This window comes from Engystomops pustulosus, chromosome 6 (assembly GCF_040894005.1).
Source record: "Engystomops pustulosus chromosome 6, aEngPut4.maternal, whole genome shotgun sequence".
NCBI lineage: Eukaryota > Metazoa > Chordata > Amphibia > Anura > Leptodactylidae > Engystomops > Engystomops pustulosus.
In genome coordinates, this window is record NC_092416.1 from 19030645 (window position 1) to 19102733 (window position 72089).

Below are 72089 nucleotides of genomic sequence, written 5' to 3' on the forward strand. Positions count from 1 at the left end.
ATAGCCAGCCAGACCTTGCCCCCCAGTATATAGCCTGCTGCCCCTGCCCCCCACCCACTATGTAGCCTGAGGCCCCTGTCCCCCAGTATATAGCCAGCCAGACACTCCCCTCCAGTACATAGCCAGCCAGGCCCTGCCCCAGTATACAGACTGCAGCCCCTTCCCCCCATATATAGCCTGCAGCCTCTGTCCCCAGTATACAGCCTGCAGCTCCAGTTTCCCAGTAAATAGCAAGCCAGACCCTGATCCCAGTATATAGCCTGCAGCCTTTGCCCCCAGTTTATACCTGCAGCCCCTGTCATCTAGTATATAGCCTGTAGCCCTGGTCCCCCAGTGTGTAGCCAGCCAGACCCTGCCCCCAGTATATAGCCTGCAGCACCTGACCCCCAGTGTATAGCCAGCATGAACCTGCCCCAGTATATAGCCTGCAGCCCCTGCCCCCCCCCAGTATATAGCCTGAGGCCCCTGCCCCTCAGTATATAGCCAGCCAGACCCTCCCCTCCTGTATACAGCCAGCAAAACCCTGCCCCAGTATAAAGTCTGCAGCCCCTGTCCCCCAGTATATAGTCAGCCAGACCCTGCCCCCTGTATATAGACTGCAGCCCCTGCCCCCAGTATATAACCTGCAGCCCTTGCCCTTTCAAAATTATGGCTAGCAGTCCATGTCCCCCAGTATATATCCTGTACCCCATGCCCCCAGTATTTAGCCTTCAGCCCATGTCCCCCCGTATATAGCCTACCAGCCCCTGCCCCTAGTATATAGCCTGAAGCCCTGCCTCCCCTGTGTATAGCCTCCAGTCCATGTCCCCCAGTATATAGCCTGTAGCCACTGACCTCTGTATATCGTCTGCAGCCCCTGCCCCCAGTATATAGCCTGCAGCCACTTCCACTAGTATATAGCCTGTGGCCCCTGCCCTCTGTATATAGGCTGTAAGACAAAAAACGAAATGTGTGCTCACTAGAGATGAGCGAACACTAAAATGCTCGGGTACTCGTTATTCGAGACGAACTTTTTCCGATGCTCGAGTGCTCGTCTCGAATAACGAACCCCATTGAAGTCAATGGGAGACTCGAGCATTTTTCAAGGGGACCAAGGCTCTGCACAGGGAAGCTTGGCCAAACACCTGGGAACCTCAGAAAAGGATGGAAACACCACGGAAATGGACAGGAAACAGCAGGGGCAGCATGCATGGATGCCTCTGAGGCTGCCTAATCGCACCATTATGCCAAAATTATGGGCAACAGCATGGCCATGACAGAGTGACAGAATGAAGCTAGATAGCATCTAAAACATCCAATAATTGACCCTGACACTATAGGGGACGGCATGCAGAGGCAGCGGCAGCAGGCTAGAGAGTGGCATGGCGACATACCCTAATTGGACTCAGGCTTCAAACCAATGGGTGTCAGAGAGGAACCAAAGGAGGTGAGCAAGAAGCGCTCAAATAATATCGGTACATGATAAAAGTTTGCCAGTATATTTTGTGGATTACACAGCAGGGTGGCGACAAAGTTAACATGGAAGCCATGAAAACAACCCAAAATTCTGCCTGACACAGCTCGTTTGATAAGGGGACCATGTATGCTTACAGTTCATGCCAGTCGCTGCACTGGCTGCCAGTCTCCTTTCGAATACAGTTTAAAATAATAATAACCCTCATCCATAAAGCTCTGTATAATGCTGCACCCCCCTACCTCTCCTCTCTTATCTCAGTCTATCGCCCAACCCGTGCTCTTAGATCCGCCAGTGATCTTAGATTAACCTCTACCCTAGTGCGGACCTCCCACTCGCGTCTCCAAGACTTCTCTAGAGCTGCACCAATTCTATGGAATGCTCTGCCCCGGACTATCAGACTAATACCTAACCTCCAAAGTTTCAAACGTGCTCTTAAAACCCATTTCTTTAGGCAAGCCTATAACACTCATTAACTGCATGAAGTTTTAACTCTTCTACTAACCCGTCCTGTGTCGTCCTCCCATCTGTTATCCAGCAACCAACAGGCACCAGACTTCTCTGCAGTCCCATTCACCCTGGACCTGGTATATAAGATGACGGCTGAGTGGTTCAAGCGACAGCAATTCCATTTATTATATTTTTTTCTATTCCCTAAGAAGAATGGCTTGACCATTAAATATTCTTTTACCTCGTGTTACCCCATCATCTTCATAAACCGTAAGCTCTGGCGAGCAGGGACCTCACTCCTGTTGTTCCATACAAATGTTGTGCTCTGTTACATTACATTTGTATTTGTTTCCTATGATTTGTAAAGCGCTACGGAATATGATGGTGCTATATAAATAAAGATTATTATTATTATGGAGGCAGTGAACTTGTAGTAGATTAAAGGTGCTGCAACTATGTTAGTTGGATCTTGGGATGGAGCTGGCGCTCCGCTGCCAGGCGAGCTTTCGCCAATCCAAGCCCCTGTCTCTAGGCTACTCCCCAAACAGCACTTCTAAGAACCTTTTGTATAAGATCAAGTGTAGTAGCGTTCTTATAAGTTTAGGATATGGCGGGTGAGGGGAATGTAAACAGATGCGCAAGAAGCGCTGAAATAATATCCCTAAATGGTAAAAGTTTGCAAGTATATTTTGTGGATTACACAGCAGGGTGGCGACAAAGTTAACAACTTTGATGTGGAATGCCCTGTAATAGCTCTTGGGCGGTGTGCCTTTTATCGCCTAGGCTCAGCAGTTTCAGCACCGCCTGCTGTCGCTTAGCGACGGCACTGCTGCTGTGCCTAGAGCTACCGACTGATGGCGCCATGCCCACGGATGGTAATTCGGAGGAGGAGGAGGTGGAGGAGGGGTGGGAGGAGGTATAGTAGGCCTTTGAGACCTGGACCGAGGTAGGCCCCGCAATTCTCTGCGTCGGCAGTATATGACCAGCCCCAGGGTCAGACTCGGTCCCAGCCTGCACCAAGTTAAGTGTAGTAGCGTTCTTATAAGTTTGGAATATGGCGGGTGAGGGGAATGTAAACAGATGCGCAAGAAGCGCATGATGCGCATGGAGCTGGCGCTCCGCTGCCAGGCGAGCTTTCGCCAATCCAAGCCCCTGTCTCTAGGCTACTCCCCAAACAGCACTTCTAAGAACCTTTTGTATAAGATCAAGTGTAGTAGCGTTCTTATAAGTTTAGGATATGCCGGGTGAGGGGAATGTAAACAGATGCGCAAGAAGCGCTGAAATAATATCCCTAAATGGTAAAAGTTTGCCAGTATATTTTGTGGATAACACAGCAGGGTGGCGACAAAGTTAACAACTTTGATGTGGAATCCATGAAAACAACCCAAATTTCTGCCTGACACACCTCGTTTGATAAAGGGACGATGTATGGAGGCAGCTATATGGACGACTTTTGGAGGTAGCAATGCAGACAACGTGTGGAGGCTGCTATGGAGACAATTTAATTTGGATAGTGCCTGTATGTGGCAGTCCCAAACATTTTTCAAACCAGAGGAGCAGGTAGGTGGCCCTCCAGTAAAATGGAATAGATTGAGTGCCTGTATGTGGCAGTCCCAAAAATGTTTCAAACCAGAGGAGCAGGTAGGTGGCCCTGCAGTAAAATGGAATAGATTGAGTGCCTGTATGTGGCAGTCCCAAAAATTTTTCAAACCAGAGGAGCAGGTAGGTGGCCCTTCAGTAAAATGGAATAGATTGAGTGCCTGTATGTGGCAGTCCCAAACATTTTTCAAACCAGAGGAGAAGGTAGGTGGCCCTCCAGTAAAATGGAATAGATTGAGTGCCTGTATGTGGCAGTCCCAAAAATGTTTCAAACCAGAGGAGCAGGTAGGTGGCCCTGCAGTAAAATGGAATAGATTGAGTGCCTGTATGTGGCAGTCCCAAAAATGTTTCAAACCAGAGGAGCAGGTAGGTGGCCCTCCAGTAAAATGGAATAGATTGAGTGCCTGTATGTGGCAGTCCCAAACATTTTTCAAACCAGAGGAGCAGGTAGGTGGCCCTCCAGTAAAATGGAATAGATTGAGTGCCTGTATGTGGCAGTCCCAAACATTTTTCAAACCAGAGGAGCAGGTAGGTGGCCCTCCAGTAAAATGGAATAGATTGAGTGCCTGTATGTGGCAGTCCCAAAAATGTTTCAAACCAGAGGAGCAGGTAGGTGGCCCTGCAGTAAAATGGAATAGATTGAGTGCCTGTATGTGGCAGTCCCAAACATTTTTCAAACCAGAGGAGCAGGTAGGTGGCCCTCCAGTAAAATGGAATAGATTGAGTGCCTGTATGTGGCAGTCCCAAACATTTTTCAAACCAGAGGAGCAGGTAGGTGGCCCTCCAGTAAAATGGAATAGATTGAGTGCCTGTATGTGGCAGTCCCAAAAATTTTTTAAAACAGAGGACCGGGTAGGTGGCCCTCCAGAAAAATGGAATAGATTGAGTGCCTGTATGTGGCACTCACAAAAATTGTTTCAAACAGAGGACCGGGTAGGTGGCCCTCCAGAAAAATTAAATGCATGAAGTACTATAGGAAGAGCCAGTGGGCCCTGTCAAAAAATAGCCATTTTCCTCTGCTTTACTGTACAAAGAGGAGGAGAAGGAGGAAAATGAGGAGGAGGAGGAGTGGATCAATTATTCAGGTTGAGCTTCCTTCACCTGGTGGAGATTGGAAATTCTGAGAAATCCAGCCTTTATTCATTTTAATAAGCGTCAGCCTGTCAGCGCTGTCAGTCGACAGGCGTGTACGCTTATCGGTGATGATGCCACCAGCTGCACTGAAAACCCGCTCGGACAACACGCTAGCGGCAGGGCAGGCAAGAACCTCCAAGGCGTACAGCGCCAGTTCGTGCCACATGTCCAGCTTTGAAACCCAGTAGTTGTAGGGAGCTGTGTGATCATTTAGGACGATGGTATGGTCAGCTACGTACTCCCTCACCATCTTTCTGTAAAGATCAGCCCTACTCTGCCGAGACTGGGGACAGGTGACAGTGTCTTGCTGGGGTGACATAAAGCTGGCAAAAGCCTTGTAAAGCGTACCCTTGCCAGTGCTGGACAAGCTGCCTGCTCGCCTACTCTCCCTCGCTACTTGTCCCGCAGAACTACGCACTCTGCCGCTAGCGCTGTCAGAAGGGAAATACTGTTTCAGCTTGTGCACCAGGGCCTGCTGGTATTCATGCATTCTCACACTCCTTTCCTCTGCAGGGATGAGAGTGGGAAGATTTTGCTTGTACCGTGGGTCCAGGAGAGTGAACACCCAGTAATCGGTGCTGGAATAAATTCTTTGAACGCGAGGGTCACGGGATAGGCAGCCTAGCATGAAATCTGCCATATGCGCCAGAGTACCAACGCGTAAGAATTCACTCCCCTCACTGGCCTGACTGTCCATTTCCTCCTCCTCCAACTCCTCCAACTCCTCTTCTTCTGCCCATACACGCTGAACAGTGAAGGACTCAACAATGGTCCCCTCTTGTGTCTCGCCAACATTCTCCTCCTCTTCCTCCTCATCCTCCTCCACCTCCACCTCCTCCGATATGCGCTGAGAAACAGACCTGGGGGTGCTTTGGCTATCAACAAGGGAATATTCTTCCCCTGTCTCTTGTGACGAGCGCAAAGCTTCCGACTTCATGCTGACCAGAGAGTTTTTCAACAGGCCAAGCAGCGGGATGGTGAGGCTGATGATGGCGGCATCGCCACTGACCATCTGTGTTGACTCCTCAAAGTTACTCAGCACCTGACAGATATCAGACATCCACGTCCACTCCTCATTGTAGACTTGAGGAAGCTGACTGACCTGACTACCAGTTCTGGTGGAAGTTGACATCTGGCAGTCTACAATCGCTCTGCGCTGCTGGTAAACTCTGGATAACATGGTCAGTGTTGAATTCCACCTCGTGGGCACGTCGCACAACAGTCGGTGAGCGGGCAGTTGGAGGCGGCGCTGCGCTGCCCTGAGAGTGGCAGCATCTGGGCTGGACTTCCTGAAATGCGCACAGATGCGGCGCACCTTCGTGAGCAAATCAGACAGATTGGGGTATGTCTTGAGGAAACGCTGAACTATCAGATTTAACACATGGGCCAGGCATGGCACATGTGTCAGTCTGCCGAGTTGCAGAGCCGCCACCAGGTTACGGCCGTTGTCACACACAACCATTCCCGGCTTGAGGTTCAGCGGTGCCAGCCACAGATCAGTCTGCGCCGTGATGCCCTGTAATAGCTCTTGGGCGGTGTGCCTTTTGTCGCCTAGGCTCAGCAGTTTGAGCACCGCCTGCTGTCGCTTAGCGACGGCACTGCTGCTGTGCCTAGAGCTACCGACTGATGGCGCCGTGCCGACGGATGGTAGTTCGGAGGAGGAGGTGGAGGAGGGGTGGGAGGAGGAGGAGGCATAGTAGGCCTGAAACACCTGGACCGAGGTAGGCCCCGCAATCTTCGGCGTCGGCAGTATATGAGCAGCCCCAGGGTCAGACTCGGTCCCAGCCTCCACCAAGTTAACCCAATGTGCCGTCAGCGATATATAGTGGCCCTGCCCGGCAGCACTCGTCCACGTGTCCGTGGTCAGGTGGACCTTGTCAGAAACGGCGTTGGTCAGGGCACGGATGATGTTGTCTGACACGTGCTGGTGCAGGGCTGGGACGGCACATCGGGAAAAGTAGTGGCGGCTGGGGACCGAATACCGAGGGGCGGCCGCCGCCATGAGGTTGCGAAAGGCCTCGGTCTCTACTAGCCTATAGGGCAGCATCTCCAGGCTAAGCAATCTGGAGATGTGCACATTAAGGGCTTGGGCGTGCGGGTGGGTTGCACTGTATTTGCGTTTCCGCTCCAGCGTCTGGGGTATGGAGAGCTGAACGCTGGTGGATGCTGTGGAGGATCGTGGAGGCGACGATGGGGTTTTTGTGGCAGGGTCCTGGGCAGAGGGCTGACTAGCAGCTGACACAGGGGAAGGAGCAGTGGTGTGCACGGCCGGAGGTGAACGGGCTTGTTGCCACTGAGTGGGGTGTTTAGCATTCATATGCCTGCGCATAATGGTGGTAGTTAAGCTAGTAGTGGTGGAACCCCTGCTGAGCCTGGTTTGGCAAATGTTGCACACCACAGTCCGTCGGTCATCCGGTGTTTCCTTAAAGAACCTCCAGACTTCTGAAGATCTAGCCCTCGCCGCAAGAGCCCTCGCCACGGGAGCTTCACTAGTTGACACATTTGGCGCTGATGCACCAGCTCTGGCCCTGCCTCTCCGTCTGGCCCCACCACTGCCTCTTCCAACCTGTTCTGGTCGAGGACTCTCCTCCGTCTCAGAAGCACTGTGTTCACCCGGCCTCTCAACCCAGCTTGGGTCTGTCACCTCATCATCCTCCGAGCCCTCAGTCTGCTCCCCCCTCGGACTTCCTGCCCTGACAACAACTTCCCCACTGTCTGACAACCGTGTCTCCTCATCGTCGGACACCTCTTTACACACTTCCACTACGTCAAGAAGGTCATCATCACCCACAGACTGTGACTGGTGGAAAACCTGGGCATCGGAAAATTGCTCAGCAGCAACCGGACAAGTGGTTTGTGACTGTGGGAAGGGTCCAGAAAACAGTTCCTCAGAGTATGCCGGTTCAAATGCCAAATTTTCCTGGGAGGGGGCAGACTGGGGGGGAGGAGGCTGAGGTGCAGGAGCTGGAGGAGTGGCGATTTCGGTGACATGGGTGGACTGCGTGGAAGACTGACTGGTGGTGGACAAATTGCTCGAAGCATTGTCAGCAATCCACGACATCACCTGTTCGCACTGTTCTGGCCTCAACAGTGCTCTACCACGAGTCCCAGTAACTTCAGACATGAACCTAGGGAGTGTAGCTCTGCGGCGTTCCCCTGCTCCCTCATCAGCAGGTGGTGTCTCACCCCGCCCAGGACCACGGCCTCTGACCCCTGCAGTAGTTGGACGCCCACGTCCCCGCCCTCGTCCTCTACCCCTAGCCCTCGGGTTAAACATTTTTAAAATGAGAGTTATAACTTTTTTTTTTTTTTTAACTTTTTTTGGTTTTTTTTTGTGTTTTTTGTTTTTTTTTGTGTTTTTTGTTTTTTTTTGTGTTTTTTGTTTTTTTTTGAGTTTTTAAAACCAAACAATGCTATCCTATTGCTATGGCTATTTTCTAGCCAAGTATCAAAGCACACTACTATGCCAGATGAGATGACACTGAGTTAGTGCCTAATTGAAATCCAACCCCTACTAAATTTTCCCACTTCGGTCTTTGCTATGGATATGTGCGTCACTAAGCGCAGAACACAGCAGTCGCAAGTCTCACTACAAATTGCTCAGAATTGGCTAGTACATGCACTGCAGAAAGTACAGCCACCAGCAGATCAACCAGAAATCAAATATATAGAACGCTACTGTAGGCGTAAGTAAGCTCTTTGTATTCTCCTATGGCTATTTTCTAGCCAAGTATCAAAGCACACTACTATGCCAGATGAGATGACACTGAGTTAGTGCCTAATTGAAATCCAACCCCTACAAAATTTTCCCACTTCGGTCTTTGCTATGGATATGTGCGTCACTAAGCGCAGAACACAGCGGTCGCAAGTCTCACTACAAATTGCTCAGAATTGGCTAGTACATGCACTGCAGAAAGTACAGCCACCAGCAGACCAACCAGAAATCAAATATATAGAACGCTACTGTAGGCGTAAGTAAGCTCTTTGTATTCTCCTATGGCTATTTTCTAGCCAAGTATCAAAGCACACTACTATGCCAGATGAGATGACACTGAGTTAGTGCCTAATTGAAATCCAACCCCTACAAAATTTTCCCACTTCGGTCTTTGCTATGGATATGTGCGTCACTAAGCGCAGAACACAGCGGTCGCAAGTCTCACTACAAATTGCTCAGAATTGGCTACTACATGCACTGCAGAAAGTACAGCCACCAGCAGATCAACCAGAAATCAAATATATAGAACGCTACTGTAGGCGATAGTAAGCTCTTTGTATTCTCCTATGGCTATTTTCTAGCCAAGTATCAAAGCACACTACTATGCCAGATGAGATGACACTGAGTTAGTGCCTAATTGAAATCCAACCCCTACTAAATTTTCCCACTTCGGTCTTTGCTATGGATATGTGTGCCACTAAGAGCTAAACACAACGGTAGCAAGTCCCCCTGCTAATTCCTCACAAAATGGTACTAGATGCAAATTAAAATAAAAAAAGTAGAACGTTATTGTAGCTCTAAGAAGGGCTGTTGGGTTCTTTGAGAATCACTCCTGCCTAACAGTAAGCTAATAGAACACCCTAACGCTTTCCCTGACCAGCAGCAGCTCTCTCCCTAGCGGCATCCAGACACAGAATGATCCGAGCAGCGCGGGCAGCGGCTAGTCTATCCCAGGGTCACCTGATCTGGCCAGCCAACCACTGCTATCGACGTGTAAGGGTACCACGTCATGCTGGGTGGAGTGCAGAGTCTCCTGGCTTGTGATTGGCTCTGTTTCTGGCCGCCAAAAAGCAAAACGGCGGGAGCTGCCATTTTCTCGAGCGGGCGAAGTATTCGTCCGAGCAACGAGCAGTTTCGAGTACCCTAATGCTCGACCGAGCATCAAGCTCGGACGAGCATGTTCGCTCATCTCTAATTATTATCAAGGACAGACTGGCTTCTCATTACATGTCAAAGGGTATTAGCTGACAGGCAGCAAACATGTTACATAAAATGAAGTTTGAATCATGACATTAACTTGACAATGGTCAGGGAACATGGCCGCTGTATCTAAGATGGCGGACAGTAGTCAAGATGGCGTCCGAAACCAGTGCGACCTCCTTAACAGTGCATCATTGAAATGAAATTTTTTTCATTGTCCGGCTTGGAAAATATACAAAATAACAACCTAAAGCAGAAGATTTGGACAACCTGCAATCAGACAAACAGAGATTGTATATACTTCCGAAAAGAACAATACATATATTGCATGTTAAAAATTATTATTATAAAACATAACACTATTCAAGGAATGAAGCGATAAGGATGAGTGATCTTTGACAGAAACTCACAAAAAAGATCTGAAGCTCACGGATTCATTAAGGCCCGAGGGAGAGTGTGTATTAAGAGTTACTATCCATTTAGTCTCTTTTTGTAGAAGGACCCGTTTGAGATCTCCCCCTCGACAACCCATGTATGCTCTATCAATACCCCGAACACTGGCCAGTACTACTCACTGATCCTGACCTGACCCCCCATTTACTACCATCCCCTTCAGTGACCTGGCGGAGATCTAAAAATCTGGGTGACATTCTAACAGCTAGTCACTACATACCTCCCAAACAAAACACATTTGGTACTCGAGGACCGAAATGGGGGACATATACATGTGGACATTGTGCAGCGTGTAAGAACATCGTAAGATGTACCACCTTTTCCAACTCGGCACGGAATAAAGAATACAAAATCGTACACAATATCACATGTAATACGGTGGGTGTCATTTACTTGGCAGAATGCCCCTGTAATTATCTTTATGTGGGCATGACCACCCGAGCCCTAAAGGTGAGAGTGTTGGAGCACATCAGTCGCATTTCGAGGGCTTCCCAGGCCGAACGCATAGATTTGCTGGACACCATACCCCGACACTTTCGTGAACATCATTCCTGCAACCCAAAAGGTTTCAAGGTTCGGGGTATTGATAGAGCATACATGGGTTGTCGAGGGGGAGATCTCAAACGGGTCCTTCTACAAAAAGAGACTAAATGGATAGTAACTCTTAATACACACTCTCCCTCGGGCCTTAATGAATCCGTGAGCTTCAGATCTTTTTTGTGAGTTTCTGTCAAAGATCACTCATCCTTATCGCTTCATTCCTTGAATAGTGTTATGTTTTATAATAATAATTTTTAACATGCAATATATGTATTGTTCTTTTCGGAAGTATATACAATCTCTGTTTGTCTGATTGCAGGTTGTCCAAATCTTCTGCTTTAGGTTGTTATTTTGTATATTTTCCAAGCCGGACAATGAAAAAAATTTCATTTCAATGATGCACTAATCTAGATTGAATCCAAAACGGGCTGGAAATTGATACATATACATACACCATCGGCACCAATTGGAAGAAGTTTAACATACATCATCATATTAAACTCTTACAGCAATAACTTTGTTCAACAGCTGAGCTCTTTTCGGTATATATTATTTTCTCTTTTGCTCTGCACACTAGCAGATGCAAACTGTAATATTTCACTAATGTCACTTTTTTTCCCTCTTTTTTTATGTCACTATTGCACTTTAGTTATTTTATTATGACTTTTTGCACTTATGCACTTTAGTCAAATTGTTATGGTTTGCACATGATGATGATACCATATGACATCTTTTTATGATAAATGTATGTACTATTACTCTTTGTGAATTAATGTACGGTTGTTGACTGGGAGGTAGTAAACATTACCCATTTAACTCCACATTAAGGCACTTTAGTAAAGATACATAATCCTACCCGTAACATTAACCCCATAACCATTTATAACTAAACATAACTAAGAAATGATGACACGAGGCTTCCTGTTGGGCAGAAAAGGTCACAGCTATTTATTGCTGATAAACACAATTATTATTATTTTAATATTCTCAAAATCAACCGCAATCTCTGTTCGTTTCTTTGTAAACCATAGCTGCCGAAGTGGTTTGTTCATCCGGACTCCCGAACCACCACTTCGACTTCCGAAAAAATCCACATAAATTCTCTTTTCCGCCAGCTGTGACTTGAGATGAGCACCGAAAACCATTATTACTTTAATACTCAAAATTAACCACTTTCTCCTCCGTCTCTTTGTAAACCATCGCTGCCCGAAGCGGTTTGCTCAACCGGACTCCCGAATTAGCACTTCCACTTCCGGGCAAATTCCACATCAATTCTTATATTCCTTCAGCTGATGATCTCCGAAAACAATTATTACTTAATACTTTTTAAAAATTAACCACAATTTTCATCCATCTCTTTGTAAACCATCGCTGCCCGAAGCGGTTTGCTCAACCGGACTCCCGAATCAGCACTTCGACTTCCGGGCAAAATCCACATCAATTCACATTTTCCGTCAGCTGTGACTTGAGATGATCACTGAGAACCGAAAACATCAAAAAACAAAAACCAAGTAACAGTAGGGAGGGAGGGAGGGACAGCTTGAAGATGGCGCGGGCAAGAGGAAGTGCAGGCCCAGAGCCTGCCCTATAAAGGCTCAGCTATGGGAGGGACTGAGCAGCAGCAGCAGCAGGGAGGAGAAAGGAAGCAAATACCACCCCTATTTAAAGTGCAAACGTCCCATGTAATAAATTGCAACACTAGGACACCCCCAGTCAGTGGGCGCCCTCCTTATGCAGTCGGGGGCACCCTTCAGACTGGGAGGTAGTAAACATTACCCATTTAACTCCACATTAAGGCACTTTAGTAAAGATACATAATCCTACCCGTAACATTAACCCCATAACCATTTATAACTAAACATAACTAAGAAATGATGACACGAGGCTTCCTGTTGGGCAGAAAAGGTCACAGCTATTTATTGCTGATAAACACAATTATTATTATTTTAATATTCTCAAAATCAACCGCAATCTCTGTTCGTTTCTTTGTAAACCATAGCTGCCGAAGTGGTTTGTTCATCCGGACTCCCGAACCACCACTTCGACTTCCGAAAAAATCCACATAAATTCTCTTTTCCGCCACTAGGAGCTCCGAGTACTCCTACTCGGAGCTCCGACCCCCACCCAACAGGAATAGGGCTGGCTCAAAACCAAAAACAAGCAACCTACAAGAAAGGACATAAGCCTCAGTAACAGTAACAAAGGGCAAACCAGCTCCGAGCCTGCACATAAGCAGACCCAGGTACTCCTCCTATAAAACTTACAACAGGAGATTTCAGTCTGCCACCCTACGGGACTAATACCATCTACCAAGCAAAGAACACCCTGCAACGTTACTCAGCAGTCCAGCCCCTGCACGGCCCTCCCTAAATATCACACAGTACGCTGCTTTATCTGTAAGAAATCTCTGATATGTCTCTTAAGACCAGAGGGCCTTACAGGAGACGACTACCTAAATCCTTGCCTATGATGTACAGCGCTACAGCGCACATTGTAAATACAGTATAGATATAAATGCTATACAATGAGCCTACAGGTCTGAATACAGACAGACAACACCCTTCTGTTATATATACAAGCACAGCAATACAGGCTATAGTCATATCCATTATTTACCCGTTATCTGCATGTGGTAATAACTACAATTCTCGTATACAATATAGTGGGGACAGGTAAGACACTATATAAAATGCACAAAGGACCTGGCTATATCCATACGGTCCGTTTATCTGCAGAAATATGTGCGGCTGCAATATAGCTGTCTGGCAAATTCCCCCGCTATTTTGTGGTTATAACTGTAGTATAATATTACACCGTTTCTTCCTCATTATAGGCTGAGGCGGCATGTTATCCCCACAATATCGCACTATCCACCACTCATGTAACATACATTATATATGAGTGTGCAGAAGTATACAGGGGCACTCCCTAATCCATAAGACACAACTAAAGGCCATATACATCTATATATCTATATCTACGCACAACATACAGTTTGCGCCAATAACTACAAAAATCAGTTAGACAAAGCCACGTACAAATGCACAAATACAACAAGCATCTAAATGCGGCATATGGTGAACATATAGCAAAAGGTAGTGATATGGAGGTTACTTTCAGAGCACCAAAAACTCCCCATAATCAGCCCCCACAATTTTCTCTGTACAGGTCAATGCTGGACCACAGAATGTGGGGGACCTGCACCTATCATGGTCAAACGATAGCTATAAAGTGTAGGACACCATGCTAAGGAGAACTAGATGAGATAATAATAATGAGATAACAATAGACTCGTACAGTATCACAGATGGAGGCCGCACTATTACATGTGCTCTCTCCCGGCAGCCCCCCTACATAGTGTAAAATACATGTGACCTCCCCATAACAAGCAGAGTAATGGAGGATATCTACCCCCTTCCAAAGAAGCTCCAGTCCGAGGCTCGTGATTGTCACCATGTTAGCGCCATTAGGACTAGTAATACCGTAGCCATGTGCACATGTGATTGGAAGGTACAAATAACCTGTGTAACATTACATAGTATACATGAGGTAAGTACCCACATGTAAAACAGCAACATATACAGCGTCTGAGGTCCAGTGTCTGAGGTGAACACCCTCATGTAGATCAGTGCCATGTACAGCGTGAGGAAACTACATCCTCATATATACCAGTGATATGTACAGCGTGAGGAAACTACACCCTCATATATACCAGTGATATGTACAGTGTGTGAGGTAACTACAGCCTCATATATCAGTGATATGTACAGTGTATGAGGTAACTACACCCTCATATATATCAGTGATATGTACAGTGTATGAGGTAACTACACCCTCATATATACCAGTGATATGTACAGTGTATGAGGTAACTACACCCTCATATATACCAGTGATATGTACAGTGTATGAGGTAACTACACCCTCATATATACCAGTGGTATGTACAGAGTATGGGGTAACTACATCCTCATATATATCAGCGACATATACAGCGTCAGCGACATGTCCAGTGTCAGGTAAATATCCTCATGTAGATCAGTGCCATGTACTGTGTGTGAGGAAACTACCCCTCATAAAACAGCAACACATACCACGTGTGAAGTAAACAATGAATGTACAGCGTATGAGGTAAATACACCGTCATATATATCAGCGATTGATAGTGTGTTATGTAACTACTCATATATATCAGTGATATGTACAGTGTACATATGAGGTAAGTACATCCTCATATCTATCAGTGATAACAGTCTGTGAGGTAACTACCCTTAATATATGTAGCGTGTATGAAGACAGCGTATGAGGTAACTACCTCCGCACATATATCAGTGATAATGAGATCTCTACCTTCAATACAAAGCAGTGATATGAACAATGAGGGACATGTCCAGAGTGTGAGGTAAGTGTGAGTGTACCAAGCAATAAGCTCACATATCAGCCATGTATGTGGTGTGTGAGGTGACCGGGGGTATATACGTGGGTAATTACCCTCCATTATACAAGCTCCCATAGCCATAACAATCTGTCTGCACTCAGTAACACTTTCATGTCCAAATTGAACTAGTAAATAAAGTTAATCAGCCACATAAAGCAGCCATATCTATAGTGTGTGATGTATAGTCTTACACATCACAGCATCACTGCAGGGTATAGGATAGCTTGTACTCCTGAGGAGACATGGCTGAGGAGACATGGCAGCTTCTTACATAACTTTATCCCACATGCACATTACATCAGGTAATGCTGCCCAGAAACATTAACCAGTCATATCCTGTAAGGTTATGTGCTCACACTAAGCACAGCCATAGCTACCATGTGTAAGGAAGCTGAGCAGATATATAAGGAGATATGGAGACATGATCTCCTGTGGTAATTAGTAATTCCTGAGGTAAAAATCCTCTCATATATGATGTGGAAGCTGAGGATACACTAGTACACGATGTGGTAACAGCAGAGAGATATAACATGGTAACACCCAGCCTTTTAGGGAGAGAAACAATACTCGCCAAAAACCGTAGCACCTGTGGGCGGAGCCACGGGCGTCGAGATGTTGGCCGATGCTATCGGCGGTGGAACCAGGCTGGTCTCCCTGGCAGAAACGGCTCTGGTCGCTCCCACGTCGTCCTCGGCTCCGGTAACCAGTCATCGCCGCGGCATCCGAGGAACCGCCTGATGAAGACGGGGGATGCCACCCGGACGACCTGGACCTCCTCTCCCGATGAGAGGAGCGGGAACACATGCCATTACAATAAAATGCACCGCAGAGCCGCCGCGGCGCCGCCGCCTGCGTGCATCCCGGGCGGGCGAGGAAAAAAGGACCTGCTGCGCTGGCGCCTAAACCTAGCAGGAGCTGGAGGCGCCAGGGGAAGGGGGGGGGGGGTAATGGCTAAGGGACTGGGACCACAGGGGGCTTGGGAAGTACAGGTGGAGGAGCACTAGCCTCCACTCCAAAATGTGCAGCAGCAGGCATCACATAAGGTGCTGAGAGCTCTTGCCTCTCCTCAAGCACCAGATCAGGACTAGGGGGACCTGTGGATGGGGTCTCCTCTAAGGAAGCAGCAGTGCTGCGGTGCGCCCACAATGCTGGCCACGGAGCAGACTAAATGTGCCAGCGGTCGCCACATATGCTCAGACAGCCGGCGAGAAAATTACACTAATGTGGGGGGGGGGGGGGCTTAAACAGTCCGGCGGCTACGCCATACATGTGGACTGACATCAGTGACTGAGGGACAGCAGGGGCAGTGAAGCAGAGAGGAGCTGCAAGAGCCAGCACTCTCCTTCACTTTATATGCAGGCGCAAAGCACCTCAAGAAGTATAAGGGGTCGCCCATTAGCAAACCTGGCCACCTAAGGTACCAGAACACAAGCCAGATACCGCTCACCACAACTGCAGACAGCTTGAAGATGGCGCGGGCAAGAGGAAGTGCAGGCCCAGAGCCTGCCCTATAAAGGCTCAGCTATGGGAGGGACTGAGCAGCAGCAGCAGCAGGGAGGAGAAAGGAAGCAAATACCACCCCTATTTAAAGTGCAAACGTCCCATGTAATAAATTGCAACACTAGGACACCCCCAGTCAGTGGGCGCCCTCCTTATGCAGTCGGGGGCACCCTTCATAAATGCAGCACTATTGTCAATGCACAATTGCACCTTGCTCTGACTGTATCAAATTGATCACACTTTTTTGTACTATACCATCACATGTATACACAACGGTTTATGTATACTGGCACGTCATGCACTTAATGCACTTTAATTAATGAATTATTTTCTTGGTTCTCTTTTTTATACTTAATTGCTCAAAATACTATATTGTATAAAAAGTTTAATATTTTCAGTATATATAATGTCTACTCCCTTCTGTAAGAGTTATTGGTGTATTTTTCTTTATGTTTGTGTTTTTTGTCATAAATTCTTTGAAAGCTGTTGTATACCGGCATTAAGACAACATTTACCTGAGTATGAGATGAGCGCAGGGCAGCCATCAGGAAATTCGGGGCCCCATACAGCAAAAGTGTCTGGGCCCCAACACACCCCAAAACCGAACAAGCCTCCTGCCCCCCGCAGTGACCTTTCACAAACAGGGTTTGAGGCCTGTTGCTACGACAAGGCACACTCTTCTGGTAGATTGCCAATAGGAGTCATACTTTTGGTCAAGTATATTTATTATAGTGCAAATATGGCATCAAAAACTAAAGCATGGTAAACAGTAAACATATAAAAGTGTTTAACTTTTGCTAGTAATCAAGGTCTATGAAACACTGCTTGTTATGTATAAGGCTGTGTTCATGGGTGCTTTTACACGTAGCGTGTTTGCTGCGTGTTTCTCAGGACGGACCTGCCCAGAAAACCCACTGCGGGTATTTTCCTTGTTGACTATAATGGGATCGGAATAAATCCGCAGTAGTATTGGATTTGTGGATTGTCAATGGGGAAAATACCCGCAGCGGGTTTGCTGAGCTGGTCCCGAGAAACACGCAGCGGGAAACATGCAGCAAACATGCTACGTGTGAAAGCATGATTGCTGATTGCTGCCTCCATTGCAAGTGACAGACCATGGGATGCCTTACATTATTTATTTGGAAGATGGGAAAAGGGCTTTTTTGAAGTTTTATTATGAGGGGGATTTATTGTACAAAAACCTTTTATTTCATATATGTTTAGGTGCCCACAGTAGGGCTAGTACCATTTAAAAGAGCCCTTTCACCAAATCCATAGGACTTGTTCACATTGTATGGTGTGAAACTACAGCTCCCAGTATGGCCTGAAGAAGTGTAAAGGGATACTGAGAGTTGTTGTTGCATAAAACAATGCTACCACCCATCATTAGCTGTACATCACCCAGGTGACTACAACACTCATCATACACAGTCAGTAGCAGAATAATCATTTCCATTTAGTTACTTACAGGTGACGTCTTCTCCTGAGTTCTGAAGCTTTATTCTTTCTTAGTTCTGTAGCTTTATTCTTTACCAACACATTGGCATCCTGCAGACTGACACAGACTCATCTCAGTGCCACATGCTGTGCCCTGAATAAAACAGCAGCATTAGTGCTACACACAGCAGTGCCCCCAATAGTAATGCTACATACTCCGAGCCCTATGTATATAGTGCCACATACACTGTGCCCTCTGTATATAGTGCCATATGCCCTCTGTGTATAGTGCCACATTTTAACAAGTCGCATCATTGTGTTTATTATCTCTGTACAGTGACATCACTGTGTGTATTATTCCTGTACTGTGACATCACTGTGTTTGTTATCCCTGTACAGTGACATCACTGTGTTTATTATCCCTGTACAGTGACATCACTGTGTTTATTATCCCTGTACAGTGACATCTCTGTGTGTATTATCCCACTGCAGGAAGAGTATATACCCCTCACACTACAACTGACCACACTGTTCCCCCACATATATCATATATACCCCTCACACCACAACTGATCACACTGTGCCCCCCACATATATCATATATACCCCTCACACCACAACTGACCACACTGTACCCCACATATATCATATATACCCCTCACACCACAACTGATCACACTGTACCCCACATATATCATATATACCCATCACACCACAACTGACCACACTGTACCCCACATATATCATATATACCCCTCACACTACAACTGACCACACTGTTCCCCCACATATATCATATATACCCCTCACACCACAACTGATCACACTGTGCCCCCCACATATATCATATATACCCCTCACACCACAACTGACCACACTGTGCCCCCACATATATCATATATACCCCTCACACCACAACTGACCACACTGTGCCTCCCACATATATCATATATACCCCTCACACCACAACTGCCCACACTGTGCCCCCACATATATCATATATACCCCTCACACCACAACTGACCAGACTGTGCCCCCACATATATCATATATACCCCTCACACCACAACTGACCACACTGTGCCCCACATATATCATATATACCCCTCACACCACAACTGACCACACTGTGCCTCCCACATATATCATATATACCCCTCACACCACAACTGCCCACACTGTGCCCCCACATATATCATATATACCCCTCACACACACTCCAAAATATCCAATGTAAGGTGAAACAAGTAGTCTTCTTTATTCCATGTTTAAGCAAGAGTACAATAAAGTAGAGCGATGTTTTGGCTCACAGGGAACCTTTATCAAGCTTGATAAATAAGAAAACGCTGAAAACCATAACAATAACTGATGACAATAACCCCACACCACAATGCTGGCTCACTATAGACACTAGGAATATAACAGGACATGTACAGTACAAGCTCAGAGATGTCTCACACTAGAAGGTTAGTCAGTTAATACATTACCGGTACTGCAGAAGTGGCGTCTAGTACCTCACAGGTGACTTCTACTTCTTCTACTTCAGGGCCAGAATCGACGTAACCTATGGCTAAAGAATCTTCCACCAGATGTCTTTTGCAGCGCATACCCCACACTGTTCACCTAAAAATACCACAGTTACTCACAGTATAATGTCACCTGATTAACAGAAATATGCCCCCCCAAATATACCCCACAATAAAACCTCTGTGTTCCCTGCATATATTACTATACTACAGACCCTGAGTAATACTGTACCCCTAATTATATGTCACCCCCCAATTACACAATATATGGTTCCCCCATGACTTCATTTATATATTGCCCCCTTTAATGAATTAATTTACCGACTTATGGCCCTTTCTGATATACTGGGGCGCCACATGAATTTTAGAGACTGGACCCTCTAATTTAATTATTTAATATACTGCCCCCTCACCCCACCCTGTGAACTATTTTACATACTGGGCCTCACCCCCAATAAATTTCATACACTGGCTTCCTCTAAACTATTTTATATTCTGCCCCCTCCATTAATTATGCAGTATACTGGACCCCCAAATGAATTTTGTACACTTTACTCTTTGGTTCAGTAAGATCACAGGGAAACTACATTTATACAGGTTTTATTGAATTTTAATACATCTTAAAAAATTAAAACCTCATCACGAGTATAAGCCAAGTTTTTCAGCACAAAAAATGTGCTAAAACCTCAAACTCAGCTTATACTCGAGTCAATAAAAAAAAAAGAAAGTCAAAACCCACCTTTCCTGCGGCAGGTGCGTTTTGACTTTCTTTTTTTGAGTGCTACAAGGGGCAGGAGCTGGCTATATTCGGGGGCAGGAGCTGGCTATATATACGGGGGCAGGAGCTGGCTATATTCGGGGGCAGGAGCTGGCTATATTCGGGGGCAGGAGCTGGCTATATACAGGGGCAGGAGCTGGCTATATACGGGGGCAGGAGCTGGCTATATACGGGGGCAGGAGGAAGGCTATATACAGGGGCAGGAGGAAGGCTATATACGGGGGCAGGAGGAAGGCTATATACGGGGGCAGGAGGAAGGCTATATACGGGGCAGGAGGAAGGCTATATACAGGGCAGGAGGAAGGATTTATAGGGGCAGGAGGAAGGCTTTATAGGGGCAGGAGGAAGGCTTTATAGGGGCAGGAGGAAGGCTAAACGGGGGAAGGATCTGGTTATATGTACGGGCAGGAGGAAGGCTATACAAGGGCAGGATCTGGTTATATATATACGGGGCAGGAGGAAGGCTATACAATGGCAGGAGCTGGCTATATACGGAGGCAGAGGCAGGCTATATCGGGGGCAGGTGCTGGGTATATATGGGGGCTGGCTGGCTGTATACGGGGCAGGAGGAAGGCTATATCAGGTTGGTTTATACTTGAGTGTATAAGGTACTGAGATGTGTGAGGAGTCATGAGCTGACGTCTTCATTGCTACCATTTTGAGGGCTGTGCGACATTTTGATCAGTTTTTATTACATTTTTTATGTTATGTAAAATTGTGTAAAAGTTGCGTTTCGGATATTTGGGCGCTATTTTCAGTAATGTGGTTCAACACCAGCAATAACCGTTTTTATATTTTGATAGATCAGATATTTTGAGATGCGGCGATACCTAATGTGTTTGTGATTTTTACTGTTTATTACATTTAATATCAGTTCTAGGGAAGGGGGGGATTTATTTTTTATACTTTTTTTTTACTACTTTTTAGAGTACTTTAACCCTAGATGGTGTTATCATTCCTACCATATACTACAATACTACTGTATATGTATTGCAGTTTATGGCATTTTTATAAAGTATTCATTACAATGAGCCACTGGTACATTGTAACGAAACTGCAGATGCCATGCAGCCTTGGGTCTGATGAAGACCCAAGGCTATTATGGCAACCAATGATAGGAATAAAGATGGTGGCGCCGCACCTCTGTGCCATACATGTAAACCTCAGAGCGTGAGGGAATTAATATTCTACCCCCCACACACACACACACAATTAACTATTTAATATGCTGCCCCCCCATAATAAACTATTTAATATGCTGCCCCCCCATAATAAACTATTTAATATGCTGCTGCCCCCCCCACACACAATTAACTATTTAATGTGCTGCCCACGACAAATTAATTAATTTAGATATTTATGCCCCCACCATCTTTTAATACTGTTTGATAAAAAAAAAACATTTTACTCACCTCAGGTCCCGTGTCTTGCTTCGTCTTGCCGCGTCCGGGAAGGAAGGGGTGCGCGGCCGCGTGGTGACGTCATCACGCGGCCGCGCATCCCAGTTCATGGAGCGATGTGCGCCGGGGTTGTCTTCCGGCCACATCGCTCCAGTAATAGTGCTCGAGCGGCCGGAAATGGCCGCATCGAGCACTATATAGTGACGGGCAGGAGCTTCCGGTCCGGACGGATGGAGGCCCCTGCCCGACTGCCGATGGTCGAGGCCTGCCGGGGGCCACAGCAGGAGCCGGATCATTGGAGCGCCAGCCCGGGGGCCCCCAATCAATAAATTTGCATCCGGGGGCCCGGCGCTGGCGCTCCAAGAGCGCCAATGATGATCCGGCTCTGTGTGCAGCACAGACCGCACAGTCTGCGGCCCACCGGCCGGGCCCCCGGGCCCCCCCCCCCTAGTGTCTTAGAGTCCGGGCCCCATAGGGCAGTACCAGTTGTACTGCCCTATCGGCGGCCCTGGATGAGCGCGCTCCGCGCGTGCGCTGTCTGTGATCCCGTCCGGTGGCCGCGCCACTCACCATCGTTGCCAGGATACTCCTGGTGACATCATCCAGGGGCCGGTTCGAGCTCCGATCATGTGCGCGGTCACGTGACGGGATCCCGACATCACAGCGGAAGTGCGCCGCGGAGTCCTAACACAGGTACAATATATTTGTCAATCAATTTAGAGTATATATACTTCCGCCCTCATTTTCATTATACGCCTCCTGACGAAGCCGCAGGGTGAAACGTACGTCGAGGTTCTTGGACCGCGGCGTGTCTGTGCTTCTCCCTGGCAAGATGACACAAGGTATACATGGGTTTGACTAATGCCTTTATAGTGGGAAAGATTCTCTTATATGTTGCTCTCCTCACTGCCTGATTCTCAGTCCGTTAACCCTGTATTGTATCCTTGTTGGTGATCACTTATATCTTCACCCCTGGCAGTACCACCATATACTTGGATCCCTTGTGTTTGCCAATACTATCAGTATATCTATGAGGACATGTTATAACTGGTATTGTCCACATAGGCCTTTTTTGGCGTTAGTCCCTTACCAGGTGCACACACACGCTGCGGTAGCTTCTATATCCACCCACTCTACAGCCAGTCATACTCTCATGTGATATGGTTTCTGGTTTCTCCATACGATAATTTGTTTTTGTAATTTGTACATTCACATATATTTTTTATGTTATTGTATTAAATAAAAATTTGAAATTTTACATTTTGTCTATATGATCATTATACTCCCGCCCTCTTCTTTTGGTGCATAGTAGTGGCTCCCTGAGCCGAGCAAGTGGGTACATTGGGTGATGACCCCTCCTTCTTTTGAGGTTCTTTTTGGTTAACCTGTGCTTGCGTCTGATTTATTTCAGAAAATACCTCAGTCTATATGGACTATAAAAAACGGGACTCTAACTGGTTGACCCAGCTAGGCTCCGTGTTTGGAGAAAAAACAGTGGGTGATACTGAAGCTCGTAACACTAAGGAATTGAAGCAAAAGATCTCGGAGTTACTCAGGAAACGTATGCGTTTGTGGTGGAACAAAGCAGCACTAGAAAATTATTTGCAGAAGGGAATCATTCCCCGAGGATTAAGGGTACAAGTTTTTCCCACTCTCGATATTGATGACCCTAATTTTATTTCGAGATGGGAAGAAACCCTAACTAAATGCTCCCGTACTTTGGTGGAGCTACTGATCGGGGCTGATAAAAAAGCATTGGAAACTATTGAGAAAGATATTGACCAACTGAAAGAAAAAATACAGCAGTGTTTATCTGCAGAGGAAATTATTGCATTCGATCAAACTTTGGAGGTGGATCTGAATAAATGTGAGAAGGAGATACAATTAAATAAGACCAAAAAATTTCAGAGAGACTTGACTGATTATCAGTCCAATAAGATATATCGGTGGAAGACAAACCAGAGGCGTTTCCGTTCCACCTCACAAACACGTTCTACAACATCCTCAGTTTCGGATACAGAATGTGGAGAGCCTTTTTTAGGGGAACGGCGGGACTCCAGGGAGGTCGGTCCCGCTTTCAATCTCCGAACCCCCTCAGTAAAACGCAAAGGCGCCCGACAGAACGACAGAGACAAAAGGAGCAGGAATTAAAGGTAATCAATCTTTCCACACATACCTTGACAGAACCCCAGATTGAGGTTCTGCAAAAAGGGCTTACCTTTTCCCCTACGGACAAGTCAGATATCTTCAACACAATTAAAGATTTAGCACTCTTTTCACGTAAATTACTTTTTAAGAAACATTTCAGTCAGGGTAACGATGAATTAACACCGACTTCACCTACTGAGAGACAGGCATTTATTGATTTGTGTGCACTTCTGGAGGAACAGGAGGGCTCCTCCAGTTCTAATATCCCCAGGCATCTGTATAGACGGTCGCAGTATTTCCCCCCTTTGTCAGCTTGTCCCTCTGTGGACATCTTTTTTAAGCTGGTAAAAAATGATCTCGAGAGATTGATTCCTCAACATAAATCTTATTCGAACCTTACTAGGTCCCAGAAACTAGCCATCCAACAGTTAAAAAAGTTGGATGACATCGTGATAAAACCAGCTGACAAGGGGGGGAACATTGTGATCTGGCCGGTGCACATGTACGAGGAGGAGGCCTTTCGCCAATTACGAACGTCCGACTGTTATAAACGTTTGGATTCAGACCCAACACAACGTTTTAAAATTGAACTAGATGGACTAAACGCAGTCTCACAACAAATAATTTCACCCAAATTAGCAGAGGGCCTGACAGTTGAATTCCCTGTCAAGCCCACGTTTTATTTACTGCCTAAGGTCCACAAACGTGCAGAGAAGCCACCAGGCCGTCCTATTGTCTCTGGCATAGGCGGCCTGTGTGTCAACATCTGCAGATTTGTGGACTTTTACTTACAACAAAGCGTGGAAACCTTACCATCGTACATTAAAGACACAACCGATATGTTAAGACGACTTAACGGACTGCATTTGGACAAAGATATGCTACTGGTAACTTGTGACGTGGAGTCCCTGTACACCTCTATAGCACATGACCATGGAGTACGAGCCTCGAGATTCTTTTTAAACATGTCAAATTTAGACCCTGATTTGATAGACTTTGTAATGTCATTATTACAATTTGCTCTCACTCACAATTATTTTATATTTAAGGATCGTCTTTTCCTGCAGCTCCGAGGAACAGCAATGGGGGCAACTTGTGCCCCATCCTATGCCAACTTGTTCCTCGGACTGTGGGAAAGAGAGGTGGTACTTAATACTCCAGGACACGAGGCCGTACTCCAATGGTACAGGTATATCGATGACGTGCTGTTCATCTGGCAGGGCTCCACGTCGCATTTGGAACAATTCATAGACCGTCTAAACAGCAACAACTTGAATATAAAATTGACCTGGAAATGTAGCCATTTACAGGTGGAATTCTTAGACTTGTTGATCAATGTTGACGCCTCTGGTTTTGTCTCCACCGACATTTTTAGGAAAACCACAGCCACTAATTCCATATTGCATGCTACCTCTTCACATTTCCCTCCGGTGAAACAAGCAATTCCAGTTGGTCAATTTCTGAGGGCACGTCGTATTTGCTCCGATGAGAGATCCTTTAAAAAACAATCTATGGACCTGACCCAGCGCTTTTATGAGAGGGGTTATAATTCCCGACAAATCAAAAAAGGACTCAGAAGAGCACAAAATACACCAAGAGATTCCCTACTGGTAAGTAAAACGCATACATCACAAGCAACCAGAACTCACGACACACAAGTGAGATTCATTACCACATTCAGCTCAGACTGGACTCTGGTGAAAGACATTTTGCGCAAACACTGGCCAGTACTACTCACTGATCCTGACCTGACCCCCCATTTACTACCATCCCCTTCAGTGACCTGGCGGAGATCTAAAAATCTGGGTGACATTCTAACAGCTAGTCACTACATACCTCCCAAACAAAACACATTTGGTACTCGAGGACCGAAATGGGGGACATATACATGTGGACATTGTGCAGCGTGTAAGAACATCGTAAGATGTACCACCTTTTCCAACTCGGCACGGAATAAAGAATACAAAATCGTACACAATATCACATGTAATACGGTGGGGGTCATTTACTTGGCAGAATGCCCCTGTAATTATCTTTATGTGGGCATGACCACCCGAGCCCTAAAGGTGAGAGTGTTGGAGCACATCAGTCGCATTTCGAGGGCTTCCCAGGCCGAACGCATAGATTTGCTGGACACCATACCCCGACACTTTCGTGAACATCATTCCTGCAACCCAAAAGGTTTCAAGGTTCGGGGTATTGATAGAGCATACATGGGTTGTCGAGGGGGAGATCTCAAACGGGTCCTTCTACAAAAAGAGACTAAATGGATAGTAACTCTTAATACACACTCTCCCTCGGGCCTTAATGAATCCGTGAGCTTCAGATCTTTTTTGTGAGTTTCTGTCAAAGATCACTCATCCTTATCGCTTCATTCCTTGAATAGTGTTATGTTTTATAATAATAATTTTTAACATGCAATATATGTATTGTTCTTTTCGGAAGTATATACAATCTCTGTTTGTCTGATTGCAGGTTGTCCAAATCTTCTGCTTTAGGTTGTTATTTTGTATATTTTCCAAGCCGGACAATGAAAAAAATTTCATTTCAATGATGCACTAATCTAGATTGAATCCAAAACGGGCTGGAAATTGATACATATACATACACCATCGGCACCAATTGGAAGAAGTTTAACATACATCATCATATTAAACTCTTACAGCAATAACTTTGTTCAACAGCTGAGCTCTTTTCGGTATATATTATTTTCTCTTTTGCTCTGCACACTAGCAGATGCAAACTGTAATATTTCACTAATGTCACTTTTTTTCCCTCTTTTTTTATGTCACTATTGCACTTTAGTTATTTTATTATGACTTTTTGCACTTATGCACTTTAGTCAAATTGTTATGGTTTGCACATGATGATGATACCATATGACATCTTTTTATGATAAATGTATGTACTATTACTCTTTGTGAATTAATGTACGGTTGTTTAAATGCAGCACTATTGTCAATGCACAATTGCACCTTGCTCTGACTGTATCAAATTGATCACACTTTTTTGTACTATACCATCACATGTATACACAACGGTTTATGTATACTGGCACGTCATGCACTTAATGCACTTTAATTAATGAATTATTTTCTTGGTTCTCTTTTTTATACTTAATTGCTCAAAATACTATATTGTATAAAAAGTTTAATATTTTCAGTATATATAATGTCTACTCCCTTCTGTAAGAGTTATTGGTGTATTTTTCTTTATGTTTGTGTTTTTTGTCATAAATTCTTTGAAAGCTGTTGTATACCGGCATTAAGACAACATTTACCTGAGTATGAGATGAGCGCAGGGCAGCCATCAGGAAATTCGGGGCCCCATACAGCAAAAGTGTCTGGGCCCCAACACACCCCAAAACCGAACAAGCCTCCTGCCCCCCGCAGTGACCTTTCACAAACAGGGTTTGAGGCCTGTTGCTACGACAAGGCACACTCTTCTGGTAGATTGCCAATAGGAGTCATACTTTTGGTCAAGTATATTTATTATAGTGCAAATATGGCATCAAAAACTAAAGCATGGTGAACAGTAAACATATAAAAGTGTTTAACTTTTGCTAGTAATCAAGGTCTATGAAACACTGCTTGTTATGTATAAGGCTGTGTTCATGGGTGCTTTTACACGTAGCGTGTTTGCTGCGTGTTTCTCAGGACGGACCTGCCCAGAAAACCCACTGCGGGTATTTTCCTTGTTGACTATAATGGGATCGGAATAAATCCGCAGTAGTATTGGATTTGTGGATTGTCAATGGGGAAAATACCCGCAGCGGGTTTGCTGAGCTGGTCCCGAGAAACACGCAGCGGGAAACATGCAGCAAACATGCTACGTGTGAAAGCATGATTGCTGATTGCTGCCTCCATTGCAAGTGACAGACCATGGGATGCCTTACATTATTTATTTGGAAGATGGGAAAAGGGCTTTTTTGAAGTTTTATTATGAGGGGGATTTATTGTACAAAAACCTTTTATTTCATATATGTTTAGGTGCCCACAGTAGGGCTAGTACCATTTAAAAGAGCCCTTTCACCAAATCCTTAGGACTTGTTCACATTGTATGGTGTGAAACTACAGCTCCCAGTATGGCCTGAAGAAGTGTAAAGGGATACTGAGAGTTGTTGTTGCATAAAACAATGCTACCACCCATCATTAGCTGTACATCACCCAGGTGACTACAACACTCATCATACACAGTCAGTAGCAGAATAATCATTTCCATTTAGTTACTTACAGGTGACGTCTTCTCCTGAGTTCTGAAGCTTTATTCTTTCTTAGTTCTGTAGCTTTATTCTTTACCAACACATTGGCATCCTGCAGACTGACACAGACTCATCTCAGTGCCACATGCTGTGCCCTGAATAAAACAGCAGCATTAGTGCTACACACAGCAGTGCCCCCAATAGTAATGCTACATACTCCGAGCCCTATGTATATAGTGCCACATACACTGTGCCCTCTGTATATAGTGCCATATGCCCTCTGTGTATAGTGCCACATTTTAACAAGTCGCATCATTGTGTTTATTATCTCTGTACAGTGACATCACTGTGTGTATTATTCCTGTACTATGACATCACTGTGTTTGTTATCCCTGTACAGTGACATCACTGTGTTTATTATCCCTGTACAGTGACATCACTGTGTTTATTATCCCTGTACAGTGACATCTCTGTGTGTATTATCCCACTGCAGGAAGAGTATATACCCCTCACACTACAACTGACCACACTGTTCCCCCACATATATCATATATACCCCTCACACCACAACTGATCACACTGTGCCCCCCACATATATCATATATACCCCTCACACCACAACTGACCACACTGTACCCCACATATATCATATATACCCCTCACACCACAACTGATCACACTGTACCCCACATATATCATATATACCCATCACACCACAACTGACCACACTGTACCCCACATATATCATATATACCCCTCACACTACAACTGACCACACTGTTCCCCCACATATATCATATATACCCCTCACACCACAACTGATCACACTGTGCCCCCCACATATATCATATATACCCCTCACACCACAACTGCCCACACTGTGCCCCCACATATATCATATATACCCCTCACACACACTCCAAAATATCCAATAAGGTGAAACAAGTAGTCTTCTTTATTCCATGTTTAAGCAAGAGTCTAATAAAGTAGAGCGATGTTTTGGCTCACAGGGAACCTTTATCAAGCTTGATAAATAAGAAAACGCTGAAAACCATAACAATAACTGATGACAATAACCCCACACCACAATGCTGGCTCACTATAGACACTAGGAATATAACAGGACATGTACAGTACAAGCTCAGAGATGTCTCACACTAGAAGGTTAGTCAGTTAATACATTACCGGTACTGCAGAAGTGGCGTCTAGTACCTCACAGGTGACTTCTACTTATTCTACTTCAGGGCCAGAATCGACGTAACCTATGGCTAAAGAATCTTCCACCAGATGTCTTTTGCAGCGCATACCCCACACTGTTCACCTAAAAATACCACAGTTACTCACAGTATAATGTCACCTGATTAACAGAAATATGCCCCCCCAAATATACCCCACAATAAAACCTCTGTGTTCCCTGCATATATTACTATACTACAGACCCTGAGTAATACTGTACCCCTAATTATATGTCACCCCCCAATTACACAATATATGGTTCCCCCATGACTTCATTTATATATTGCCCCCTTTAATGAATTAATTTACCGACTTATGGCCCTTTCTGATATACTGGGGCGCCACATGAATTTTAGAGACTGGACCCTCTAATTTAATTATTTAATATACTGCCCCCTCACCCCACCCTGTGAACTATTTTACATACTGGGCCTCACCCCCAATAAATTTCATACACTGGCTTCCTCTAAACTATTTTATATTCTGCCCCCTCCATTAATTATGCAGTATACTGGACCCCCAAATGAATTTTGTACACTTTACTCTTTGGTTCAGTAAGATCACAGGGAAACTACATTTATACAGGTTTTATTGAATTTTAATACATCTTAAAAAATTAAAACCTCATCACGAGTATAAGCCAAGTTTTTCAGCACAAAAAATGTGCTAAAACCTCAAACTCAGCTTATACTCGAGTCAATAAAAAAAAAAGAAAGTCAAAACCCACCTTTCCTGCGGCAGGTGCGTTTTGACTTTCTTTTTTTGAGTGCTACAAGGGGCAGGAGCTGGCTATATTCGGGGGCAGGAGCTGGCTATATATACGGGGGCAGGAGCTGGCTATATTCGGGGGCAGGAGCTGGCTATATTCGGGGGCAGGAGCTGGCTATATACGGGGGCAGGAGCTGGCTATATACGGGGGCAGGAGCTGGCTATATACGGGGGCAGGAGGAAGGCTATATACAGGGGCAGGAGGAAGGCTATATACGGGGGCAGGAGGAAGGCTATATACGGGGGCAGGAGGAAGGCTATATACGGGGCAGGAGGAAGGCTATATACGGGGCAGGAGGAAGGATTTATAGGGGCAGGAGGAAGGCTTTATAGGGGCAGGAGGAAGGCTTTATAGGGGCAGGAGGAAGGCTAAACGGGGGAAGGATCTGGTTATATGTACGGGCAGGAGGAAGGCTATACAAGGGCAGGATCTGGTTATATATATACGGGGCAGGAGGAAGGCTATACAATGGCAGGAGCTGGCTATATACGGAGGCAGAGGCAGGCTATATCGGGGGCAGGTGCTGGGTATATATGGGGGCTGGCTGGCTGTATACGGGGCAGGAGGAAGGCTATATCAGGTTGGCTTATACTTGAGTGTATAAGGTACTGAGATGTGTGAGGAGTCATGAGCTGACGTCTTCATTGCTACCATTTTGAGGGCTGTGCGACATTTTGATCAGTTTTTATTACATTTTTTATGTTATGTAAAATTGTGTAAAAGTTGCGTTTCGGATATTTGGGCGCTATTTTCAGTAATGTGGTTCAACACCAGCAATAACCGTTTTTATATTTTGATAGATCAGATATTTTGAGATGCGGCGATACCTAATGTGTTTGTGATTTTTACTGTTTATTACATTTAATATCAGTTCTAGGGAAGGGGGGGATTTATTTTTTATACTTTTTTTTTACTACTTTTTAGAGTACTTTAACCCTAGATGGTGTTATCATTCCTACCATATACTACAATACTACTGTATATGTATTGCAGTTTATGGCATTTTTATAAAGTATTCATTACAATGAGCCACTGGTACATTGTAACGAAACTGCAGATGCCATGCAGCCTTGGGTCTGATGAAGACCCAAGGCTATTATGGCAACCAATGATAGGAATAAAGATGGTGGCGCCGCACCTCTGTGCCATACATGTAAACCTCAGAGCGTGAGGGAATTAATATTCTACCCCCCCCCCACACACACACAATTAACTATTTAATATGCTGCCCCCCCATAATAAACTATTTAATATGCTGCCCCCCCATAATAAACTATTTAATATGCTGCTGCCCCCCCCACACACAATTAACTATTTAATGTGCTGCCCACGACAAATTAATTAATTTAGATATTTATGCCCCCACCATCTTTTAATACTGTTTGATAAAAAAAAAACATTTTACTCACCTCAGGTCCCGTGTCTTGCTTCGTCTTGCCGCGTCCGGGAAGGAAGGGGTGCGCGGCCGCGTGGTGACGTCATCACGCGGCCGCGCATCCCAGTTCATGGAGCGATGTGCGCCGGGGTTGTCTTCCGGCCACATCGCTCCAGTAATAGTGCTCGAGCGGCCGGAAATGGCCGCATCGAGCACTATATAGTGACGGGCAGGAGCTTCCGGTCCGGACGGACGGAGGCCCCTGTCCGACTGCCGATGGTCGAGGCCTGCCGGGGGCCACAGCAGGAGCCGGATCATTGGAGCGCCAGCCCGGGGGCCCCCAATCAATAAATTTGCATCCGGGGGCCCGGCGCTGGCGCTCCAAGAGCGCCAATGATGATCCGGCTCTGTGTGCAGCACAGACCGCACAGTCTGCGGCCCACCGGCCGGGCCCCCGGGCCCCCCCCCCTAGTGTCTTAGAGTCCGGGCCCCATAGGGCAGTACCAGTTGTACTGCCCTATCGGCGGCCCTGGATGAGCGCGCTCCGCGCGTGCGCTGTCTGTGATCCCGTCCGGTGGCCGCGCCACTCACCATCGTTGCCAGGATACTCCTGGTGACATCATCCAGGGGCCGGTTCGAGCTCCGATCATGTGCGCGGTCACGTGACGGGATCCCGACATCACAGCGGAAGTGTGCCGCGGAGTCCTAACACAGGTACAATATATTTGTCAATCAATTTAGAGTATATATACTTCCGCCCTCATTTTCATTATACGCCTCCTGACGAAGCCGCAGGGTGAAACGTACGTCGAGGTTCTTGGACCGCGGCGTGTCTGTGCTTCTCCCTGGCAAGATGACACAAGGTATACATGGGTTTGACTAATGCCTTTATAGTGGGAAAGATTCTCTTATATGTTGCTCTCCTCACTGCCTGATTCTCAGTCCGTTAACCCTGTATTGTATCCTTGTTGGTGATCACTTATATCTTCACCCCTGGCAGTACCACCATATACTTGGATCCCTTGTGTTTGCCAATACTATCAGTATATCTATGAGGACATGTTATAACTGGTATTGTCCACATAGGCCTTTTTTGGCGTTAGTCCCTTACCAGGTGCACACACACGCTGCGGTAGCTTCTATATCCACCCACTCTACAGCCAGTCATACTCTCATGTGATATGGTTTCTGGTTTCTCCATACGATAATTTGTTTTTGTAATTTGTACATTCACATATATTTTTTATGTTATTGTATTAAATAAAAATTTGAAATTTTACATTTTGTCTATATGATCATTATACTCCCGCCCTCTTCTTTTGGTGCATAGTAGTGGCTCCCTGAGCCGAGCGAGTGGGTACATTGGGTGATGACCCCTCCTTCTTTTGAGGTTCTTTTTGGTTAACCTGTGCTTGCGTCTGATTTATTTCAGAAAATACCTCAGTCTATATGGACTATAAAAAACGGGACTCTAACTGGTTGACCCAGCTAGGCTCCGTGTTTGGAGAAAAAACAGTGGGTGATACTGAAGCTCGTAACACTAAGGAATTGAAGCAAAAGATCTCGGAGTTACTCAGGAAACGTATGCGTTTGTGGTGGAACAAAGCAGCACTAGAAAATTATTTGCAGAAGGGAATCATTCCCCGAGGATTAAGGGTACAAGTTTTTCCCACTCTCGATATTGATGACCCTAATTTTATTTCGAGATGGGAAGAAACCCTAACTAAATGCTCCCGTACTTTGGTGGAGCTACTGATCGGGGCTGATAAAAAAGCATTGGAAACTATTGAGAAAGATATTGACCAACTGAAAGAAAAAATACAGCAGTGTTTATCTGCAGAGGAAATTATTGCATTCGATCAAACTTTGGAGGTGGATCTGAATAAATGTGAGAAGGAGATACAATTAAATAAGACCAAAAAATTTCAGAGAGACTTGACTGATTATCAGTCCAATAAGATATATCGGTGGAAGACAAACCAGAGGCGTTTCCGTTCCACCTCACAAACACGTTCTACAACATCCTCAGTTTCGGATACAGAATGTGGAGAGCCTTTTTTAGGGGAACGGCGGGACTCCAGGGAGGTCGGTCCCGCTTTCAATCTCCGACGCAAAGGCGCCCGACAGAACGACAGAGACAAAAGGAGCAGGAATTAAAGGTAATCAATCTTTCCACACATACCTTGACAGAACCCCAGATTGAGGTTCTGCAAAAAGGGCTTACCTTTTCCCCTACGGACAAGTCAGATATCTTCAACACAATTAAAGATTTAGCACTCTTTTCACGTAAATTACTTTTTAAGAAACATTTCAGTCAGGGTAACGATGAATTAACACCGACTTCACCTACTGAGAGACAGGCATTTATTGATTTGTGTGCACTTCTGGAGGAACAGGAGGGCTCCTCCAGTTCTAATATCCCCAGGCATCTGTATAGACGGTCGCAGTATTTCCCCCCTTTGTCAGCTTGTCCCTCTGTGGACATCTTTTTTAAGCTGGTAAAAAATGATCTCGAGAGATTGATTCCTCAACATAAATCTTATTCGAACCTTACTAGGTCCCAGAAACTAGCCATCCAACAGTTAAAAAAGTTGGATGACATCGTGATAAAACCAGCTGACAAGGGGGGGAACATTGTGATCTGGCCGGTGCACATGTACGAGGAGGAGGCCTTTCGCCAATTACGAACGTCCGACTGTTATAAACGTTTGGATTCAGACCCAACACAACGTTTTAAAATTGAACTAGATGGACTAATCATGAACGCAGTCTCACAACAAATAATTTCACCCAAATTAGCAGAGGGCCTGACAGTTGAATTCCCTGTCAAGCCCACGTTTTATTTACTGCCTAAGGTCCACAAACGTGCAGAGAAGCCACCAGGCCGTCCTATTGTCTCTGGCATAGGCGGCCTGTGTGTCAACATCTGCAGATTTGTGGACTTTTACTTACAACAAAGCGTTGAAACATTACCGTCTTACATTAAAGACACAACCGATATGTTAAGACGACTTAACGGACTGCATTTGGACAAAGATATGCTACTGGTAACTTGTGACGTGGAGTCCCTGTACACCTCTATAGCACATGACCATGGAGTACGAGCCTCGAGATTCTTTTTAAACATGTCAAATTTAGACCCTGATTTGATAGACTTTGTAATGTCATTATTACAATTTGCTCTCACTCACAATTATTTTATATTTAAGGATCGTCTTTTCCTGCAGCTCCGAGGAACAGCAATGGGGGCAACTTGTGCCCCATCCTATGCCAACTTGTTCCTCGGACTGTGGGAAAGAGAGGTGGTACTTAATACTCCAGGACACGAGGCCGTACTCCAATGGTACAGGTATATCGATGACGTGCTGTTCATCTGGCAGGGCTCCACGTCGCATTTGGAACAATTCATAGACCGTCTAAACAGCAACAACTTGAATATAAAATTGACCTGGAAATGTAGCCATTTACAGGTGGAATTCTTAGACTTGTTGATCAATGTTGACGCCTCTGGTTTTGTCTCCACCGACATTTTTAGGAAAACCACAGCCACTAATTCCATATTGCATGCTACCTCTTCACATTTCCCTCCGGTGAAACAAGCAATTCCAGTTGGTCAATTTCTGAGGGCACGTCGTATTTGCTCCGATGAGAGATCCTTTAAAAAACAATCTATGGACCTGACCCAGCGCTTTTATGAGAGGGGTTATAATCCCCGACAAATCAAAAAAGGACTCAGAAGAGCACAAAATACACCAAGAGATTCCCTACTGGTAAGTAAAACGCATACATCACAAGCAACCAGAACTCACGACACACAAGTGAGATTCATTACCACATTCAGCTCAGACTGGACTCTGGTGAAAGACATTTTGCGCAAACACTGGCCAGTACTACTCACTGATCCTGACCTGACCCCCCATTTACTACCATCCCCTTCAGTGACCTGGCGGAGATCTAAAAATCTGGGTGACATTCTAACAGCTAGTCACTACATACCTCCCAAACAAAACACATTTGGTACTCGAGGACCGAAATGGGGGACATATACATGTGGACATTGTGCAGCGTGTAAGAACATCGTAAGATGTACCACCTTTTCCAACTCGGCACGGAATAAAGAATACAAAATCGTACACAATATCACATGTAATACGGTGGGTGTCATTTACTTGGCAGAATGCCCCTGTAATTATCTTTATGTGGGCATGACCACCCGAGCCCTAAAGGTGAGAGTGTTGGAGCACATCAGTCGCATTTCGAGGGCTTCCCAGGCCGAACGCATAGATTTGCTGGACACCATACCCCGACACTTTCGTGAACATCATTCCTGCAACCCAAAAGGTTTCAAGGTTCGGGGTATTGATAGAGCATACATGGGTTGTCGAGGGGGAGATCTCAAACGGGTCCTTCTACAAAAAGAGACTAAATGGATAGTAACTCTTAATACACACTCTCCCTCGGGCCTTAATGAATCCGTGAGCTTCAGATCTTTTTTGTGAGTTTCTGTCAAAGATCACTCATCCTTATCGCTTCATTCCTTGAATAGTGTTATGTTTTATAATAATAATTTTTAACATGCAATATATGTATTGTTCTTTTCGGAAGTATATACAATCTCTGTTTGTCTGATTGCAGGTTGTCCAAATCTTCTGCTTTAGGTTGTTATTTTGTATATTTTCCAAGCCGGACAATGAAAAAAATTTCATTTCAATGATGCACTAATCTAGATTGAATCCAAAACGGGCTGGAAATTGATACATATACATACACCATCGGCACCAATTGGAAGAAGTTTAACATACATCATCATATTAAACTCTTACAGCAATAACTTTGTTCAACAGCTGAGCTCTTTTCGGTATATATTATTTTCTCTTTTGCTCTGCACACTAGCAGATGCAAACTGTAATATTTCACTAATGTCACTTTTTTTCCCTCTTTTTTATATGTCACTATTGCACTTTAGTTATTTTATTATGACTTTTTGCACTTATGCACTTTAGTCAAATTGTTATGGTTTGCACATGATGATGATACCATATGACATCTTTTTATGATAAATGTATGTACTATTACTCTTTGTGAATTAATGTACGGTTGTTTAAATGCAGCACTATTGTCAATGCACAATTGCACCTTGCTCTGACTGTATCAAATTGATCACACTTTTTTGTACTATACCATCACATGTATACACAACGGTTTATGTATACTGGCACGTCATGCACTTAATGCACTTTAATTAATGAATTATTTTCTTGGTTCTCTTTTTTATACTTAATTGCTCAAAATACTATATTGTATAAAAAGTTTAATATTTTCAGTATATATAATGTCTACTCCCTTCTGTAAGAGTTATTGGTGTATTTTTCTTTATGTTTGTGTTTTTTGTCATAAATTCTTTGAAAGCTGTTGTATACCGGCATTAAGACAACATTTACCTGAGTATGAGATGAGCGCGCTCCGCGCGTGCGCTGTCTGTGATCCCGTCCGGTGGCCGCGCCACTCACCATCGTTGCCAGGATACTCCTGGTGACATCATCCAGGGGCCGGTTCGAGCTCCGATCATGTGCGCGGTCACGTGACGGGATCCCGACATCACAGCGGAAGTGCGCCGCGGAGTCCTAACACAGGTACAATATATTTGTCAATCAATTTAGAGTATATATACTTCCGCCCTCATTTTCATTATACGCCTCCTGACGAAGCCGCAGGGTGAAACGTACGTCGAGGTTCTTGGACCGCGGCGTGTCTGTGCTTCTCCCTGGCAAGATGACACAAGGTATACATGGGTTTGACTAATGCCTTTATAGTGGGAAAGATTCTCTTATATGTTGCTCTCCTCACTGCCTGATTCTCAGTCCGTTAACCCTGTATTGTATCCTTGTTGGTGATCACTTATATCTTCACCCCTGGCAGTACCACCATATACTTGGATCCCTTGTGTTTGCCAATACTATCAGTATATCTATGAGGACATGTTATAACTGGTATTGTCCTCATAGGCCTTTTTTGGCGTTAGTCCCTTACCAGGTGCACACACACGCTGCGGTAGCTTCTATATCCACCCACTCTACAGCCAGTCATACTCTCATGTGATATGGTTTCTGGTTTCTCCATACGATAATTTGTTTTTGTAATTTGTACATTCACATATATTTTTTATGTTATTGTATTAAATAAAAATTTGAAATTTTACATTTTGTCTATATGATCATTATACTCCCGCCCTCTTCTTTTGGTGCAAAGCCTTAGACATGTCAGTTCTTCACAAAACAAAACGCAGCTCCAGCAGCCCCCACCCTTTTGTTAACCCCTTAAATGCCAGAAAGCAAGTACCAGAGACATTGTAACACTTTTTCATAGTATTTTTTCTCTAATTGTCGGGATCAATAAATTTTAATAATACTCATTTAATAAAACAACATTCCACACTCCAAGACCCCCAGCAGACGCCCAAAAAGGTGAAAAAAAATCACCAGCCGGCATTTTTTTCAAACGTCTGGCAGGACGCATGGTCAGCTGTTATCCTACAAAGCCCCACAACAGCTTTTATGGCTGCCAACAGCAATCAACTTTCAGGGACTTGAAGGGAATATAACTTAAAATGGCCGTCACTGAAGAATGGTAGGGCGTGTCATCCTCTCTAACCACCAGATACAGGGGTGGAGTCTGGATTACAGGGGCCATTTTCCACTCCAAGGAAAATATAATTAAATTTCTTTTTCTAAAATTCTTTCCACATCAAAAACTTTGAAATGTCCCTTATCGCCTGTCTCTTTCTTCATTGGGCACTCTGCAGGATTTCTGTCACTCTGTCCTGGTCCGTCCGTCAAAGTCAGAGGCTATAAGTGTCTGTTTTGCAAATCTGATCAAGTTTTCTCACTTGTACAATCATCAGATCATCTGACACATCCCAAAACCTTCAAACCTTCAATACTTTTTACTTAAAACACAAAACTACCAGCCCTTATGTCCGATCATGTCAACTTGCACTTTTCCATCAGTCCTACTTAACTCAACAACCTTCTGTCTCTGTGCATCTTTCCCCTTCATGTGGGACACAATCTTCCTTCTTGCCTATGTCTGCAATGCAACGCACTTGGCTCAATTCCAATTCACTCTGCTGTGCTCTCTGTATCTACAACTACGATACCGTTACAGGGACACATCCCCAAAGATTCAGCGGATGCCAACATCTCGATTTATTGACAAACAAAGAAACTAGCTACCAGAGAATATCTCACAAAGGACGCTACACCAAGCCACTGCCTGACTAGACTGACTAAAACATGCTGCCGTCCTCCACTAGTTCTCACAGTCACACGAGACCGCTCAGACTCCCGAAGAAAGTCTAGCGCTCGCCTGATCAGGGCGGGTCTCTGCAATCTGAACTCTGTCACAATCTATGGGAAAAACCAGTCCCAAACAAACAGTATCCCAGACACTATGATAATCCGACTATCACAACAGAATATCTCCCACTCTAGCATTGCAGACATCTAAGGGTTACTACTTCCCATCTCACAGCTTCAGCTAACACCACAGACTGTCTGACCATCCGTCACTGTCCAGTCTCTGTCCATCACCTTACAAAGTGGTTCTTTGCCAAAAACTCTGAGCTTAGGTTACAGTGAACAACAGTGGCAAATACATAACACAGAGACAGTCTTACCCGGTCCGTCCAACTATGCAGGCGCTGTGTATGGCAACACTCTATGCAGGCGCTGTGTACAGTAGCACTCTATGCAGGCGCTGTGTATGGCAGCACTCTATGCAGGCGCTGTGTATTGATAGGGATATTTATGCAGGGCCCCAACAGCCCTCTTGACTTTTGTAAGGTGAGGCCTAATTAACCATTTCAACACAAACTAAGACACGTCAATCTCTCTCTTAGTGTATGTAAAAACCTTCTCCCATTTAATAATCAAAATGCATAATATATAACATACAGAAGAATCATCAAAGGGGCGTGAATAGTATACTCCAAAACTATTGGTCATCAGCACATTCTGGGAAAAAAGTGAATTAATTGTGCTCAGTTCTCAGAGACCTTGTACACAGATATTGTTTATACTAATGCTGAGAAGGAGATGATAAGTGGTGTGAGGGAATATAATCCATTTTTATATTCTGTTCTTCTATCATGTATCTATACAAAGATCTTTGGCTCTATTGATAGAAAAGATCCCTGTGAATAGCACCCCCCCCCCCGAGTACACAGATCATTTTACACTGATAGCTCCTCTTGAGGGCTATTGGAATGTGGGCATGGTCAGTAGGTTCCTTTGTCTCAAGAACCTATAAAAACTGTCTGCAACCTAAATAAATTGGAATTCTCTCAAACATGTGAAGGTCTGAGTGATTCACCGAGCAGCTTGTACTATACAATGATTTGGAACCACACATCACATCGAGATATGGGGATATTTCCCTGACAAAACATGGCGCCCGAACAGGGACCTGGGTTTGCATGACGCCTACCGGAGAATTTAGGGATCATCCTTTCAGGACAGACAGACCATGCAGCTGCACAAAAAGGTAAGAAGTTTTTTTCTTACAAATTGCTCTGTCGCTCCTTGTTTGGATTTCCCACATCCGGTGAGTTGCATGCCTATATTGCCCAGTCCAAAGAATCTTGTTAGTTTATTTGAAAACTCCATGTGATGTGTGGTAGTGTATATGGGTATTGTGTGAGTTTGAACATGTGTGTTTGATAGCGCTATTGTGATACTGTACTGTACTGGTTTTAAGAACGTTACATCCAGGAATTGCCCCTACCTAAAGAGTTTCCTAGACGAGCTACTTTTTGGAACGTAATTCGCTTGAGACAAAGTAGTCTGAGTTTGGACAGTCGGACTTTATAAATTTATTTTGTGTGGTAGGTTCCAGAGCTGCTTCATGGAAGGAGACTGCAGTCATCTCTTGACGGGCAAACGGTTTAAAAAAAAAAAAAAAAAAAAAAATTCAGAATTAGTAGTGGTTAAAACTGCCCTAAGGAAGAGTGAGGGACTGCGAGTGTGTGCCGGCACTAGAGATATAATATAGGAAAATGATGGAAAAAATTGCTAGGTAGGATGAGAGGCAATTCAGAGGGAAAACCAGACGTACGGATCTTGAATGAGAAAAAAAGCTGTAAAACGGTGTCAGAAAATGTTGGAAAAGGACAAGGATATCAAAAGATGGTTGTTTGTATGTTGGTAAATGGAAAGGTTCTTAAAAGAACAAAGGCTGGTTGCATGATAATGATATGATGGAAATTGCAAGTGGATAGAAGAAAGTTACAGAGGAAGTGACCAGAGGAGGTTATAAAGAAACAGCCATAGGAAATTGTGTGTTGTATGAGTGTTATGACGATGACGGACAAAAACGTTGGACAGACAAAGACAACATTTAGGAAAAGTTCTGCCTCCACCCTAAAATGGTGGATGAAGTGATGTATGGAAACAAAGAAACAGACTGGCAGGAGACATGTGAATGCAATGTGGCACCTAGACCCAACCCCCACACTGGAATATATCCGGTCAAGACTAAATTTGAAAAAGTGCGGGCTCTGCAGAGAACAAAGACGTAGTGTTCAGATGTTTGTCCTGTAGGGGGCAGATGTTTCTCACTTTGATATACTTTAGTAGACCAGTGGTATGGGTAATGATGCATTGCCTAAAGATCTTTGGATTTGCATCTCACAGTCCGCTCAGCTGTATTCAGCTGTATTTAGCTGTATTGCTGTAACTTTAGAAGACAACTAAGATATAGTACCCAGGGAATACATGTGGGAGACTGCTGCTTATCTAAGAGTCACCTCTCAGAACTTCAAAGTCCAAAAACCCGGGTAGTAACATATTTGTTACAGATTTTGGTCTTCTGTGGGGAGAGCTCCTGGACGGTTGTGCAGTCCAAATTGGATTCCCTGAGCTGACCCTTGCCAGATATTGTAGATGTTCTATGAGTTTATTCCTATATACCATCCTGCAGATTATGGCAAATATATAAATATGTGTTTTGCCTATATGACATGTAGTGCTAGTGGTATTTCATCAGTTACCAGATGTGAGGAAAGCACAGCACATAGTTGTGGACATTGTTCATTGTAGGCTTGGACCTGAGAAATCTTGTGATATATGTTTAAAAACATCAGAAATGTAGTGTAAAACTTTATAATACACCTAAAAGTTTGAAGGGTGTGGTCAAAAGTTTTTGCAATCTGTGTAGGATGATACAGTGATCTTAGATGTTACAATGGTGTGTTAGATTCCTTCTTTGTTCTCTTGTTATGCTGGGACACCTAGTACTACAGACACCACAGGGAGAAGGAGGGGGCTGCCTCCCCCCTTGTCTCAGTGAACACAGGAGGGGGGGGGGGAGGGGGAGCACATGTTGGAATGTTAAAAGAAGAAAGGAACAATGAGAATGTGTGTTCATGATAACCCTCATGGCAGATTTTGGGATTGATTCAGTGCAACATTTGTAATTTTATTGTTTTAACCAGGAGTAAAACCTCCCCATGATCCCATACTATTACTCCTATTCAGCAGCTATGACTGAGATTATTATTAGGAGCTTTTTAGGCAGAAGTTATAACATCCCTAGAAGCCTCCTACGTCACTGTCTCTAGTGATGCTTCTGCTCAGTATGTGCCCCTAGTATGTGCCCCCAAGCATGTGCCACTAGTATGTGCCCCCAAGCATGTGCCACTAGTATGTGCCCCCAGGATGACTGCATAGTTTTATAATTATACATCATTGATACATCGGCATTGGTCCCAAAAACTGTGTTTTTCTGGAGTATATTGTTCATTTTCTATTGTTCTCATTTAAGTTTAAGCCAAGCACCTCAGAGGAGAGGACACAGGCCGGAAGCTCTGCTGATCGTGTGTCACATGACAACCTGGATCCTTCTTGGTTTTGTATACTACTGCTGCCTACGTATAAAAAGCTTCTGTAGTAGTTTTGGATTATCCTGTTACTATCATTTCACCTCTTCATGACTAGAAACCTTGGTTATAATGTGCCCTCTTTATTACATTGAATCCAGCTCCACTACTTTCGCTAGATTCAAAGGGGGGAGACATGAGGTAGACGGAGGGGAGACATGAGGTAGACGGGTTGTATTTAAAATTTTCTATTAACTTAATGATAAATGAACCAGTTACCTTTTTGTAATGTCAAAACTGAATATATCATTAATCTGCATTTTGAGTATTTTGTAGATGGCTTTAGAAACCAGGAATGAGGTTTATTCTACATCAGATGTGCAGTGGTCACACAACATGAGGTAACAGCAGCAGAACCACTCCTGACCTACCTGTCCGTACAGGAGGCGGAGGTGAAGGCACTGATGGAGGGGTGTAAAGTGGCAGAGGGGAAGAATGTGAGTCTTGTGGGATTCCTTATGATTCCTAACCTCATATAGTAAGTTTATCAACAACTATGAGACTTTGAAATAGCTGATAGAGGCCTTAGTGTTACATAAAGGTCCATAATAGAAGGTAAAACCTATGAAGCTATAACACATGAAGTGACCATACTGGTTACTAGAAAGCCTAGGGGAAAGGAGCCTGGATCAGTACAGTCCGTGACCCTCGCTGGCCCTGTAGGGGTCTTTATAGAAACTGGCTTCACAGGTGAGGAAGCAAGACTGGAGTAAAACTGGGACCCCATGGATGGAGGGTGGACTATGGCAAAGAGGTGACAAGCAATGTCTGCCAAGGGCCCTTTACCCTATGATGGTTCAGTGCACCCACAGGGTGAGGCACCAGGCTAAGACTCTATATGCTCCGTGGTGGATAAGTATGGAGTATCACTTAGATTCACTTTTGCTACTGTCCAATTACACAAGTATGTTTATATATACCTAGTACAATGTAGGGAGAGTAGTGAAGACCCTCATATATACACTCCGAAGCTGCTCTACCCCTTCCAGAGGTTGCAGATTGGCTAAGTACAGCTACCAAAGGTAAGTAGCTCTGAACATGTACTTATGTGTGTGAACCTCTTTTCTGGGTAATCTGAACCCTATCCTGTAACTAAAGCAACTGTAAAGACCACAGCCAGGGCTCGAGGAATATGTTAGTCCACTTATTCTAGAGACTAAAGTAATAATCCCTATTGGGGCAGTAATATAGTTGATGACAGCTCTAGGGATTAAAAAGTCTTTTCACCTACCGAGGTTGTTTTTAGAATTGCCCCATGGATGAACATATACTTCCCTAAGGTTGTCCAGAGGTGTCTTAGAGAACTGGTGGATGTCCAAAAACCTGCAGATACATTTTTCTTAGGTGCATAACCAAGTATCTGTTTCAGTTCCAGAACCTAAAGTATCTAGAGCAGAGGACCTGCACCAAGGTGATGAGATGGTCCTGATGTGACACCTGAGAGTCTTTTGAAGGGTCATCCCATATACCTGTGACATATCAACGTGTAGAAACTACAAGGAGACTACGACAGCTGAAGAAGAATGGCGCTGGACCCAGAGACTACAGAACATGAATCTGTGTAGCTCAATGCTGCTATGGACATTGTTACTCCTACTACAGTGTGTGCGCCGCATACCATGTCTAATAGTACTCAGGGGTTGGTAGGCTGACATGTATAAGGATATACACCAATAGGATGTAGAGATTCTACCCTTTACAATGGATTTACATGAATTGTGTTGTGATATAATGTTCAGGATGCTCAGGAGGGAAGCAGGTGAAGAGGTTAGATAAGTCCTGGATGTGTGATTAGCATATGTCAGTGTACCACCTGAGCAGTACCTGAAATTATTCACAAAAAGGGAGGAATTGTGAGGGAATATAATCCATTTTTATATTCTGTTCTTCTATCATGTATCTATACAAAGATCTTTGGCTCTATTGATAGAAAAGATCCCTGTGAATAGCACCACCCCCCCGAGTACACAGATCATTTTACACTGATAGCTCCTCTTGAGGGCTATTGGAATGTGGGCATGGTCAATAGGTTCCTTTGTCTCAAGAACCTATAAAAACTGTCTGCAACCTAAATAAATTGGAATTCTCTCAAACATGTGAAGGTCTGAGTGATTCACCGAGCAGCTTGTACTATACAATGATTTGGAACCACATATCACATCGAGATATGGGGATATTTCCCTGACAGTGGCTCCAGAATCACAATATAATGTAGCATCAAGGACAGTCTGGCTTCTCATTAAATGTCAAAGGGTATTAGCTGACAGGGAAGCAAACATGTTACATAAAATGAAGTTTGGATCATGACATTAACTTGAACATGGTCAGGGAACATGGCCGCTGTATCTAAGATGGCGGACAGTAGCCAAGATGGCGTCCGAAACCAGTGCGACCTCCTTAACAGTATGGCAGCACTCTATGCAGGCACTGTGTATGGCAGCACTCTATGCAGGCGTTGTGTATGGCAGCATTCTATGCAGGCGCTGTGTATGGCAGCACTCTATGCAGGCTTTGTGTATGGCAGCACTCTATGCAGGCTTTGTGTATGGCAGCACTCTATGCAGGAGCTGTGTATGGCAGCACTCTATGCAGGCACTGTGTATGGCAGCACTCTATGCAAGCGCTGTGTATGGCAGCACTCTATGCAGGTGCTGTGTATGGCAGCACTCTATGCAGGCGCTGTGTATGGCAGCACTCTATGTAGGCACTGTGTATGGCAATTGTTAGGGATTTTTATGCAGGGCCCCAACAGCCCTCTTGACTTTTGTAAGGTGAGTCCTAATTAACCCTTGATTGAACATAGAGACCAAGACATACGTCAATCTCTTAGTCAAGATCTTCTCTCCTTTAATAATCAAAATGCATAATATATATCAGACAGAAGAGTCATCAAAGGGGTGTGAATAGTATACTGCAAAGCTATTGGACATCAGCATATTCTGGGAAAAAAGTGAATTAATTGTGCTCAGTTCTCAGAGACCTTGTTTACAGCCATGCTTATCTACACAATGGCTCCTAGAAGCTTCTTCATAACCAAAATAAATAACAAGAACACAGAGGCCCGAAGGACGCTAAGAAATGCCAAGGATATTGTGAAAAGGCAAACAACAGTTTAAATGAGAAAAATAGCTGAATTAAAACATTTAACTCTATAGCTTCTAAAAGGGAAGCATACCCCCCCCCCCAAGGTGGCCTCTTTATCTAAGATGGCGGACAGTAGTCAAGATGGCGTCCGAAACCAGTGCGACCTCCTTAACAATTCCCCCCTTTTGAGCTTTGCTGGTCTGTAATTCCGTCCTGAGCGACCTCCTCAAGCTCCAGGTACCCACAGGTAGGCTAAGCCCGTACCTGCTGGACTTGTTAACTCTTCACCAGATCCCCCAGAGGCCAGTCACTCAGGTGTTACAGGCCCGCACACTCAAATCACATCACTGAGTTCCCATAGTCCATAGGTTTGTAAACAGGCAGCATCATCCTCCGCTCCGGGCACTTCTCCTGTCGTGGACGGCCATCTGGGACATGGTGGACTTGATGAGGGGGACCACACAATGCGCAATAAGTGACAAGAGCAAAATCACAATCCCCAATATTACCCCCACTTACAGGAAACCCTTCCAATCCCCCAACCACAAAGTGAAGGACAAAGTGTCCACCCCAGAGTTTCTCTTGAGTTCCCTGGACAGTCCTTCAATCTTTTCACGAGCATGGGTAATGGATCCATAGGGGGCGATGTCATCTGGGATGTACATGCGACGAGCCACTCCCACCATCTTACAGACTCCTCCCTTCTCAGCAAGGGTCATGTCTAAAGCCATGCGGTTCTGGGAAGCATCTCCGATATAGTTCACAAATCTCTGTTGATTACAATAAAAAAAACAGTTACCCAACCAACATCTTTGCTCATAGCTCTCTGGGGAATAATGGACTCTAGTCCTGTCCATATCTGATTGTGGGCCTTGTACTCATCTGGGACCCCCCTTGGTGCTCCCACTGTATCTATATAAACGTTGTCATCTAGGTGCTTCTTTCTCAGACCTCCAGAATCCTTTGGGGTTCTCTACCTTTTCTTATGTGTCTGATCAACCTTATCCCTGGGGATCACGAGGAAGGAATGCACAAATCTTATCACCGTACACTCACCTTCCCAGCCTCTAGGCCTGACCTGACTCTCCTATCCCCACAAATCCAGTACACATCAGACACTGCTGATACAGGGTTACCTGTGCTGTCAATGTTAAAGAAGGTAATTGTCTTGTTGCACCAACCGTAGGTAAAGTCTCCTACCCTGGGGGCATCCTGGTCAGCCCTATAGTTACAGTGATAGTCATGGTTGGGGTGTTCCTGAGCATACAGTCAGTCAGAAGAGACCAGCTAGCAAGAAGTATAAGTAAGCATGGAAAGCGTGGAAGCGTGCTGACTTCCCTCTAGCTTCACAGACGTGGCACTGGTCAGCAGGACTTGGAAAGGACCATCTTAGCGAGGCTCCAGACTCTCTCTTTGGTGTCTCTTCACCACCCGTAGTCTCCAGGCTTCAGGTTATGCGTCCTGAGGTCTCTGTCTGCATCTGAAAAAGGAATCAGAAACACTTTTGCCGACCTTTTTCAAGGCCTGGCTCAACTGTGTGGCATGTTCCACCTGGTTTCCTGCCATCATCTCTAGGGCCTGTGGGAAGTAGGGGCCTAGTCTGGGTGCACAGCCAAAAAGTACTTCAAAGGGGGACAATCCCATCTTTCTGTTGAGTGTGGTCCTAACTGAATGGTGGGCAGCAGGAAAGCACTCACGCCATGGTTTCCCTTTTACTTCCATGGCCTCCCGGATCTCTAACTTAAGAGTGCTGTTTAGTCTTTCAATCCCACCACTAACTTGGGGATGCTAAGGGGTGTTCTATACCCAGGAGGGACAAGGTTTCAGGTCTTTACCTGTCCAGTGAAGTGGGTTCTGCGACCGGACTCTATGGTCTCTGGAAGTCCAAACCTGCAGAAAAATCTCACACACCACCTTCTTGGCTGCGGCTCTGGCAGTAGCCTTCGTCATGGGAGAAGCTTCTGGCCACCCTGGAAAGAGATCAATGCACACAAGCACGTACTCCTACGTACCACTTTTTGGTAGCTGGATAAAATCCATCTGCAGTCTCTGGAAGGGATACAGCGGCTTGGGTGTCACCTTCTGTGGGGTCTTTACCACCTTACCCGGGTTGTGGCGGGCACAGACTATACAGGCTTTCACTAGTCTAGTGACAGGGGTAATAATGCCCGGGGCAAACCACTTGCGGTTTATGAGCACTAGCATGGCCATTTGGAATATGTGTGTGTGTCCGTGGCCTACTTGACTTACTGTCGGGTGCAGGGCTCCTGGCAGGCACACCCTCTCTCCCAGCATCCAGGTCCCATCGGCATCTGGGCTCCAGCTTTCCTCCACTATTCCTTCACTTCTGATGACACTCGGGCCACCAGGGACTGGAACACCTGTGGATCAAACTTTTAGCTCAGAACTCACCGCTGAGACTTCAGGACAGTCTCTGGGCTCCATCTGTGCAGCTGCCTTCGCCATCCCGTCAGCCACATACTTGCCCTTGGCTTGTGGAGTTACCAAATTGTGTGTGGTTTAACTTTTATTATCCTCACCTCTTGTTGTGGAAGTAGGAGAGCATCCATGAGCTCTTTAACCAGCGTGCCATGCTTAGAGGGGGTCCCTGCAGAGGTGAGGAAATCTCTGGCCTTCCATATGGGTTCATAGTCGTGTTTAGACCCCAGAACTATACCTTGAGTATAGATGTTCGCCCTTTTACCTTCCACCAGCTGTAGCACTTCCCTGAGTGCCATCACTTCACCTCCTGCGCTGACCTGTGTGGAGGGAGTGGTTCTGCTTGTACTACCTCATGTGCGCCACTGACCACTGTATATCCAGTGTAGAACCGTCTGTCTTCTCCTGCAGACCTGGAGCCATCTATGAGAAAAAACTCAACATCTGCATTAATCACCCTTCACTCCCCCCCTCTCTGAATCCTGGAAGACTGGCAACAGAATGAAGGATTCAGAGCTGTGCACCTTATGAGTGTATCCTGAGGCATCAGGAGTGCACACTGGAGTCTGAGCTCTCTGGCCTTTGCTCAGATGTTTGGGCTGTACTTGGGTGAGGACACTGTGCAAGGTATGTGGGGTTTGCACAGTAACTGAGTGATCTAGGGTCTAGGATCAGCTCACTGGCCTTGCTGAGTAGATTGCTGGCTGCAGCTACTGAGACATGAGGAGCTCCCCTCACAACTGAGTCTAACCGGGCCTAAGAGTAGGTCACTGGGGAGGCCACCCTGTTCCTGGGCTAAGACACCTGTGGCCTACATACTCAGTGCAAAATAAAATAAAAGGTCTGGTTCAGTGGCATGTGCCCAGGGCCAGGGCAGACTTGCCAGCTTAGGGCTATGGAATGCATCAATTGCCTCCTGACTAAGGGCAAATGGGGAAGAGGCAATTCAGTCAGAAAGGGGCAGCAGGCCTTATCCTAGGCCTGAAGGAACTGGCCAGTCCTAGAAACATGTGAAGAGGCTTAGGGCCTCAGGGCAGGGGTATATTCTGGACTGCCAGCTTTCTTTCCTCTGTCAGGTATCTGCCTGTGGCTGAGAAGCAGTGGCCTAGGAAGACCACCTTCTCCTGGCAGTACTGGAGCTTATCTCTGGAAACTTTGCAACCCTTCTGGAACAGAAAACACATAAGGTCAATAAATGCATCCTGGCAAACAAAAACAGTAGGTCCTCTGCATGCTGAAAAGGAGAACATCCAGTAAGGGGCTAGTCTGCCAGTCTACTCCCTGTAGGGCCGTGGGGTATTGGCTGGGTGAGTTTTACCCCCCTTGTGGGAATCTACACCAGGTATACTGGAATACTGAACTGGTAAAGGCAAATAGGTACTGGCAATCTTCATGTAGGGGCACAGAGAGGAAAACATTTGCCAAATCAATAACAGTGAATAATATGTCACTCTCAGGGACTGCTGCCAGTTTGGGCTAGGGACCACTGGGCTTCAGTGCACTCATTGGCAGCTTAGAGATCATGGACCATCCTACATGTATCCGGCTGTTCTTTCTGAGTCTATTCTTGACCGGAAATGGGCTAAAATCATCATCGGACTAGCAGAGGAGAGTTCTACAATGAAAGGCGATAACTCTGTGTGGGGGGCTGTTCAGAAGGGGGACTGTTCTCGCTAACATCCTTGTCCGTAACCACCACCCCTTGTCTTGCCCTGTGGGGGCCATCTCCGCCACTCACTACAGTAATATCTCCTCCCCGCAACGCCCACTTGGGTTGGTCGGTTGAGACTTCCGGAGATGTTGTCAGTCTCACTTTGGCGTGGTCTGTGAAACATCCTCTATTCCCTCTGTACGTCAATGTGTCAGAGTCCCTCCACCACATCTCCAGCCCAGTGTTCTGTGCTTCCTATAAAGTTCTGGCCAGACTCCAACGTCTCAATAAAATCCAGGTACACTTAAGATGGTTTTTAATCAAAAAGGAACAAAAGTCAGTCATAGGCTCTGTAATACAGTTGGGGGGCTCATTCTTGCTTAGTCTGTTCATGGGGTACACAGGAGGACATCACATCATACTGTATCCCTGTTCCACAACCAAATAACTTCCTTCAAGTCTTTTCTAGATTGTCAGGGAGAAGTCTAAACGCAGCGATCTACCCCTCCCAAATGTAAATGTTCTCACTAGCCTGTAAACCACGAGATAACAGAACACAGATTCCAAGCAACTCAATATGGAGAAATTCAGTTTTCCGTGAACATCAAGGTCACTATCGATAAGACAGACACAGCACATGTCAGTTCTTCACAAAACAAAACGCAGCTCCAACAGCCCCCACCCTTTTGTTAACCCCTCAAATGCCAGAAAGCAGGTACAGGAGACATTTTAACACTTTTTATAGTAATTTTTCTCTAATTGTCGGGATCAATAAATTTTAATAATACTCAAACAACCTCCCACACTCCAAGACCCCTAGCAGACGCCCCAAGCATGGTCAGCTGTTATCCTACAGAGCCCCACAACAGCTTTTACGGCTGCCAACAGCAATCAACTTTCATCGACTTGAAGGGAATATAACTTAAAATGGCCGCCACTGAAAAATAAACTGTCTTAAGATGGCCGCCACTGAAGAATGGTAGGGCGTGTCATCTTCTCTAACCACCAGATATAGGGGTGGAGTCTGGATTACAGGGGCCATTTTTCACTCCAAGGAAAATATAATAAAATCTCTTTTTCTCAAATTCTTTCCACATCAAAAACTTTGAAATGTCCCTTATCGCCTGTCTCTTTCTTCATTGGGCACTCTGAAGGATTCCTGTCACTCTGTCCTCGTCCGTCCGTCAGTCAGAGGCTCTAAGTGTCTGTTTTCCAAATCTGATCAAGTTTCCTCACTTGTACAATCATCAGATCATCTGACACATCCCAAAACCTTCAAACCTTCAATACTTTTTCACTTCAACACAAAACTACCAGCCCGTATGTCCGATCATGTCAACTTACACTTTTCCATCAGTTCTACTGAACTCAACAAACTTCTGTCTACTTACATCATGCCAATCTTCTGTCTACCTACATCTTTTTGTCTGCAATGCACCTGGCTCAATTCCAATTCACAACTCATCATAAATGCCTACTACTGCAACACAACCAAACTTGTCCCCACAGACACAGCGAATGCCAACACCTCGATTTACTGACCCCAAAGAAACTAGATACCAGACTTCCACAGAGGACTCTACACCAAGTTAACTCTGACCTGTCACTACTCTTTCACCGACTACACCAAGTCCACTCTCTTACCGACTCTTTACTAAGTCACTACTAGTTCTTACAGTCCCACGAGGCTGTTCAGACTCCCAAAAAAAGAAAGCTAAACACACACTTGATCAGAGCGGGTCTCCGCTGCACTTGCACAAATTGAGCTCTATACCTCTATGGGCAACCCTATTGGCACCAGTCAAACAGTGCTATAGACACTATGATAATCACAACAGAATATCTCCCACTCTAGCATTGCAGACATCTAAGGGTTACTACTTCCCGTCTCACTGCTTCAGCTAACATCACAGACTGTCTGACCATCCGTCACTGTCCAGTCTCTGTCCATCACCTTACAAAGTGGTTCTTTGCCAAAAACTCTGAGCTTAGGTTACAGTGAACAACAGTGGCAAATACATAACACAGAGACAGTCTTACCCGGTCCGTCCAACCAGTGAACCAGAAGTGACATATCAAGGTAGACAATAAAAATTAATATCTTACCCTGAGAGCTCTCTGGTCAGTTCTGTTCACCAAGCCGGCGGGGACACTTCACGGAGGCTGTCTCGGTGTTGTTGTTGTTTACTCCTAAACCCACCCAGGAAGAACGCCAAATATTGTTAGGGATTTTTATGCAGGGCCCCAACAGCCCTCTTGACTTTTGTAAGGTGAGTCCTAATTAACCCTTGATTGAACATAGAGACCAAGACATGTCAATCTCTTAGTCAAGATCTTCTCTCCTTTAATAATCAAAATGCATAATATATATCAGACAGAAGAGTCATCAAAGGGGTGTGAATAGTATACTGCAAAGCTATTGGACATCAGCATATTCTGGGAAAAAAGTGAATTAATTGTGCTCAGTTCTCAGAGACCTTGTTTACAGCCATGCTTATCTACACAATGGCTCCTAGAAGCTTCTTCATAACCAAAATAAATAACAAGAATACAGAGGCCCGAAGGACGCTAAGAAATGCCAAGGATATTGTGAAAAGGCAAACAACAGTTTAAATGAGAAAAATAGCTGAATTAAAACATTTAACTCTATAGCTTCTAAAAGGGAAGCATACCCCCCCCCCAAGGTGGCCTCTTTATCTAAGATGGCGGACAGTAGTCAAGATGGCGTCCGAAACCAGTGCGACCTCCTTAACACAGCACTCTATGCAAGCGCTGTGTATGGCAGCACTCTATGCAGGCGCTGTGTATGGCAGCACTCTATGCAGGTTTTGTGTATGGCAGCACTCTATGCAGGAGCTGTGTATGGCAGCACTCTATGCAGGCGCTGTGTATGGCAGCACTCTATGCAGGCACTGTGTATGGCAGCACTCTATGCAAGCGCTGTGTATGGCAGCACTCTATGCAGGCGCTGTGTATGGCAGCACTCTATGCAGGCACTGTGTATGGCAGCACTCTATGCAAGCGCTGTGTATGGCAGCACTCTATGCAGGCGCTGTGTATGGCAGCACTCTATGCAGGTGCTGTGTAAGGCAGCACTCTATGCAGGAGCTGTGTATGGCAGCACTCTATGCAGGGGCTGTGTATGGCAGCACTCTATGCAGGCACTGTGTATGGCAGCACTCTATGCAGGCACTGTGTATGGCAGCACTCTATGCAGACGCTGTGTATGGCAGCACTCTATGCAGACGCTGTGTATGGCAGCACTCTATGCAGGCGCTGTATACGGCAGCACTCTATGCAGGCGCTGTATACGGCAGCACTCTATGCAGGCGCTGTGTATGGCAGCACTCTATGCAGGCGCTGTGTATGGCAGCACTCTATGCAGGCGCTGTGTATGGCAGCACTCTATGCAGGCGCTTTGTGTGTATGCGATGATATACGCTGACATTTTACCACAGATTTAGTTGATGCAATAATTACAACAGTTGAAGATCAGTTGAAGACAATTTTTATTTTATTATTCAGATGTTTTTTCCAGAGCCAGAAAAATATCATCGTGAAGTTGTCCTGATTGTGTCTTCTCTGTGTAGGAGTCATTCTCACTACCACATGATGAGGCCTCCTTACTATCGCCCGCCCACAGCTATAAGAAATGCAGAGAGAATAATCAATACAAATAAAGATAATATTTTTGCTATTATTATTATTTGACAACTATAAATATATGAATATTAATTTGAGCCTAACATATAATATAATTGATTCTCTGAAAAATAAAAATATATATCACCTAGAAGACCTCACACATTTACTGAATATACAAAATAAACTGTAATAATAAGTTACATTAACATCACCAATGATAATTCTATTCTGTGCATCACATATACAATGTCCTTACTATATCCTTACTTCCCATTAGTGTACTGTATGTATCCTGGACCTGTACATTCCTATCAATCAGCTCCTAATGACACATTATACTTTGGTGTCGTTTTCTGCAAAGTCATCACAAGACGACTGCCCTGTATTCATGGGAGGATGGATGGGGCTATGTATCCCGGGATTTTGACAAAAAATCCCTTTTCCTTAAAGACAGGAAGACTGTGTCTTCCAGTATAACAATAATACAATCTGCACCAATTCTCTGGAATGCTCTTCCCCGGACTCTTAATCTAATAACCACCTTCCAAATTTTTAAGCAGATCTATCGCACTCCCCACCTGCATGAAATGTCAGCTCTCTCTTTACTGATCCATCCTGTGTCCTCCTCCCATTGCTTATCTGGCAAATACCAGATATTTACCAAGCTCCAGGCTTCTCCGCTGTCACTTTCACTTTGTAACTTGTATATAAGATGCGGCTGATGACTGGTCCAAGCAGCAGAATGTGTTATGTATTAAATTCTTTTATACTCGTCCCTTATAAATAATTGCTGGACCATTATATCTCTTGTGTCACCCCCTCATCCTCATAGACTGTAAGCTTTAGTGTCGCCCCTCAATCTCATAGACTGTAAGCTCTTGTGTCCCCCCTCATCCTCATAGACTGTAAGCTCTTCTGTCACCCCCTCATCTTCATAGACTGTAAGCTCTTGTGTCACCCCCTCATCCTCATAGACTGTAAGCTCTTGTGTCACCCCCTCATCCTCATAGACTGTAAGCTCTTGTGTCACCCCCTCATCCTCATAGACTGTAAGCTCTTGTGTCCCCCTCATCCTCAAAGATTGTAAGCTCTTGTGTCACTGCCTCATCCTCATAGACCATAGGCTCTTGTGTCACCCCTCCCCCTCATAGTCTGTAAGCTCTTGTGTCACCCCCTCATCCTCATAGACTGTAGGCTCTTGTGTCACCCCCTCATCCTCATAGACTGTAAGCTTTAGTGTCGCCCATCAATCTCATAGACTGTAAGCTCTTGTGTCACCCCCTCATCCTCATAGACTGTAAGCTCTTGTGTCACCCCCTCATCCTCATAGACTGTAAGCTCTTGTGTTACCCCCTCATCCTTATAGACTGTAAGCTCTTGTGTCCCCCCTCATCCTCATAGACTGTAAGCTCTTGTGTCACCCCCTCATCCTCATAGACTGTAAGCTCCTGTGTCCCCCCCTCATCCTCATAGACTCTAAGCTCTTGTGTCACCCCTCATCCTCATAGACTGTAAGCTCTTGTGTCACCCCCTCATCCTCATAGACTGTAAGCTATTGTGTCCCCCCTCATCCTCATAGACTGTAAGCTCTTCTGTCACCTCCTCATAGACTGTAAGCTCTTGTGTCACTCCTTCATCCTCATAGACTGTAAGCTCTTGTGTCACCCCCTCATCCTCATAGACTGTAAGCTCTTGTGTCACTCCTTCATCCTCATAGACTGTAAGCTCTTGTGTCACCCCCTCATCCTCATAGACTGTAAGCTCTTGTGTCACCCCCTCATCCTCATAGACTGTAAGCTCTTGTGTCCCCCCCTCATCCTCATAGACTGTAGGCTGTATATGAGCTTTTATGTTGCAGCACTAGTCAGAGCTAATCCCGCTGTATACATGGGATAGAACTGTAATGATACTGAGACATAGAACATAAGTGACATCTGTGCTATATGCTGTATAACACAAACACAAAGTTACTGAGCAATTACAAGAAGAGATGTTTTTTTTTTAAGTTAATAAAAGTCAGTCATTGGGGTATTTTGAGCCCAAATCTATTGTCACTGTGATCCCTGGGGAGTCTAGTTCTCAGAGTGGGGTCAGTGTTTGGAGGTTGTTACTATCTTAGGGGCTCAGTAAATGCCACACGGCAGCTGAAATGTGTCCAATAGCCAATAGACGTTCCTTCCCTTCCGAGCCTTTCTGTGTTATTGCTGCATCTAGAGAATTTGGGGAACTATAGGGAAATTTTCCTTCTTTAACCCTCTCTAAAAAATAAAACAATTGAGGGGTAAAGAGAGGTCAGGATTCGGAAAAAAGCATAAACAGTGAGGAGGACGTTCTCCCTGATTGTCCTCAGCATTTATGTGTCTGGCCCAGTATGGAGGATGAATAGAGCCGCCCTGAAGTAGTATGGGCAGGGCCGGATCATAGTGGGGGGGGCTGGTTCCCAGGGCTCGAACCCCAGGCCCCCACCACTTTGCCCTTGAAGAGGCCCCCACCAAATGTGGGCTAATCGGGTGGTCACATGAAAGTGTACTTGGCTCCCTGCTCTGCCATAGACGATCGCATATAAGCGAACATGGCGGCGCAGTGCGTGACTTGTTAGCTTTTGATGTCTTTGCACCCCGAGGGAAGCTGAGAACGCTGTGCATCAGGGGAACGCTGGAACGTGAGTACAATTTTATTATTTAACCTAGGACTGTATATAGTTATTATAGGGGAATTGTATATATTTATTATGTCAGGGGGGGGGTGTATATAGTTGTTATAGGAGGATTGTATGTAGTTGGTTATTATAGGGGGTGTAATGTTATTGTAGGGGGACTGTATATAGTAAGAGGGGATGTATATAGTTATAAGGAGTGTATAGTTATTATAGGGGGACTGTATATAGTTATAGGGGGTGTATATAGTTATTAAACGGGGCTGTATACAGTGATTGCTGGGGGGGGGCTGTATACAATGATTGTTGGGGGAGCTGTATATAGTGATTGCTGAGGGGCTGTATATAGTTATTGCTGGGTGAGCTGTATATAGTGATTGCTTGGGGAGCTGTATACAGTTAATACTGGGGGAGCTGTATACAGTGGTTGCAGGGGCTGCTGTATATAGTGATTGCTGAGGGAGCTGTATACAGTGATTGCTGGGGAGCTGTATATAGTGATTGCTGGGGGGCTGTATATAGTGATTGCTGGGGGAGCTGTATATAGTGATTGCTGGGGGAGCTGTATATAGTGATTGCTGGGGGAGCTGTATATAGTGATTGCTGGGGGAGCTGTATACAGTGATTGCTGGCGGAGCTGTATACAGTGATTGCTGGGGGAGCTGTATATAGTGATTGCTGGGGGAGCTGCACATAGTGATTGCTGGGGGAGCTGTATATAGTGATTACTGGGGAGCTGTATATAGTGATTGCTGGGGGAGCTGTATATAGTGATTGCTGGGGGGGCTGTATACAGTGGTTGCTGGGGGGGCTGTATATAGTGATTGCTGGGGGAGCTGTATACAGTGATTGCTGGGGGAGCTGTACATAGTGATTGCTTGCGGGGGGCTGTATATAGTGATTGCTGGGGGGGGGCTGTATATAGTGATTACTGGGGGAGCTGTATATAGTGATTGCTGGGGGTGCTGTATATAGTGATTGCTGGGGGAGTTGCATATAGTGATTACTGGGGGAGCTGTATATAGTGATTGCTGGGGGGGGCTGTATACAGTAATTGCTGGGGGAGCTGTATATAGTGATTGCTGGGGGGGAGCTGTATACAGTGATTGCTGGGGGGGGCTGTATACAGTGGTTGCTGGGGGAGCTGTATATAGTGATTACTGGGGGGGCTGTATATAGTGATTGCTGGGGGAGCTGTATATAGTGATTGCTGGGGGAGCTGTATATAGTGATTGCTGGGGGGGGGGGGCTGTATACAGTGGTTGCTGGGGGAGCTGTATATAGTGATTACTGGGGGGGCTGTATATAGTGATTGCTGGGGGAGCTGTATATAGTGATTGCTGGGGGAGCTGTATATAGTGATTACTGGGGGAGCTGTATATAGTGATTGCTGGGGGAGCTGTATATAGTGATTACTGGGGGGGCTGTATATAGTGATTGCTGGGGGAGCTGTATATAGTGATTACTGGGGGAGCTGTATATAGTGATTGCTGGGGGGAGCTGTATATAGTGATTGCAGGGGGAGCTGTATACAGTGATTGCTGGGGGAGCTGTATATAGTGATTGCTGTGGGAGCTGTATATGGTGATTGCTGGGGGGAGCTGTATACAGTGATTGCTGGGGGAGCTGTATATAGTGATTGCTGGGGGAGCTGTATATAGTGATTGCTGGGGGAGCTGTATATAGTGATTGCTGGGAGAGCTGTATACAGTGATTGCTGGGGGAGCTGTATATAGTGATTACTTGGGGAGCTGTATATAGTGATTGCTGGGTGAGCTGTATACAGTGATTGCTGGGGGAGCTGTATATAGTGATTACTGGGGGGGCTGTATATAGTGATTACTGGGGGGGCTGTATATAGTGATTACTGGGGGGCTGTATATAGTGATTGCTGGGGGAGCTGTATACAGTGATTGCTGTGGGGGAGCTGTATATAGTGATTACTGGGGGGGCTGTATACAGTGATTACTGGGGAGTGCTATGTAACGATTGCTGTTCCCTGTCTGGACTTCATTCAGTTGAGGCCCCCACCATGTTTTGCGCCCAGGGGCCCCCACCAATCTTAATCTGGCCCTGAGTATGGGGGTACAGAGAGCTCCAGGGGCGCGGGTGATATTTGTATTTCTTGTCTCTGCTATCGGGTGATTTGTATAATAACCTAGAAAACATCTTTACATAATAATAATAACAATAATAATAATAATAATAATAATAATAATAATAATAATAACACTGGGCAAATATCTGATGAAATTACTGGTACAGACAACATGTAGATCTGGGGGGACTTACATGGAGGACATTGAATGTTGAGGCATTGATTAAGAGGTGCGTCTTGGCCATTGTTTGTACATGTACATCCAAGACAAAATTGACAAGCAACAGGTAAGTCACAGCCGATAAAACAAGCTGCACATTGCGTCGGATCGCCACCTGCAGAACATTGAATGCCGTCTGTGAAGAAAACAATAAGCTGCTGTTACAGAAGTGACAAATATCACACAATCACCACACAAATAATGATATAAAAGTTACACATCTATGTATCAACCACAACATAACGGCCGCCATTTATCACAACTAGTGCCAACAGTTTCCCTGTAGATGGCGCAGTGTGTGACGGACCCATGACATGTGGCGCCCCCTGCACTTCTCTGGTAGAATGCACTTCTTTCATTTTGCTGCACCTGTAGCTTAGGGCGAGCGACACAATTCTTGTCGGACTCTTCATGATAAATGTGCCGCACGGGTACAGTGCAGCCTGCGCCACTAATGTGTCTCTGATACTTTATAAATCCAGAAAGTCAGACAGAAAACTGGCGCAGGGGCTTTAACCCTTTATAGACCGGGCCCTTTTTTTGTTTTTTCATTTCCATTTTTCACTCCCCACAATCAAAACTCTATAACTTTTTTATTTTTCCCCGTACAGAGCTGTGTGACGGCTCATTCTCTGCGTAACAAACTGCTCTTCATAGTGACCGTATTTATTATTCCATGCCGTGTACTGGGAAGCGGGAAAACTGAATGCAGTGAAATTGGTGCTAAAACGCATTTGCATAGTATTTTTGTGGGCTTGGATTTTATGTTTTTCACTGTGCGCCCCAAACGACAGGTCTGCTTTATTATTTGGGTCGGTGTGATCACAGGGATACCACACTCGTAGAGGTTTTATAATGTTTTCATACATTATACCCTGATACAAAAGTTATACCCTCCTGTACATTATTTTTGCCATCTTCTGGCGCTAATAACTTTTTCATACTTCGCTGTACGGAGCTCTGGGGGTGTCATTTTTTGTGCCTTTTTAAGATGTTTTCAATGCTGACATTTTTAGGACTGTACGACCTTTTGATCAACTTTTTATTGAATTTTTTTATATTTTTCAAAATGGCAAAAAAGCGCCAATTTCAATTTCAGGCGCTATTTTCCATTATGGGATTAAACGCAGTGAAAAACAATTATCATATTTTGATAGATCGGACATTTTTGGACGCGGCAATAACAAATGTGTTTATGATTTTTACTGTTTATATTCATATCAGTTCTAGGGAAGGGGGGGGGGGTGAATTTTTATTTTTATATATTATAATTTTTTACAGTTTTTTTTTTTTTACTTTTACTAGGTAGTCTGATCTATCCTATCATATACTGCCATACTACAGTATAGCAGTATATGGGGATTTTCCTCCTCATTCATTTAACTATGTTGATTGGGTTGTGATGCACATTGTAATGAATGGGTTGAAATGAGACAGCCTTGGGTCTTTGGAAGACCCGAGGTTGTCATGGGGACAGATAGCTGCTCCCGATGATGTCACAGGGAGCAGCAAAATTAAAACAAGATGGCGGCTTGCACCGACCACGGGTGTTACCGGTAAGTATTTGCTGTGATATGCAGCAAACACTTACTGGCTATGGAGAGGGCTCAGCTCGTGAGCCCTCTCCATGCACCCGCAGCCAATCCGTGATGTGCTATTACACCACAGGTCGCTAAAGGGTTAATAAATGTGCACCAATGTGTAAGGTAAGAAATGGTTGGACATGTAAAAAAAAACAACATTTTAGAGGGTTTTCCTATACATTTTTTTGAAATTTAAAGTAATCACATTAATACCATAGACAGGATCAGCAAAAACAAAATAACTGCATTACATCACTACTGACAATAGATGATGTCACAGCTTATCTCCCCCCCTCCCTGTACAATTACCTCTATATAGATAACACTGACCCATCATTACATCACTACTGACAATAGATGATGTCACAGCTTATCTCCTCCCCCTCCCTGTACAATGACCTCTGTATAGATAACACTGACCCATCATTACATCACTACTGACAATAGATGATGTCACAGCTTATCTCCTCCCCCTCCCTGAACAATGACCTCTGTATAGATAACACTGACCCATCATTACATCACTACTGACAATAGATGATGTCACAGCTTATCTCCTCCTCTCTGTACAATGACCTCTATATAGATAACACTGACCCATCATTACATCACTACTGACAATAGATGATGTCACAGCTTATCTCCTCCCCCTCCCTGTACAATGACCTCTGTATAGATAACACTGACCCATCATTACATCACTACTGACAATAGATGATGTCACAGCTTATCTCCTCCCCCTCCCTGAACAATGACCTCTGTATAGATAACAGTGACCCATCATTACATCACTACTGACAATAGATGATGTCACAGCTTATCTCCTCCTCTCTGTACAATGACCTCTATATAGATAACACTGGCCCATCATTACATCACTACTGACAATAGATGATGTCACAGCTTATCTCCTCCTCCCTGTACAATGACCTCTATATAGATAATACTGACCCATCATTACATCACTACTGACAATAGATGATGTCACAGCTTATCTCCTCCCCTCCCTGTACAATGACCTCTATATAGATAACACTGACCCATCATTACATCACTACTTACAATAGATGATGTCACAGCTTATCTCCTCCTCCTCCCTGTACAATGTCCTCTATATAGATAACACTGACCCATCATTACATCACCACTGACAATAGATGATGTCACAGCTTATCTCCTCCCCCTCCCTGTACAATGACCTCTGTATAGATAACACTGACCCATCATTACATCACTACTGACAATAGATGATGTCACAGCTTATCTCCTCCCCCTCCCTGAACAATGACCTCTGTATAGATAACAGTGACCCATCATTACATCACTACTGACAATAGATGATGTCACAGCTTATCTCCTCCTCTCTGTACAATGACCTCTATATAGATAACACTGACCCATCATTACATCACTACTGACAATAGATGATGTCACAGCTTATCTCCTCCCCCTCCCTGTACAATGACCTCTATATAGATAACACTGGCCCATCATTACATCACTACTGACAATAGATGATGTCACAGCTTATCTCCTCCTCCCTGTACAATGACCTCTATATAGATAATACTGACCCATCATTACATCACTACTGACAATAGATGATGTCACAGCTTATCTCCTCCTCCTCCCTGTACAATGTCCTCTATATAGATAACACTGACCCATCATTACATCACTACTGACGATAGATGATGTCACAGCTTATCTCCTCCTCTCTGTACAATGACCTCTATATAGATAACACTGACCCATCATTACATCACTACTGACAATAGATGATGTCACAGCTTATCTCCTCCCCCTCCCTGTACAATGACCTCTGTATAGATAACACTGACCCATCATTACATCACTACTGACAATAGATGATGTCACAGCTTATCTCCTCCCCCTCCCTGAACAATGACCTCTGTATAGATAACAGTGACCCATCATTACATCACTACTGACAATAGATGATGTCACAGCTTATCTCCTCCTCTCTGTACAATGACCTCTATATAGATAACACTGGCCCATCATTACATCACTACTGACAATAGATGATGTCACAGCTTATCTCCTCCTCCCTGTACAATGACCTCTATATAGATAATACTGACCCATCATTACATCACTACTGACAATAGATGATGTCACAGCTTATCTCCTCCCCTCCCTGTACAATGACCTCTATATAGATAACACTGACCCATCATTACATCACTACTTACAATAGATGATGTCACAGCTTATCTCCTCCTCCTCCCTGTACAATGTCCTCTATATAGATAACACTGACCCATCATTACATCACCACTGACAATAGATGATGTCACAGCTTATCTCCTCCCCCTCCCTGTACAATGACCTCTGTATAGATAACACTGACCCATCATTACATCACTACTGACAATAGATGATGTCACAGCTTATCTCCTCCCCCTCCCTGAACAATGACCTCTGTATAGATAACAGTGACCCATCATTACATCACTACTGACAATAGATGATGTCACAGCTTATCTCCTCCTCTCTGTACAATGACCTCTATATAGATAACACTGACCCATCATTACATCACTACTGACAATAGATGATGTCACAGCTTATCTCCTCCCCCTCCCTGTACAATGACCTCTATATAGATAACACTGGCCCATCATTACATCACTACTGACAATAGATGATGTCACAGCTTATCTCCTCCTCCCTGTACAATGACCTCTATATAGATAATACTGACCCATCATTACATCACTACTGACAATAGATGATGTCACAGCTTATCTCCTCCCCTCCCTGTACAATGACCTCTATATAGATAACACTGACCCATCATTACATCACTACTTACAATAGATGATGTCACAGCTTATCTCCTCCTCCTCCCTGTACAATGTCCTCTATATAGATAACACTGACCCATCATTACATCACTACTGACGATAGATGATGTCACAGCTTATCTCCTCCCCCTCCCTGTACAATGTCCTCTATATAGATAGCACTGACCCATCATTACATCACTACTGACAATAGATGTCACAGCTTATCTCCTCCCCCTCCCTGTACAATGACCTCTGTATAGATAACACTGACCCATCATTACATCACTACTGACAATAGATGATGTCACAGCTTATCTCCTCCCCCTCCCTGTACAATGACCTCTGTATAGATAACACTGACCCATCATTACATCACTACTGACAATAGATGATGTCACAGCTTATCTCCTCCCCCTCCTTATACAAGAGTTTGCTTCGTTTGTGATATTATTCTGCAAGTTTTGGTTAACCTTGAACAGAACTTCAGTTCCGGTACCTGAACACAACACTAATGTCCATGATTGTTTCTGGCTCTGATTGTGGTTGTTTACCCTTGAAATACTGCAGTCAATGCCGACATCATCAGCTTTTCCAGCAGCATTTGAAGCAGTAACATATGTGGTGAGTGCCAGCACCAGTCACAAGTTACCGGTTGTTGTTGAACCTGAACGCGGAGACCGGGGTTCTGGCTGAAGTCTAGATTCGGGCTAGTGGACCTGAGCCCTTAATGTTCAGCAGAGACACAAACATTAAGATTTGCCTCAGCTCAACACAGATAGATATAGTAGCCTTAGTGCTGTACTTATACACATAGGATTACAGTAATAGTACAGGATAGGAGTAGTAGTACTGTCCTGTGCTCATATATACAGGATAGGAGTAGTAGTACTGTGCTGTGCCCATTCATACAGGATAGGAGTAGTAGTACTGTGCTATGCCCATTCATACAGGATAGGAGTATTATTGCTGTGCTGTGCCCATATATACAAGATTAGTAGTACTGTACTGTGCCCATATATACAGGATAGGAGTAGTAGTACTGTGCTGTGCCCATATATACAGGATAGGAGTAGTAGTACTGTGCGGTGCCCATATATACAGGATAAGAGTAGTAGTACTGTACTGTGCCCATATATACAGGATAGGAGTGGTAGTACTGTGCCCATATATACAGGATAGGAGTAGTAGTACTGTGCTGTGTCCATATATACAGGATAGGAGTACTAGTACTGTGCTGTGCCCATTTATACAGGATAGGAGTAGTAGTACTGTACTGTGCCCATATCTACAGGATAGGAGTAGTAGTACTGTGCTGTGCCCATATATACAGGATAGGAGTAGTAGTACTGTGCTGTGCCCATATACACCCGATAGGAGTAGTAGTACTGTACTGTGCCCATATATATAGGATAGGAGTAGTAGTATTGTGCTGTGCCCATATATACAGGATAGGAGTAGTAGTACTGTGCTGTGACCATATATACAGGATAGGAGTAGTAGTACTGTGCCCATATATATAGGATAGGAGTAGTAGTACTGTGCTGTGACCATATATACAGGATAGGAGTAGTAGTACTGTGCTGTGCCCATATATATAGGATAGGAGTAGTAGTAATGTGCTGTGGCCACATGTACAGAATAAAGGTTTCCGTGCTTATAGCTCGAGTTTAAAACAAAAATCAAGTTTGGTCGCCGTTTCTGGATTTTTACACTCTTTAATTTCTAATGTTAACAACACTGAAAATAAACTAAGATAAAATAGCAATTTAATAGTTGTGGGGAGATGCGTTTCGTACCCTGAGCCGGGGACGTCATCAGTCCATGTACTTCTGTGTGTTTGTTGGGTTTATATAAGGATATTTGGTGCAGGAAGTCTATGATGATGTGCAACCTCTACATTACTTTGATAACATTTTTACCATAGGATATTGAATATCCGGTACTATTTAATACAAAAACTGCTATCTCAATGTTCATCTTTGCTTCTATGTATATAATTTCACTTTGCGAGAGTGTTATCTCCCTTCATTTTCACTAGAGGGCGTCTGTGTATTTTTCCTGTAAGTGCAGTACTTTACTTTCCCCACTAGATGTCCTATTTTTTTGTATTTGAGGAGTTGTTTTATTTTTATTCCACCGCTAGGTGTCCTCGGTGTTCAATGTATTCCCCATGTGAGTCTATGTGGTTGTAGTGCTGCATTTTGTCCACAAGATGGCCTAGGTGTTCTTTATTGTGGTGAAGGTGTTGTTTTACTTCTATTCAACCACTAGATGTCCTCAGTGTTGGATGTGTTTCTCCTGTGTTGTCTATGTAGTTGTAGCTGAATATTTTCTCTTTTTATTATTTTTATTTCTAGTTTATACGGGAGCCTGGAAGGGTCAAACAAGGATTGCAGTTCTCTGTCTGCAGTTCCGTCACGGCTGGGACCGTTCTTGATGTGACGTTGCTACAAATTAGGTAAGAATCGAGTTCTCTCTGTGATAGGAAGATGTCGCCTCTCGCTATGAGTTAGTGGATTATAGTTTCGGCGAGGACATTTATTCCTCCCGGATTCCATGCACTTATTTATAAATCCAATAGATTTCTCTCTTCTTGGGACATTGGATCCTGTTTTGTGGGAACTTATATGATGGATGGGGATGACTTTGGATCCTTTGGATGGTGTTTTAGGACACAATGTTGGGACATGTTTGTGCTTTATGTTGTGTCTGTGCTGATTCCTCCTACTATGCAGGTTCTGCACCTTCTCCCTATATAGTGTTTACCACAATTACTTTCTATTATGTAGATGATATAATTACTTTCTATTAAGTAGATGATGATATCAAGTCCAATGTCACCGGTGAGAAATTCAAGATCAAACAAAGTAATTCTATCATCTACATAATAGAAAGTCATTGTATCATCTACTTAATAGAAAGTAATTGTGGTAAACACTATATAGGGAGAAGCTGCAGAACCTGCATAGTAGGAGGAATTAGCACAGACACAACATAAAGCACAAACATGTCCCAACATTGTGTCCTAAAACACCATCCAAAGGATCCAAAGTCATCCCTATCCATCATACAAGTTCCCACAAAACAGGATCCAATGTCCCAAGAAGAGAGAAATCTATTGGATTTATAAATAAGTGCATGGAATCCGGGAGGAATAAATGTCCTCGCCGAAACTATAATCCACTAATCCATCACAGAGAGAACAGCTACAACTACATAGACAACACAGGAGAAACACATCCAACACTGAGGACATCTAGTGGTTGAATAGAAGTAAAACAACACCTTCACCACAATAAAGAACACCTAGGCCATCTTGTGGACAAAATACAGTACTACAACCGCATAGACTCACATGGGGAATATATTAAAATTACACAAATAAAACAAATCCTCAAATACAAAAATATAAAACAAAATAGAATAAATTACTGCATCTACAGAAAAAATACATAAACGCCCTCTAGTGACACTAAAGGGAAATAACACTCTCTCAATGTATAAAATATAGAAAATATATAAAAAGAAGTAAAAATGTGACGCAAAACTTTAAGATAACAGTTTTTGTATTAGATAGAATATTGAATATCCTGTACTATGGTAAAAAATTTGATTAAAATAATTTAGATGTCGCCACAAAATTTCCCCACAACTATTTTATTGTAATTTTATCAGAGTTTATTTTAAGTGTTTTTAACATTAGAAATAAAAAAGTGTAAAAATCCAGAAACTGGATATTCTTGAAACTCTAGCTATAAACTAGGAAACCTCTATTTGCAATACACCCACCAGGTCAGGAGACTGCGGGGTCACTGAGGGAAGCCCCTGAGGATCTGACTTGCAGAGTGATATAACTTAGTTGTGATTTCTGACACAACTTATCAAGGTGAGCACCGAACTATAACCTTTACTGCATTACCCCATCACTTACCTCTACACTATATCTGCACTCTGCATTTTTTTCTTTTCCACTATATTCCACTTATACAGGATAGGAGTAGTAGTACTGTGCAGTGTCCACATATACAGGATAGGAGTAGTAGTACTGTGCAGTGTCCACATATACAGGATAGGAGTAGTAGTACTGTGCTGTGCCCATATATACAGGATAGGAGTAGTAGTACTGTGCTGTGCCCATATATACAGGATAGGAGTAGTAGTACTGTGCAGTGTCCACATATACAGGATAAGAGTAGTAGTACTGTGCTGTGTCCACATATACAGGATAGGAGTAGTAGTACTGTGCTGTGCCCATATATACAGGATAGGTGTAGTAGCACTGTGCTGTGCCCATATATACAGGATAGGAGTAGTAGTACTGTGCTGTGCCCATATATACAGGATAGGAGTAGTAGTACTGTGCAGTGTCCACATATACAGGATAGGAGTAGTAGTACTGTGCTGTGCCCACATATACAGGATATGAGTGGTAGTACTGTGATGTACCCATATATACAGGATAGGAGTAGTAGTACTGTTCTGTGCCCACATATACAGGATAGGAGTAGAAGTACTGTGATGTACCCATATATACAGGATAGGAGTAGTAGTACTGTGCTGTGCCCACATATACAGGATAGGAGTGGTAGTACTGTGATGTACCCATATATACAGGATAGGAGTAGTAGTACTGTTCTGTGCCCACATATACAGGATAGGAGTAGAAGTACTGTGATGTACCCATATATACAGGATAGGAGTAGTAGTACTGTGCCCATATATACAGGACATGAGTAGTAGTACTGTGCCCATATATACAGGATAGGAGTAGTAGTACTGTGCTTTGCCTATACATACAGGATAGGAGTAGTAGTACTGTGCTGCGTCCATACAGTATATAAAGGTAAAATGTAGCAGTACTAAGCCTATATATATATCTGCAGAGTAAGACTGGTAGATGTGTGATGTGTCTATGCAGTAATTAATGGATAGGAGCAGACACACACATTACACATGTATGGAAGAGATTATATTATATTTGTTCTCCACTCTCCCTGCTGATCCTTTACAACAGCTTATGGTAAGAGAAAAGCTTTATATCTGAGAAATCCAGAAATCCCTTAGAGAGCAGAACAGTGTCATAAATAATATAGAAATAACTTCCATTGGATTTATATTAAATCTTACCTTGAGCAAGAGACTCAGAGATGAGCAAAGAGACAACTAAAGAAAAGAAAAAACATAATGATGGATTAATTTCTCTCTAAAAAACATTAACTTACATTTGAGAATAAATCTGATAGAATTATTAGTGGGGGGGTAATTAGTGAAACAGTAAATACTAAGTTATTATTGGTTATTATAATACAGATTTGTGCATAAATAAAGAATCTTTTTCATACCTGAAAAAAGTATCAGACGCATCTTCATTGTCGCCATCGTTGTCAGATACAATTTTGCTGGAGGAATATAGAAAAGATTTGTTATTAGTAATAATAATTAGCTCTGACATAAAATACACAAGTGACATAGAAAGACAATTTACCTCTGAGAGAAGAGTCAGCGAGAGATGAGGATCCGCACTCTACCTGTCAGTGATGAGTCTCCAGGAGATGATGGATATCTGAGCGCACGCTGTAGACTTTATACCTCCCGCTGTGTCATGGGGAACCAATAAGAAGCTTTGTACAGAACTTTGGGACCTTTTCCAGGATGGAAAATATGTTCGTCATATATTACGTTTTTTAACTGTCTCTGGATGGCGGCCAATCTAAGACTTGTATGCATCAGTTCTGGGAAGCGGAGGAACACAGGCTCACGTGGGTACAACCGCTCTCATCACTCAGACAATAAGTAAATAGTCTATTGGCAAACTGAAATGATACACATATGTAGCCAAGAGGATATTATAGTTATGGAGGCTGCGACACAGTCTGGAATCAGAAGCCGTGAGGGTCCCAAAAGTGTAGAAAGGACCAAATATGGGTGATTGGAATGTACTAAAAGTGGCCAAAGGACCTTGTATCAGCAGGTCCTGGGTACAGATCACTTAGTTATGTCCATTCTCATCTCATACCAGAATTATATTTTTTTAGGGGACCAAAAAATATAAAACATTTTTAAAGATAAAATTATTTCCAATATATTTTACCCTGATTGATCTGATGGAGAGATTGTGGAAAACCAAGGGGCCACAGGATGAGGGAGTATGAAGGACCATAATATAAGAGGGTATGAGGAGCCAAATTATAAGGGGGTATTAGGGGACACAATATGAGTGGGAGATGAGGTATTACACTAGGAGGGGGATATGGAGAGCCACAATATGAGGGGGTAAGAGGGGCCACAATATAAGGGGGCATAATGGGCCAAACTATAAAGGGGTATGAGGGTCCATAAGCTAAGGAGGAATATAGGGCCACAATATGAGGGAGTATGAAGGCCCATAATATAAGAGGGTATGAGGAGCCAAATTATAAGGGGGTGCAAGTGAACACAATATGAAGGGGTATGAGGGGCACAATATGGGGGGGGGGGAGATGGAGAGCCTTAATATGGGTGGGAGATGGGCAACAATATTCAGATGAGATGAGAGGCCACAATATAAAGGGAAAATCAGAGGCCTTAATATGAGGGGAAGATGAGGAGACAAAATATGAGGGAGCACAAGGTGAGGGAATTTGAGGGGGAAATGAGAGGCCACAATATAAGTGGATATGAAGGCTCACAATAAAAGGTGGTGTGAGGGGCTGCAATAAGAGGGGGGGGGGTAAGGGGCCACAACATGAGGGGACATGAGAGGCCACAAGGTGAGGGGTAGATGAGGGTCCATAATGAGACAATGAGTGGGAGATGAGGTACCACACTATGATGGGGGATGATGGGCCACAATTTGAGGAGGAAATGAGAGGGCATGAGATGATGGGGTATCAGGAGCCACAATATAAATGATGGATATGATGATCAAAACTATAAAGGGATATGAGGAGATACAATATAAGGGAGTATTAGGGAGACATAAACATTATAAAGGAGTAATAAGATGTGGGGTATGAGGGTCCACAAGCTAAGGGGGTATATGGAGCCACAGGATGAGGAATTATGAGGGCCTTCAATATAAGCGGGTATAAAGGACCACAATATAAGGGTGTGTGAGGGGCCACAATATAAGGGGGTGTGAGGGGTCAAATATAAGGGGGTATGAGGGGCCACAATATAAGGGGGTATGAGGGGCCACAATATAAGGGGGTATGAGGGGCCACAATATGAGTGGGGATGAGAGGCCATAAGATGAAGGGATAAGAGAAGCCACAAGGGGAGAGGGTGATGAAAGGCCACAAAGTGAGGGTCTCGTCTTATCCTTAATATGGTGTGTGCAGGGGCGGCAGGTAATTGAAGTACATGTGCCAGTATTCACCAAGGGCATCTACCACGAGGATGAAGGACTGTATGCAAATGAGCCTGAGAGGCTCCAGACTTCATAGGTGTTAATGGAGCCGGAGCCCCTCAGGCTCATTTGCATACAGTCTTTCATCCTGGTGGTAGATGCCCTTTATGACTGATGTGATTTGTGATGCCTTATTGCCAGATACACTTGTAGAGCCTTTCAAAACGCAATGAAAATGCAATGTGTAAACACGGCCTAAGAATGTACAGGTAATATTTCCATGTAGCAGTAGGTGGTCTCCCAGAATCACTTTCACGGGTGGTCCCTGGGTCCCCCAGCCCTTTGACTTGATAGGTGTAAGGAAATACTTTGCATGGCTGACATCCTAGTGACCTGATTGGAGAATATAAGATATTGACATAAATCTATATATCATAAATCAGGAGGTTTATGGGAAACTGTTCCCACTTTCTAATAGGTTTTCATTTAGACCACCAGGTATCAGGACTTACATTTAGGCACCAGAAGCCCCTGGTGGACATATCTAAGTGTACATTTTATAAAGCCATGTGCAGGCGTCAGAAATGGGCAAATTGCTTTTTGATACGTATAAAAAATAATGATAAAAATAATCTTCTTCTATCCGGAATTTCCTGGCAATTTGTGGTTCTGAGACTGGGAGGTTATAGAAACTGTCACTGAGGTCCTGGAGCCGAGACACAAGACTGGAAATGAAGCTCTCCCCCTGGAGCCGGTAGTCGTGCCTCTAGACTCCCAGTAAGGCCGTAGTCTGGCAGGTGATCACTTGGAACGTCAGCTGTGGTTCTCCAATGGGAGGAACGTATTTAGTGGTGATGCTGCCCTAGGCACTCCCATTACTTATAGAGCTGCTCCTGGAAGGACAATCCACACTCTGCTGTGTAACCAGTCATCAAACAGCCTTTCTACACTCCTGTGCTCTCTTATGTATCCCCTGCACCTCTCCCATCTCACACCTAGTGCTCTGTTCTGTGTTTCTGCACTTACTATTGGATGGAGCAGCAGGACACATGTGCAACATTTTGCTCCAACAATGTATGACAATGGGAGCCTTATTCCCTGGATTGCTGAGTGTCTGCTCTCATGATTTGTGGATGTCCTGCAGTAATGTCCAATCTCCAATAACGTTAATAATCTCGGTTTATTTCCTTCTCCCCTGTCTTAGCTCCCTGGTAAAGGATTTGCTGGTCACCTGATGCCACTGGACACCATATTGTCGGTTGCACATGACCGGTAGATGGAGACTCTTTCCAGTTTTGGGCATCTACAAGTTCACTGTAATCTAAGAAACAGGAGAAGTATTTGAAATGATCCCCATTTGACCCAAACTACTTTCTCGTAGAGCAACATGGTACACGTTGTTCTTTCCTGTTCCAGGAACAGAAGGTGAACTGGCACCGGACCCGTGGGTAAACAGCACCTGCAGAAGAGTCCACAGACATGAGACGGAGATGGCGGCCAAGTTATTCTGAGTAATTATATAACAAATAAGAAGCACCTGGGAAGTAAGACAGTAACGTCTCAGAAGACACGTGGCATATACACTGGTATTATTCCAAATGTAAAACCGAGACCGAGCAATAAACCAAATCTATCCATCTGTCTCTCTATCTAGATAATGATAGCAAAAGCATCAGTGGTCTCCAAGATGTGGTCCAAAGGTTTATCTGTGTCCTCAAGTGGCACCAACTGTAGGGAGTCTCCCCCTATTCTGCAGCAGTTAGGGTTACTGATTACTGTCTCTGATTTCTCTCTGATTAATGGATTTTGAGCAATAAACCAAAGTTTATCTTAAATAAGAAAAAAAGATCACTTTATTCAACATCTATTATTTGACATCAGGAGGGGTTAATACACAAAACATAGAAACCTAAGTGGGTAAGTTGGGGTCCCTAGATGTTAGGGATTTTTATGCAGGGCCCCAACAGCCCTCTTGACTTTTGTAAGGTGAGTCCTAATTAACCCTTTCATGATTGAACATAAAGACTAAGCCACACACGTCAATCTCTTAGTCAAGATCTTCTACCGTTTAATAATCAAAATGCATAATATATATCAGACAGAAGAGTCATCAAAGGGGTGTGAATAGTATACTCCAAACCTATTGGTCATTATGCTTTTGTACCAGCACATTCTGGGAAAAATGACCAGGCCTTGTTTACAGCCATGCTTATCTACACAATGGCTCCTAGAAGCTTCTTCATAACCAAAATAAATAACAAGAATACAGAGGCCCGAAGGACGGTAAG

At 44.4% G+C, this 72089-nt stretch overlaps 1 long non-coding RNA gene across 1 annotated transcript; it reads right to left on the bottom strand.

The window, feature by feature from the left end:
• Positions 1-45115: 45115 nt before the first annotated feature.
• On the bottom strand, positions 45116-52314 carry LOC140134617 (uncharacterized). The gene is made up of 2 exons (XR_011856364.1): positions 47205-52314; positions 45116-46849 (listed from the first exon to the last, which is right to left on the bottom strand). It is a non-coding gene; the product is annotated as an uncharacterized lncRNA (long non-coding RNA).
• Positions 52315-72089: the final 19775 nt, after the last annotated feature.